Below are 53,523 nucleotides of genomic sequence, written 5' to 3' on the forward strand. Positions count from 1 at the left end.
TTTTTGAATTTAATAAGGAAAGAGAAAAATAATAAAATGACAACAAACTTAAAATTTTTAGATTAAAACGGAGAAAACAACTAAGAACAACTTGAAGATCAAGATGAACACTAAGAAAAAAAAATTTTTTGAAAAAATTTTTTTTATAACTAAAGAAAAAACAATAACCTCTTAATTTATGAAAAAGCAAAAATAAAAACAAATAAATAAGCAAAAAGCAAATATTTACAATAATCAATAATAAGGCACACATTTGCAATTCCCCGACAACGGCGCCATTTTGACGAGAGGAACTTTTGCGTGGTCTAGAAATTTGCGGATAAATCCTCCTCGCAAGTATAGTTTCTAAACCAACAAAAATCCCTTCGTACAAACGTTTTGGTTGACACAAGTGACAAACCCCTAAATAAATTGATAACCGAGTATTTAAACCTCGGGTCGTCTTTTCAAGGAATTGCAGGGAGGTGTTCTTATTATTGGTTATAAAAAAGTGTGTTTTGGGGTTTTGGATTAAGGTAAAAAGTTAGTTGAATGACAAGTAAAATAAAATAATAATAACTATAAAATAAACTCTTGGAAAAGTACGAAAATTCGGAAGTCCTATCCTAGTTATCTTTATCAATTGTGATGAGAATTGGATTTTTCTCCCACTTTGTTAACCTCTAACTATGAAGGTAAGTTAAGTGGATGAATTAATTCTGATTACTCAAGTCCTAGTCTTTCCTTAGGAAAAGTTAGAGTTAGTGAAACTCGAATTAATTCTTGAAGAATTCCAATTTTCAATCAACAATGAGTTTGATAACTCAAGAGTCTCCAATTATTTAACCAAAGCCAAAGGGAAAATATCTAATTTAAATTAAAAATATTTATAAATGAAGCAAAGCAAAATTAAATATGAAAATACCTCGAATTGCATTCACAAAAGAACTTAAATCTGACATGGACATTCATAAATTAAATTAGGAAAATAAATAAAAAGAACATTGAACCTGGGATTGAGAGTCACTCCTAAAACTAAGAGAAGTCCTAAATCCTAATCCTAAGAGAGAGGAGATAACCTCTCTCTCTAAAAACTACATCTACTCCTAAAATTGGGAATGTGAAAGCCCTTTTTTGAATGGATGCATTCCCCCACTTTAAAACTTCTAATCTGTGTTTTCTGTGCCAAGGACTGGGTCAAAAACAGCCCAGAAATCGCCGGCGAAGAAATCTACCACGCTGGTTTTTTGTCACTGCGACGTGGCCGCATGGATGACGCGGTCGCGTCGCCTAGCGTCAGGGCAACTATGGCATATTATATATCAAATCGAAGCCCCGGATGTTAGCTTTCCAACGCAACTGGAAACGCGTCGTTTGGACCTCTGTAGCTCAAGTTATAGCCGTTTAAGTGCGAGAGGGTCAGGCTGACAGCTTTGCAATTCCTTCAGCTTCTTGTATTCCTTCCACTTTTGCATGCTTTCTTTCCATCCTCTGAGCCATTCCTGCCCTGTAATCTCTGAAAATCACTTAACACACATATCAAGGCATCTAATGGTGATAAGAGAGGATTAATATTAGCAAATATAAGGCCAAAGAAGCATGTTTTCAATCAAAGCACATAAGTAGGAAGGCAAATGTAAAACCATTCAAATAGTATGAATAAGTGGGTAAAGAGTTGATAAAAACCACTCAATTGAGCACAAGATAAACCATAAAATAGTGGTTTATCAACAAGCAATCATTCTAAGTTTGGTGTGGGAAGGGGAAGAATAGGAGGAAAGTGACAACAACAATGAAGATGAACTACAAGGTGGTAAAGTTTCTTTTCCTCTTTTTTGTTTCTAGTATTTTGAATTGCATGATTGTCTTCTATTTCCTTTGTATACATGTGTGTTGAGAATAAGCATAGCTTGATTATTGAATTGTAACATGTGCTATGACATTATGACTACCATCTTGTGTTTTGTGAGTCAAAAGCAATTAAGTATCATGATCATAAACAAACAAGGTCATTAAAGAAGAAGTTAGTATGAGCTTATAAGTATTGGGAAGCTAGCATGATTATTGTTGCTCAATTGCATTTGAATTTGTTTGATTGAAGTTTTCATCTAGGAGATTTTATGAAATTTTTGAAATCATCAAAACCTTGAAGAAGCAATTGCAAATAAGGCAAGAAAAAGAAAAAGGGAAAGAATGAGAAAGCTGAAGGCTCTGAGTACCAATGACAATATATTTGTTAAGTACTTGTGGTGTTTATGTATCAAGAAAAAAGCTTGAAAACAAAACACTTAGAGTCAAGGCTAGGCTCAAGTGCAAAGCACTCCCTCAAAGCTCAAGGCTCTGAGCATCAATGATTAGAGAAGTAAAAAAAAGAAACAAATGAGCTAAAAGAGTCCTCAAATTAAATGCTTGTGGTGCTTATGTATCAAGTGGTAATACTTGAAAACAAAGCAAGCTTTCAACACATGGTGCAAAGCACCCAAAAAGTTAAGCTAAGAAAAGAATGAAAAGCTTGTTTCAAGAAAGGAACATAAAGAAAAAGATTTCATAAAATGAGCTAGATAGAAGCATCAATCATTTGAATGTCTTTTGTGATTGTAGCATGCATAAGAAACTAGCCAACCACGAACATAAAAATTGCTACTCTTCTCACCTTGGTTTGTCAAACTTTATTGCATGATTCTTTATTTGCTTGAGGACAAGCAAAGTTTAAGTTTGGTGTTGTGATGACTGCGCATCATGTACCCTTTTTCTTATCTAAAAGAACAATAAAAAGAAAATAATCATTTAGTCTCTCATTTATCTTATTATATTACCATATTAGGATTAGTTTACAATTGCAGATTAGAATCTTTGGTTTTAGCTTTGGTAGCTAGATTTTCTTTACATATTTTTTCTATACCGGAATTGCAACTTGATGAAGGCATTGATCATGATGAGTGATTGGGATGAGGACTAGCTAAAGTGCTAAGTTTGGTGTGGCCTCTCACAAACTTAATCTAGGCATACAGACAATTTATATCTTGATTTGAAGAGTAAGCCCAAAGATTAAGTTTGGTGTGGCCACCACCAAGAATCACCTAGCAGCCCAAGTGACCCAATTTGAAAGCACTTAATGCTTTGGGTAAGAACATGAATGTGGTTTAATGAGTTCAGAGGAATTGGAATCAAAAGAAAATGAAAAGATTTATGTTATTCCATTCTTATGAACACATTAAAACACAATGATAAAACCAATTTATTGAGATGCCAAAGAATTAAGTTTGGTGTCCAAGGGACACCCATCAGTTGCAATCCAATTCATTCTTGATGAGAAGGAATGTGAAAGGGTTCTTTTGTCATTACTAATGGGTTCAGTTCCATTTTAGGAGAGAAGATGGGGCCCACATGGTAAATAACTCACAAAGCAAGGAAGTCAAAGTGTACTGATAAACCCATATTTTATGATATATTCTGTGCCTAATTTGAGTGATTTATTCAATCCTTCACCCACTTATTCATATTAATTGCATGGTTTTACTTTCCCTTCCTTATTATGTGATGTATGTGAAAAACATGTTTCCTATGCTTTAAAAGTAATTATTTTAATTTACCTTTATTACCATTCGATGCCGTGATTCGTGTGTTGAGTAATTTCAGATCTTCTAAGGCAGGAATGACTTAAAGGATGGAAAGGAAACATACAAAATTGGAAGGGAAGCATAAAACGGAGTTTTTGAAGAAACAGGCAGCGACGCGACCGCGTGATTGACGCGATCGCGCGCCTTAAGCGAAACGCATATGACGCGGACGCATGACTGACGCGACCGCGCGACAAGGAAAACTCCAATTGGCGCGACCGCGTGACCCACGCGGCCGCGTGACAGAGGCCACACACCAGAAATTACAGAAAATGCTCCCAGCGATTTCTGAAGCCCTTTTTGGCCCAAATCCAAGTCCAGAAGACACAGATCAGAGGTTATAAAGTGGGAGAATGCATCCATTCAGGGAGAGTCTCCAATTAGTTAGTATTCATGATTTAGATGTAGTTTTGAGGTAGAGGTTCTCTCTCCTCTCTCTTTTAGGATTTAGATTTAGGATTTTATTCGTTTTCAGGATTATCTCTTCCTATCAGGTTCAACATTCCTTTTTATTTATCTTTTCAATTTAATTTATGAATTCTTCTCTGTTACAGATTACTCTTTTGAAATAATGTTATTTGAGGTATTTCAGTTTATAATTGTTTCTTTTATTTATATCGATGTTGCTTTCCATCTGAAGACATTTTTATTCCGGTAGATTTACTTTTCCCTTTTGGTCTTGGTTAAGAAATTAGTAACTCAGGAGTTATCAAACTCAAATATGATTGATAATTGTTATCTTTGCTAATTGAATTGAACTTCAAAAATCCCAATCTTTCTTGAGGGATTAACTAGGATTTGAGGATCTAACTAATTAGTCACTTGACTTTTCTTCACTTTAAGTAAAGACTAACTGAGTGGAATTAAGATTCAACTTTCATCATCATTGATAAGGGTAACTAGGATAGGACTTCTAATATCTCATACCTTGCCAAAAGTTTTTTTTACAGTTATTTATTTACTTTACAGTCTTTCACTTATTTTACTTACAATTTAAATTACTTGATCCTCATCTTCAAAACCCCGATTTACAATCTCCATAACTAATAATAAGAACATACTTCCCTGCAGTTCCTTGAGAAGACGACCCGAGGTTTAAATACTTCGGTTATCAATTTATTTAGAGGTTTGTTACTTGTGACAACCAAAACGTTTGTAAGAAAGGTTGATTGCTTGGTTTAGTAACTATACTTGCAACGAGAGTTTACTATAACTTCTAAACCATCAATCTTCCAGCTCTTTCAAAATGGCGCCGTTGCCGGGGAACTGCAATTGTCTGCCTTATTATTGGTTATTGTAAATATTTTTCTTTTACTTGTTTATTTGTCTTTATTCTCCCTTTTTATTTCCATTAGCTACTATGAATTCTCACCCCTCTCGCTTCTAGTTTGGTTCTAATATTGTTGAAAGGAGTGAAAGTTATAACAGGAACATGCATCAAGGTCAGAGCAATCAAAGATGGATGAAGCCAAGAGGATCTGATCAACCCTTTAGGCAACAACACCCTCCAAGATATCATGGACAAAGACCATTCTACAATGCATACCAAGAAAATAGACATGGTGGACAACCTTGTAGTTACCAACAAGTCCCACCCTGTGCTTATAGGCCATCCTCTCAACATAACTTCAAACCACCACACTCACAAGCTTCTTTTCACCATTCGCCACCATACGATCCTCATTTACCCCGATTCCAATCCAATTACTCCCAAACACCACCACTTCCCAATGTACCACGTCCAAATCTAGCACCCCGAGAATCAGAGGTTCGCCTCAAGGAAATAGTAAATCAACTTCAAACAACCCTTTATCAATTGGAGCAAGCAATAAGTCAATTATCTTCTAAACGTTCGAACATTCAAGGACCCCCCACAACTCCGTATGGACAATCTAATGATGAGCGTAGTATGAAGGAGATACTAGAAACTCCAGTGGACAGAACAGGGCATGACTTCGTACTGGAGCAAGTAGAGGAAGCTGTCATTACACAAGAAGAAGAGTTGGTTGAAGACCTAGGAGACGCTGAGCCTCCATGGGAATCCAGAGTTGTGGAGAATTCTGTCAAGGACGTTACAATTAATGCTAAGGAGGATAGTACACAGCCCCAAAGGCAAATCTTTTATGAGGAACTAGACGAAACACTCCAAGAAGCAAGTTTCCTTGATGATGATAATCTCGAGTCAAGTTCTCCTAGTAATGAACTTGCATCAGCAAGTGAATTCTCTGAGATTGAAGAATCTTCCCCAAGTGAATGCGAAGATGATGCGGAGGTAGATTTCTCTCAACCTCCCGTTTATAACTTAAGTGACGAAGAAGACATAGAAGGCTTTGATCAGGACATGGATGCAATTGAAGAAGTCTGCAAGGAAGTGAAGAAATTTACAGAAGAGCACAAGGGAGTAGAACTCCCAGAACCATTGGAAACACCTATCCCAAGGCCATTACCACCTAATACAAGCTTTAATTGGATACAATCCTTAACCTTTATCTTTACTTTTCCTCTTGAATATGGTTTGCTTGAAACAGATGGCCAGCTTAGAGCTCTCTACGACTTTAAGAGTAAGAGGGAAATAGCTCGTACTCAGAGCTGGTGCACAAGGTTCAATAAGGTTCCACGTTTCAACTTGAAGTGTGCGGATTGGCATCATGATCTATCGAATGGATCTCGGAAAATGTTTGGTCACCTTGGTGAAAATCTACTTTCTAAACTGCCCGGATGGAAAAATATAGATCAAGACGAAGGCGGATCTAAAAGCAAGGTTTGGGATCCTGGAATCCATTCTGACATTCGTCACCGCGGGAGCCTGACAATCTGCTTGAAGATACTCAGAAGCTTTACATGCCTAGTTTGGGACCCCGGAGGCTATTGGCATTCCAAGCATTGGTGGAGATTTCTGGACGAATTTAAGTGCAAGCCGCCATAACAGGAAGCTCATCCAATGTCCAACTTAAGGACTTTAACTAAAAGTGCTAGGTGGGAGACAGCCCACCATGGTATGGTCGTTTCTTTTTCAATTTTTATTTCGTGTTATTTATTTTTATTTTTTTTATTTCCTTTTCAATTGAACATGAATATAATTCATTCGCATTGTATACTGCATAGTTGCATACCTGCATAAAAAAAAAAGGGGTGCGCGACGTGACCGCATCACTCATGCGATCGTGTCAGTTGCAAAAAATAACAACCCACGCGTCCGCGTCACCCACGCGGCTGCGTGATATAGAGATCGGCGTAAATCCCCAACGTCCAGAGAGTTAGGCTAGAATCGTGCGGCCATTGTGCTTTTCGCAAAAAACAACCCATGCGATCGCGTCACTTGCACAACACCAATCCCACGCGACAGCGTTAGCGACGCGATCGCGTCACATGGATTACACCACCACCACAGAGGAGACAGAGAGTTGCGCTGAAACGACGCTGGAATTATGCGTTTAGCACAATTTCCGGTGACGCGGTCGCATGCCTCACGCGACCGCGTCATTCATAATTTACCCATTCCACGCGATCGCGCCACCCACGCGATCGCGTCGACCCCCATTTCACCCCAGCCACGCGACCGCGTGCCCCACGCGATAGCGTGGATTCAAATTTAATAACCCCCAACCATGTGAAACCCTAACCATTCGCGCCCCCCCAGCCCCCTCTCCTTCCTATTTTCTCTCCACAACCACCACCCACAACTTCCAGCCACCACCACCGCCCACCGCAACCCCCAACGACCTCCCAGAAGCCGCCGCCACGCCATCCCCCTTCCTCCTTCCCCCTCATTCTTCTTCTTCTTTCCTCTTCTCCCTCCACCCCCGCTGCCTCTCCTACGCGACTACCACCTCACCACGCTGCCGTCACCGCCACGCCCCCTACCGCCGCGCCCCCTTGATGAGATATTTTGATGAGAAACGAATCTCTCCCAAAACACCCAAAACTAGCCGGCAAGTGTACCGGGTCGTATCAAGTAATAAAAACTCACGGGAGTGAGGTCGATCCCACAGGGATTGAAGGATTGAGCAATTTTAGCTTAGTGGTTGATTTAGTCAAGCGAATCAAGTGTTGGTTGGGTGATTTGTGATTTGCAGAATGTAAATTGCATGAAATCAAAGAGAGCGGGAAAGTAAATTGCTGAAACTTAAAGAACAAGAAATTAAATAACAGAAACTTAAAGTGCAAGAAATGTAAATTGCAGAATCTTAAAGTGCAAGAAATGTAAATTGCTTGAAATGTAAAGGGGATTGGGATGTGGATTTGCAGAATTTAAACACAGAAAAGTTGAATTGCATTAAACAGAAGGGGAAAAGGGGATTGGGATTGAACCGGATCTTGAAGCAGTGAAGTAGATGAAGAGAAAAAGTAATAAACAGGGAATTGAAATGAGAAATTCAGATCTCAGGACCCAGAGACTAGAAAACCAAGTCTAGATCTCAATGCCTTCCTAGATCCAACAAGAACAATAGCAAGGAAATTGTAAATTGCAAAGAAAAGAGATGAAGATCAAGTAACCGGAAATGAAATTCAATTAACAGTAAAGTAAAGAAACAGAGAGATCCAAGATTGAGATTGAAACAGAATTTCTTCAATTCTCAAATCCAAGATCCCAGACAAAAGTAAAATGAAATTGCAAGTAAGAGGAAACAAAGAAATTCAAGTTCACTCAGTAACAAAAGCTTCCCAAAAACTATTCTGAAAATTCCAAAAGGAAAGCTCTAAAGGAAAACTCTCCAGAAAAGCTCCCTAATAACTTGAATTCTATTCTATTTATACACTTTCCAAAAATGATCTTCAAGCCTTGAGTTGGGCCTTTGTTCTTGGTGGAATTGGGTTGAAAGAGGCCTTGGTTGATTGCTCTTTGAAGATTGAAGAAGAACCGAAGTGAACCAATTGAACCGGAAATGGAGTTAGCCAACGTTGGTCTTCAACGTTAGGGTCAAAGTTAGGGGTCTAACTTTGACCCTAACTTTTCATATCAGCAAACCACATCCTTCTGGTATGGACGTTGGCGCCAACGTTAGGGGTCTAACTTTGACCCTAACGTTGGCAATGCTTGGTGTGAGTGGCGCCAACGTTAGCCTCCAAGTTAGGGGTCTAACGTTGGCGCAAACGTTGGCCTTCCCCCTTTGTGATTTAAGTGCCAACGTTAGCCTCCAAGTTAGGGGGCTAACGTTGGCGCAAACGTTGGTAGCCCAGGGAGAAACTCTCAAGTTCCAACGTTAGCCTCCAAGTTAGGGGGCTAACGTTGGAGCTAACGTTGGCTACTTCCAAAGAGTGATTCACATGCCCAACGTTAGCCTCCAAGTTAGGGGGCTAACGTTGGGGCTAACTTCATGCAACCCGGTTCAATTTTCACTTATTCCATTGTCCTCTCTTCACTCCTAGCCATTCCTCTTTGCTTCAACCTTTCTCCAAGCCTTCTTCACCTATCATTGATCAACCAAACTAATCAAAGTTTTGCTCAAAATCATGAGGTATTCAATCTTCCACAATATGCAACAATTATAGCTTAAAACCTCATGAAATGGCATGAATTCACATATGGTTGGTTCAATCAAGGGAAACATGAAATTCTACTCAATTAGCTTGCTTGTAGCTTAAGAAAGTGCATAATTCTAATGAAAACAAAAGAAAAAGACTAGCTAAAATGGGCTAAGATGACTTGTCATCACCCCTACCGCCACCAACGCCCCCCTTTCCCTTTCTTTCCTTCCCCCTATCCCATTACCCTTCCCGAAACTCCCCTGCCTCCAAACAGCCGCCACCGCCGCCGTGCCACTGTCAACCGCCGCATCAGCCGCCGCTGCCACCGCTACCACCCCCAGCCACCTCTCTACCCCACTTTCATTCCTACGCCTTCCAGGTTCCGTTGAACGCTACCCTTCTTTCCTTTCATCGTTAATTTCCTATTTTTCTGTTTATGTTCATCATTAGGCTAGTTAGATATGCATGTTGTAGTGGATTCTAGGTTGTTAGGTAGCTTAGGATGTGGTTAGTGGATTTAGGCCTGTTTAATTGCGCTGTTCATGTTTCTTGTTTTCTAATTTTCGCAATTCTGCTATTGTTATGTTGTTAATATTGTTCATATGCTGTAATTTCTTGTTCATGCTGCTTTTTACGCTACTTTTCCTTGTTCTTATTCCGTTTATGTAATTGCAGCTATATTTTAATTCATATGAGCTATTCTGATTGCTATTTATTTTCCGAGAACATCCAATTTTAGCCGGGATGCTGCCCAAATTTCTGTAAATTGCTTTGATTTTCATTCCTATTTTGGTTTTGGCAAACTTGCACTTTGCTTTACTCAGCTTTTACCAAACCAATTCATGAATGACAGGGCAAGCTTCCTTATTCTTTTTCATTTCCTGGTTTATAAATTGCATCTTGGATGATTCAATTCCACTTTTTGCTATATTCATTTGTTCATCCTTAACTTTCTTGTTTGAACTTGAGTTATCTGTTGCTTTAATTTGTGAATTCTCGTTATTTAGGAAATGCTCATCATGCCACTTACTCTAATCCATTTTTTACTAATTCACTAATTTAACTCCCTAACCTCTTTTTCATTCCTAACCCACTTACCTTTCAAAACATCTCTTCTGGTTTTTCACTATTCTCTCTAACATTCTAACCAAGGCATGACAGACGTTTTTCCTACTTAACATGAATTCTTTTACATTTTGGATTGTGAATTTTTATTCTCGGACTTTTAACTCCTATACAATCCTTAATGCACATTTACTTAACTCATTTTCATTATTCTATTGCTCCTTTGCCATTATATGCTTCTTTCGATTATTTGCCTACCTGCTTTCCTATTTTTATTATATCCTGGTTTTTTGTTTTTCAGGATGTCTGACACTCAAAGAAAAGGAAAAGGAAAGGCAACAACTGGCAAACGGAAATGAGGAGAAGCCTCCATGTCCATACTGGACCTCATGCATGATGACCCCTGGCGGGAGAAACACTTTACCTCGCAGGAGAAGGCTGACCAACGACTCCTTACTACTGATCCCATTAAATTTGCAAACTGATACTGCGAGCTGAAGTATCCGGTGTTTTGCAAACTCCAGGAACCTGTACCTGGAAAGGAATCTGAAGATCCCAGAAGAACTCCAGCAATACACCTCTGATCAGATCAAACAAAGAGGCTGGTTCTTCCTGGAGAGAAACCTAACTGAGGTTAATGCATCTTGGGTAAGGGAATTCTACTGCAATTACTTCAAAACTTCCCTAGATGCAGTTAACCTAAGAAGGAAGCAGATTCTGGTTACTGAAGAGGCTATAGAGGATGTTCTGAAGCTTCTGCCTAAATCCGATTAGCCAGATGGATATCAAAAGGCTGAGGAGGACATGCGCTTCCTGAAATTTGACTGGGATGCAGTCAAGGCCAGGATAGCCCTTAACCCGACTATCCCATGGGTCATGGGTCAGAACACCACCATGCCTAAGGGAATCAAGCGGGCATACTTGAACGATGAGGCTCGGCTATGGCATCAGATCCTAAGCAACTTTATTATGCCGAGTACTCATGAGACGGAGCTACCTGCCGCTATGATCACCCTCCTATGGTGTGTGATGGAGGGTAAGGACCTGTACCTGCCACACTTCATTCGGTACTACATGGCCAGGGTCTACGTCCGAGGCACTCTCTCCTTCCCATATCTGATTACACAGCTAGGCCATCGAGCTGACGTGCCTTGGGAGGATGCTGATGAGAGGCCACCTGCTGCAGAATGCAAGAAAATCATTCCTCACAGCAGGAACTTTTTGGCTTTGGGCTACAGACCTCCATTCCTCACTCCTACTAATGAGACAGCCACACCATCTGCCGGCCCCTCTTCCTCCACAGCTACCCTTGCTACCACCACCGCACCTCCACCTGCCTCAGAGCCGGTTTATCACCTAGTGCACCGCCTGTTTCGACAGCTAGACCAGATGGAGCGCCACAACCGGCGCCGATATGAGAGAGCTGAGCGTCGCAGCAAGCGACGCTATGAGCACCTGAAGCTGATGATACGATCTGGCGATATTCCCTCCGAGCCTGACACACCATCAGAGCCATCTGAGGAGGAGGCGGATGATTACGAGGCAGATACCCACCCCCAGAGAGAGGCTGAGCAGGCAGGCATTGAGCAGGCTGCATCACAGCAGGAGGCCCCGCATTAGATTCAGACTGCAGACCCTGAGGTTCCTATTCAGTCAGCACCTCCTCTGCAGCAGGCAGACCCTCAGACCACCGCCACAGAGACTCCAGCTACCCACCCTTCCAGTAATGACACCCCTTCTCACCTTGCTTGATTGAGCATCAGGGACGATGCTTCATTTTAAGTGTGGGGAGGTCGCCATCTCTGGCGTTTTTTTTGGTGAACCACTATAGACTCTTTCATTTTATTTTGCTATTTTTCTGTATTTTTCTCTTTTATTTTTATTTTTATTTTTATTTTCTCAGTACTTATACATTGCTATTTTCATGTAATTTTACTCTATTTCTGCATTTTGCACCTTAGTTCATATTTTAGCTATTTAGTTTAGTTGCAATTCTAACTTATTAGTTATAGAAATTGTGGATTGATTAGTATAGCTTACCCTTTTTTTTAGCATAAAATAACTTAGTTTAATTTGAAAATATAAAAAGGAAGTAAACTAGAGACTTGAACATAATAGAAACAACCCACACCTTGTATATATAGCATTCCATGTTAGTTAGTTAACAACATTTCATCAAGGACAAACACAAACTTTAAAGCCACTCAAAATAAATTTTACATTGAGAATAATGGGAACTCTTGATTTTTACTTGCATGACATATATAACTGATATATGATTTCTGAGTTAGAGAACATACAGCTTGTGAGTTTTGAGCTTAATTGTTTGGTTACATTCAAACCATAATTTTTATTCCTGTGTGTTCCACCCTTCTTATTTATTCTGGTATTCTTTACTTTGTTTTAATCTATATGTCTGATTATAGAATAGAAATACATACCAAGAGAGTGATTGAGGCCATTGTTGATTTTAGCTCACTTATCCCAAATTAGCCTACCTTTTACATCACCCTTGTTAGCCCCCTTGAGCCTTTAAATCCCCTCTTATTCTACAAACTACATTACTAGCCTTAAGCAGAAAAATAAAATAAAAATCCCAAGTTGAATCCTTGGTTAGCTTAAGATAGAAATTGTGTAATTGTTTAAGTGTGTGAAACCTATTGGGAACATGGATGATAAAAACAAAGGGTAGAAAGTTGAAAAGAATAAAATAATTCAAAATAATTTTTTTTTTTGGGAAGCATGCTCATGTGAAATCAAAATAATTGAATTACCATGTGCATTAAAGAAAAAAAAAAAATATATATATATATATATATATATATATATATATATATTTCAGTATTTGAATAAAGGGGATACAAAAGAATTCCCCAAATGTAAAATAAAGCAATGCACATAGGACAAAATTAAAATTAATGCATGAGCATGTAACATCAAAAGTGTGAAAAATATAGGAAAATAGGTAAAGAAGCTTTGCTTTACAAGTTATGTATGTTAGGTGAGATCTTAGACTAATCAAGGATTTGCTTAATTAGCTCACTTAGCCTTATACATATACCCTTACCTTTACCTTGGCCCTCATTACAACCTTAATTAAAGACCTCATGACTTTTGTATGCCTATATTCTATAATTGTTGATTGGTTGGATGAAGAACAAAGTTATAGAAAGTAAGGATAAAAAGAAGAATAGAGTGATTAACCCAATAAACACTGAGTGACTAGAGAGTAAACACAAAATCCAGTGAGGGTTCAATAGCTCATTAACATATATCTTTGCTTCAATTATTAATTATCTTGCAAGTTTATAAAATATTTTCCCATCTCAATTGTAAAAGTGCTTTATCATTATCTGAGGTCTGGCTATATATATGATTCCTTGAGAAATGTGAATTAATTCAACTACATGTGAGCTTTATATACAAGTGAATAAAAATAATTAGAATTGCATGATGCATTTAGGTAGTTGCATTTAGAATAGATTGCATTGCATGAAATTCCACCACTTCAACCTTACCTTACTCTTTATCTTGGATTTAGCATGAGGACATGCTATTGTTTAAGTGTGGGGAGGTTGATAAACCAATATTTTATGATATATTCTGTGCCTAATTTGAGTAATTTATTCAATCCTTCACCCACTTATTCATATTAATTGCATGGTTTTACTTTCCCTTTCTTATTATGTGATGTATGTGAAAAACATGTTTTCTATGCTTTAAAAGTAATTATTTTAATTTCCCTTTATTACCATTCGATGTCGTGATTTGTGTGTTGAGTAATTTCAGATCTTCTAAGGCAGGAATGACTTAAAGAATGGAAAGGAAACATACAAAATTGGAAGGAAAGCATAAAAGGGAGTTTTTGAAGAAACAGGCAGCGACGCGATCAGATGGACGACGCGGCCGCATGCCAGCGCGAGTTAACAGCGACGCGACCGCGTGATTGACGCGGACGCATGACTGACGCGACCGCGCGACAAGGAAAACTCCAATTGGCACGACCGCGTGACCCACGCGGCTGCGTGATAGAGGCCACGCACCAGAAATTACAGAAAATGCTCCCAGCGATTTCTGAAGCCCATTTTGGCCCAAATCCATGTCCAGAAGGCACAGATCAGAGGTAATGAAGTGGGGGAATGCATCTATTCTGGGAGAGTCTCCAATTAGTTAGTATTCATAATTTAGATGTAGTTTTGAGGGAGAGGTTCTCTCTCCTCTCTCTTTTAGGATTTAGATTTAGGATTTTATTCGCTTTCAGAATTATCTCTTCCTATCAGGTTCACCATTCCTTTTTATTTATCTTTTCAATTTAATTTATGAATTCTTCTATGTTACAGATTACTCTTTTGAATTAATTTTATTTGAGGTATTTCAGTTTACAATTGTTTCTTTTATTTATATTGATGTTGCTTTCCATCTGAAGACATTTTTATTCCGGTAGATTTACTTTTCCCTTTTGGTCTTGGTTAAGAAATCAGTAACTCAGGAGTTATCAAACTCAAATATGATTGATAATTGTTATCTTTGCTAATTGAATTGAACTTCAATAATCCCAATCTTTCCTTAGGGATTAACTAGGATTTGAGGATCTAACTAATTAGTCACTTGACTTTTCTTCACTTTAAGTAAAGACTAACTGAGTGGAATTAAGATTCAACTTTCATCATCATTGATAAGGATAACTAGGATAGGACTTCTAATTTCTCATACCTTGCCAAAAGTTTATTTTACAGTTATTTATTTACTTTACAGTCTTTCACTTATTTTAATTACAATTTAAATTACTTGCTCCTCTTCTTCAAAACCCCGATTTACAATCTCCATAACCAATAATAAGAACATACTTCCTTGCAGTTCCTTGAGAAGACGACCCGAGGTTTAAATACTTCGGTTATTAATTTATTTAGGGGTTTGTTACTTGTGACAACTAAAATGTTTGTAAGAAAGGTTGATTGCTTGGTTTAGTAACTATACCTGCAACGAGAGTTTACTATAACTTGTAAACCATCAATCTTCCAGCTCTTTCATGTACTTACACTTTAGAACTCAACACACACAGAAGACACAGTGAGAAAAGAGTTGGTGCCTCTTCCCACACTAGGCTCCACTCCCCAAGTGGGAAAACATTTACCCTTTTCATTTCTTACCCTTCCCACCACAACATTCACCCATTATAAAAACCTCACTTCACCATCTCCTATTCCACTTCAAACAACCCCAATCACACACGAAGAGCATACAGCCCGCACCTTCCTTCTTCTTTTCATCTTTTACCATCTCTTTCTATACTTTCTTACTTTCTTTTTTTTCTTGATTGGGACAATCAAATCCTAAGTATGGTGTTGGAGCAAAACCTTGTTTTGCTTGTTCTTTCTTACAACTCCATTTCACTTTCAAACACACTATCTCAAACTCATGGCACCACCAAAAAGCTCAGCCTCAAAGAATAGGAAAGTCAAGGAACTAACCTCTGGGTCCTCAAGCTCCTTCAATGACTACAAGTTCCTCTCCGCATTCAACCAAAACCAATTCTATGGTTGGGTGAGTGAGAGAGAGATCATTCCAGAAGTTGAGTTCCAATTAGGGAGGAACGAGCACATTGAAATCAATATTGAGATCAACAATAGAGGTTGGTCACTTCTATGCAACCCACCAAGGAAACTGGTAGAAAACTTGGTGAGGGAATTCTATGCCAATGCAGTGCCTCAACCAGGGCAACACTATGGCTGGATTGGGGGAAGTCTTCGGACCCTCTCTATTCACCATCAATTTCTTCTCTTTTCTTTCTTACTTTGTAAATAATTTAGTTATGAATTACTAACTCTTTCCATTGGGAAAGAGAGCTCTATTATTTTTCAATGGATTGATTGTTTTTATTCTTCTTCTTCTCTTCATCTCTCTTTGATTTACTAGAAAGAATTTTGTTCTTCATTATTGCATTCAATTATCTTGGAAAAGAGATTGAATGTAATTGGGTTTTATGGGAACCTTGGAAGAGGAAACATAAAACCATGCTTGAAATTCTTTCTCACACTTGAGTAGGATTTGGGTTTTGGTGTTTGGATATGGTGACATATAATCCTCCCTCTACTTGAACCTAGAAAAGTGTGTGGTATAATCAGGGAACAAGCTTTATCTCTTCTCATGAGCAATTAGACCAAGGAATTGGCTATTGATTAAGATTTGAGAGATTGAGTTACCAAGGGATTGGGGCTCAATCAATCATGATTGCCAAGAGGTTAATGAGTTGCATGATTGAAGATGAGATGAAATCAATTAATCCGGAGAATGCAATATCTCTTAATCCCAATGCTTATTTTATCTTTCTTTCTTTTATTTACTTTATGGTTATTTACATTTTCTGCACTTTACATTTCTAGCGCTTTACTTTCTTGTACTTTACTTTCCTTGCCATTTACTTTCTTGCACTTTATTGCTTTCCTTTAATTTTATGTAATTTACGTTTCCTGTTTGAATATCACTCAAATCTGAATAGTCTAACTAGGATAATCAATTAACTATTGTTTGCCTTAATCCGTTAATCTCTGTGGGATTCAACCCCACTCCTAGTGGGTTATTACTTGATGATATTTAGTGCGCTTGCCAAAAGAACGGATTCATCACTCATTTTATAATGGGGTGTGAATTCGACTCATCAATTTTTATGGCACCGTTGCCGGGGATTAATTGTGATTAACAAACTACCGGTTGGTTGATTTCCTAGATTAGACACTTTCTTTGTTTCTTTTTATTTTTGTCATTTAATTTCTTTTTATTTTCTCTTGCTACTAAGGTGTTTGTGTTATTGCCTCACTAAGAATCCTTCATCTGTGACAATGGGGATTCCAATTTCTTTTGGTGATTATTGTTTGAGACAGAGCATTTTGCACATAAGAATGGAGTCTACCTCATCTTTTGATCAATCATGTCATATGGGATATTGCCCACCACCACAAAATGAATCAAGTCATTATCCTAATGGTGGCTAAGAATATCACCAAGGAATGATAGAGTATGAGCAATCAAATAAAATGGACTATCTTCCAGAGCCACAAAATAGTTCATATTGTTATGATAACTACCGAAATTTTGGCTGGGATTTTAATGCTGCATACCCCATTCTTCAAGGACTATCATCCCGTAAGTGTCTAACCTATGCACCTCCACAAAATCTTCTGAAATTTGCAATGGAAGAACTCTCCACGAGATATCTCTTCATTGCCCAACTCAGTGAGTTTTTAAGGCAAAATGTAAGAGAGGTGATTGAAGATATGGAAATCTCAAGGAGAAATCAAGAAGAGCAAATGAGACAATTGGCACAACATTTTGTTGATGAACCAACCAATGACTTCCCTTGGCCAGGGGAAGAATATCATGCCATCAGTCTAAGGAGTGGAGAAGTGCTCAATGAGGGTGAAAATGAGGAATTGGTAGAGCAATAAGAAGAGATCCTTGTACCAAGTTAGCCATCATTCCAAGAAGTTCTTGATAAAGAGGATACTCTAACCATCTCACAACACCCAAGTTTTGAAAACAAAGAAGTGAAGGCAATCAACAAAAGCACCAAAGAGAGGATGGTGACCAAGAAAAGAAGGATAATATCCATGAAGAAGAGGTCAACCAAAAGCCATCCCACCCCTACCCCAACAAGCAAGTTCACTCAAGCTAACAACAAAAGAGTGCTTGTTGGGAAGAGGCCAACACAGGGGACCTCAACTTACTCTTCTTTTCCCTTGAGGTCCTTCCTCTTAACAAACTGGAAGAAGAGGAAGAAAGTTGAGAACAACATGCCAAGCTAATGACACTAAAAGAGCGCTTGTTGGGAGGCAACCCAACCATAGGTAACATTTTCATTCTTTGCTTTGTTTATTTTCAATAATTTGACATATGATTACATTCTAAGTTTGGTATTGCCATGCAACAATTTGAGTTTGAATCTTCACTGGGTACTTGCAATATTCTAAAATGAGGGTGCCACACTAAGTTTGGTGTTGCCACTTATTTTTCATTCAAAGTACCATGCATACACCACTTATTAATGCAATCACATTGTCTCTGTTTTTAATTCTTGTGCCTTTATTGTATCCTTAATTTTTGCTTGCCTAAACCACATGTATTACTAACACTCTATTGATTGAGACATTCATGAACTATCACAAGCCCCATCACCACTGTTTTATTTGTTGCTTGAGGACAAGCAATCATTCTAAGTTTGGTGTGGGAAGGGGAAGAATAGGAGGAAAGTGACAACAACAATGAAGATGAACTACAAGGTGGTAAAGTTTCTTTTCCTCTTATTTGTTTCTAGTATTTTGAATTGCATGATTGTCTTCTATTTCCTTTGTATACATGTGTTTTGAGAATAAGCATAGCTTGATTATTGAATTATAACATGTGCTATGACATTATGACTACCATCTTGTGTTTTGTGAGTCAAAAGCAATTAAGTATCATGATCATAAACAAACAAGGTCATTAAAGAAGAAGTTTGTATGAGCTTATAAGTATTGGGAAGCTAGCATGATTATTGTTGCTCAATTGCATTTGAATTTGTTTGATTGAAGTTTTCATCTAGGACATTTTATGAAATTTTTGAAATCATCAAAACCTTGAAGAAGCAATTGCAAATAAGGCAATAAAAAGAAAAAAGGAAAGAATGAGAAAGCTGAAGGCTCTGAGTACCAATGACAATATATTTGTTAAGTACTTGTGGTGTTTATTTATCAAGCAAAAAGCTTGAAAACAAAACACTTAGAGTCAAGGCTAGGCTCAAGTGCAAAGCACTCCCTCAAAGCTCAAGGCTCTGAGCATCAATGATTAGAGAAGTAAAGAAATGAAACAAATGAGCTAAAAGAGTCCTCTAATTAAATGCTTGTGGTGCTTATGTATCAAGTGGTAATACTTAAAAACAAAGCATTTAGAGTTGTAGCTTTCAACACATGGTGCAAAGCACCCAAAAAGTTAAGCTAAGAAAAGAATGAAAAGCTTGTTTCAAGGAATGAACATGAAGAAAAAAGATTTCATAAAATGAGCTAGATAGAAGCATCAATCATTTGAATGTCTTTTGTGATTGTAGCATGCATAAGAAACTAGCCAACCATGAACATAAAAATTGCTACTCTTCTTACCTTGGTTTGTCAAACTTTATTGCATAATTCTTTATTTGCTTGAGGACAAGCAAAGTTTAAGTTTGGTGTTGTGATGACTGCGCATCATGTACCATTTTTCTTACATAAAGAAGACCATAAAAGAGCATTAATGATCATATGATCACTACAATTCATGCATTATTTGATGAAGCATGGCGTGGCATGCTGGTACAACAATCCAAAGAAGGGGCTGAAGGCAATTGAAGACTGGGCGTGCCACTTGAGCAACCAGGTGTGGCACGCCAATGCACAAAGGACCAAAAGCAAGGACTGGGCGTGCCACTTGGTATCGAAGGCGTGGCACGCCAAGCTTGGCATTTCACTATGGCGTGCCACTTGAAGACTGAGGCGTGGCATGCCAACCACTGGAACCAAGACAAGATCATGGGCGTGGCACGCCAGCCTTTAGGTGTAGCACACTGGTATAAGTATCCAGAGAGGATGAAGGAGGCCAATTACATGGGGCGTGCCACTTGGTATCAAAGGCGTGGCACGCCATTCACTATTCTTCATTTAAGCGTGCCACTTGAGCAACCAGGCGTGGCACGCTAGTGTCATTCAAGAGAGAAGCATTGGGGCGTGCCACTTGAGCTCGTGGCATGGCACGCCAAACAGAGCAACCACTCACTCACAAGAGGGGCGTGGCACACCAGACCCTGGGCGTGCCACGCTAGTTCAACTTTCCAGAGAAGCCTAGCCAAGCATGAAGCAAGGGCGTGGCATGCCAGACCTTGGGCGTGGCACACCAGTACAACTTTCCAGAGGCAAAGAGAAGTGAGAAAGGCAAGGGGCGTGCCACTTGAGCTCGATGGCATGGCACGCCAACACAAGAAATCCACTATAGCGTGCCACTTGAGTTCAATGGTATGGCACGCCAAGGTTGAGAGAGGGACGAGCGTGCCACTTGAAGTTGTAGGCGTGGCACGCCAAGCTGGAAATGAAGGGCATGTGACACGCCAGAGAAGCGCCAGCCACACGCTAGCTAAGAAGTCATGCTTATTGAGTGTTTTCTTTTCCCTCCAAAATGTAATTTTCCTTTTTCACTTTTGTAATTCTTTTATTTTACTAGGAGTACTGAAGAAGGGGGTTAAGCAGTCAGTTTTAGATCAACTTTTACACTTCAATTTTGAGTACTTTTTGAGCTATGCCCTCTCATTGAGAGAGGGAGATCTGTTGTACTTGATGGATGAATGATAGTGAAATCCTTCTTCTCTTCATCTTCTCTTTGATTTGCTAGAAGGAATTTTGTTCTTAATGCTTAGTATTCAATTATCTTGGGAAAGAGATTGAATACAATTGGGTTTATTGGGAACCTTGGGAAAGGAAACAAGAGACCATGCTTGAAATCCCTTCTCACACGAGAGTAGAATCTGGTTTTTGGTGTTTGGATATGTGACATATAATCCTCCCTCTACTTGGACCTTTAATGGTGTGTGGTATAATCAGGGACCAAGCATATCTCTCTTCATGAGCAATTAGACCAAGGAATTGGCTATTGATCAAGATCTGAGAGATTGAGTCACCAAGGGATTGGGGCTCAATCAATCATGATTGCCAAGAGGTCAATGAGTTGCATGATTGAAGAGGATATAAGCTAGATTTGATCCAAAGAGACAACTGATGCACGAAATTGTGATGTCCAGGCTCGAACAATCCCTGGCAACGTGAGCAACTTGGTGCGCGTAATCGTGATTACACACTCATAATTTGTCACAACTTCGATACAACTAACCAGCAAGTGCACTGGGTCGTCCAAGTAATACCTTACGTGAGTAAGGGTCGAATCCCACGGAGATTGTTGGTGTGAAGCAAACTATGGTCACCTTGTAAATCTCAGTTAGGTAGATATAAATGGATAATAGTGTATTCGAATAATAAATAATAGAATAGGGATAGAGGTACTTATGTAAATCATTGGTAGGAATTTCAGATAAGCGAATAGAGATGCTTTTCGTTCCTCTGAACCTCTGCTTTCCTGCTATCTTCATCCAATCTGTCTTACTCCTTTCCATGGCTGGCTTTATGCAAGGGCATCACCGTTGTCAGTGGCTACATCCCCTCCTCTCAGTGAAAGATATGCTCACATGCTCTGTCACAGCACGACCAATCATCTGTCGGTTCTCGATCATGCTGGAATAGGATTCACCCTCCTTTTGCGTCTGTCACTAACGCCCAGCACTCGCGAGTTTGAAGCTCGTCACAGTCATTCAGTCATTGAATCCTACTTGGAATACCACAGACAAGGTTTAGACTTTCCGGATTCTCTTGAATGCCGCCATCATTCTAGCTTACGCCACGAAGATTCCGGTTAGGAGATCTAAGAGATATTCATTCTAGCTTAATTCATGTAGAACAGAAGTGTTTGTCAGGCACGCGTTCATAAGGGAGAAGGATGATGAGCGTCACACATAATCATCACCTTCATCATGTTCTTGGGTGCGAATGGATATCTTAGAAGCGAAATAAGAAGAAATGAATAGAAAATAGTAGTACTTTGCATTAATCTTTGAGGAACAGCAGAGCTCCACACCTTAATCTATGGAGTATAGAAACTCTACCGTATGAAAATACATAAGTGAAGGTCCAGGCATGGCCGAGATGGCCAGCCCCCTAAACGAGATCAATAGTCTCCTAAGATGAACAATGGAATAAAACTGAGACCAAAGATGATCAAAAAGACTAGTAAAAGGTCCTATTTATAATAAACTAGTCACTAGGGTTTACATGAGTAAGTAATTGATGCATAAATCCACTTCCTGGGCCCAATTGGTGTGTGTTTGAGCTGAGCTTGAGTGTGGCACGTAGAGAGGTCCTCCTTGGAGTTGAACGCCAGTTTTAGTGCCAGTTTGGGCGTTCAACTCTGGTTTTGGCTCCTTTTCTGGCGCTGGACGCCAGATTTGGGCAGAAGGCTGGCGTTGAACGCCAGTTTACGTCGTCTATTCTTGGCCAAAGTATGGACTATTATATATTGCTGGAAAGCCCTGGATGTCTACTTTCCAACGCAATTCGAAGCGCGCTATTTCGAGTTCCATAGCTCCAGAAAATCCACTTTGCGTGCAGGAAGGTCAGAATCCAACAGCATCAGCAGTCCTTTTTCAACCTCTGAATCTGATTTCTGCTCAAGTCCCTCAATTTCAGTCAGAAAATACCTAAAATCATAGAAAAACACACAAACTCATAGTAAAGTCCAGAAATGTGAATTTAACATAAAAACTAATGAAAACATCCCTAAAAGTAACTAGATCCTACTAAAAACATACTAAAAACAATGCCAAAAAGCGTATAAATTATCCGCTCATCACAACACCAAACTTAAATTGTTGCTTGTCCCCAAGCAACTGAAAATCAAATAAGATAAAAAGAAGAGAATATACTATAAATTCCAAACTATCAATGAAACAGAGCTTCAATCATATGAGCGGGACTTATAGCTTTTTGCCTCTTGAATAGTTTTGGCATCTCACCTTATCCATTGAGGTTCAGAATGATTGGCATCTATAGGAACTTCAGATTTCGAATAGTGTTATTGACTCTCCTAGTTTAGTATGATGATTCTTGAACACAGCTTCTTTATGAGTCTTGGCCGTGGCCCTAAGCACTTTGTTTTCCAGTATTACCACCGGATACATAAATGCCACAGACACATAATTGGGTGAACCTTTTCAGATTGTGACTCAGCTTTGCTAAAGTCCCCAATTAGAGGTGTCCAGGGTTCTTAAGCACACTCTTTTTTTGCTTTGGACCTTGACTTTAATCGCTCAGTCTCAAGTTTTCACTTGACACCTACACGCCACAAGCACATGGTTAGGGACAGCTTGGTTTAGCCGCTTAGACCAGGATTTTATTCCTTTAGGCCCTCCTATCCACTGATGCTCAAAGCCTTGGGATCCTTTTTTATTTGCCCTTGCCTTTTGGTTTTAAGAGCTTTTGGCTTTTTCTGCTTGCTTTTTCTTTTTTTCTTTCTAAATATATATATATATATATTTTATTTATTTTTTTTTTTTTCTGCAAGCTTTGTTCTTTGCTGCTTTTTCTTGCTTCAAGAATCATTTTTATGATTTTTCAGATTATCAAATAATATGTCTCCTAGTCATCATTCTTCAAGAGCCAACATATTTAACATTCTTAAACAACAACTTCAAAAGACATATGCACTGTTCAAGCATACATTCAGAAAACAAGAAGCATTGTCACCACATCAATATAATTAAGCTAAGTTCAAGGATAAGTTCGAAACTCATGTACTTCTTGTTCTTTTGAATTAAAACATTTTTCATTTAAGAGAGGTGATGGATTCATAGGACATTCATATCTTTAAGACAAAGTTACTAACTACTAATGATCATGTAGTGAAGACACAAACATAGATAAGCACATAACATAGAAAACGAAAAACAGAGGAAATAAGAACAAGGAATGAATCCACCTTAGTGATGGTGGCGTTTCCTTCTTGAGGAACCAATGATGTCCTTGAGCTCTTCTATGTCTCTTCCTTGTCTTTGTTGCTCCTCCCTCATTGCTTTTTGATCTTCTCTTATTTCATGGAGCATGATGGAGTGCTCTTGATGTTCCACCCTTAGTTGTCCCATATTGGAACTCAATTCTCCTAGGGAGGTGTTGATTTGCTCCCAATAGTTTTGTGGAGGAAAGTGCATTTGAGGCATCTCAGGGATCTCATGGAAGTGAGCTTCTTGCGCCTCTTGAGCTCCATGACTGGGCTCTCTTGCTTGCTCCATCTTTTTCTTAGTGATGGGCTTTTCCTCTTTAATGAGGATATCTCCCTCTATGTCAATTCCAGCTGAATTGCATAGGTGGCAAATGAGGTGAGGAAAGGCTAACCTTGCCATGGTGGAGGACTTGTCAGCCACCTTGTAGAGTTCCTGAGGTATAATCTCATGAACTTCCACCTCTTCTCCAATCATGATGCTATGGATCATGATGGCCCGGTCTATAGTAACTTCAGACCGGTTGCTAGTGGGAATGATTGAGCATTGAATAAACTCCAACCATCCTCTAGCAATAGGCTTGAGGTCCAATCTTCTTAGTTGAACCGGCTTGCCTTTGGAGTCAATCTTCCATTGAGCTCCTTCTACACATATGTCCATAAGGACTTGGTCCAACCTTTGATCAAAGTTGACTCTCCTTGTGTAGGGGCGTGCGTTTTCTTCCATGTATGGCAAGTTGAACGCCAACCTCACATTCTCCGGACTAAAATCTAAGTATTTCCCCCGAAACATTGTAACATAGTTCTTTGGATCCGGGTTCTTACTTTGATCATGGTTCTTGGTGATCCATGCATTGGCATAGAACTCTTGAACCATTAGGATGCCGACTTGTTGGATGGGATTTGTTAGAACTTCCCAACCTCTTCTTTGAATTTCATGTCGGATCTCCGGATACTCATTTCTTTTGAGTTTAAAAGGGACCTCAGGGATCACCTTCTTCTTGGCCACAACATCATAGAAGTGGTCTTGATGGGTTTTGGAGATGAACCTTTCCATCTCCCATGACTCGGATGTGGAAGCTTTTATCTTCCCTTTCCCTCTTCTAGAGGATTCTCCGGTCTTAGGTGCCATCAATGGTAATGGAAAAACAAAAAAGCTATGCTTTTACCACACCAAACTTAGAATATTGCTCGCCCTCGAGCAATAAACAAAAGAGTAGAAGAAGAAGAAGAAGAAATATGGAGAGGGAGAGGGAGATGTGGTTTCGGCTAAGGAGAGTGTAGAGGGGTGTGTTGTGTGAATTTGGTGAAGAATGGAGGTCTTTATATAGGGAATGGAGGGGGGGTTAAGGTTCGGCCATATGGGTGGGTTTGGGTGGGAAATTGGTTTTGAATTTTGAAGGTAGGTGGAGTTTATGAGGTAGGTTTATTGGGAAGAGTGGGTGGATGTGAGTGGTGAAGAGGTGATGGGGAAGAGAGTTTGACGTGATTGGTGAAGGGTTTTTGGGTAAGAGTGTTTATGGGGTTGTGTGAAAGAGAGTGGTGAGAAGAAGTGAGTGGAGGTAGGTGGGGATCCTGTGGGGTCCACAGATCCTGAGGTGTTCAAGGATTTACATCCCTGCACCCATTAGGCATGTAAAAATGCCTTTGTATCCAACTCTGGGCGTTCAGCGCCAGGTTGGTGGCCATTTTGGGCGTTCAACGCCCATCTGTGTGCCATTTCTGGCGTTGAACGCCAGAACCATGCCTGTTCTGGCGTTCAGCACCCAGAAGCTGCCCATTTTGGGCGTTCAGCACCAGAACCATGCTCTGTTCTGGCGCTGAACGCCAGACAGATGCTCCTCCAGGGTGTGATTTTTCTTCTGCTGTTTTTGATTCCGTTTTCAATTTTTCTATTTATTTTGTGACTCCACATGATCATGAACCTAAGAAAACATGAAAAACAATAAAAAATAAGAATTAGATAAACATTGGGTTGCCTCCCAACAAGCGCTTCTTTAATGTCAATAGCTTGACAGTGGCTCTCATGGAGCCTCACAGATGTGCAGAGCTTTGTTGAGACTCTCCAACACCAAACTTAGAGTTTGGATATGGGAGTTCAACACCAAACTTAGAGTTTGGTTGTGGCCTCCCAACACCAAACTTAGAGTTTGACTGTGGGGGCTCTGGTTGACTCTGCTTTGAGAGAAGCTTTTCAAGCTTCCTCTCCATGGTTGCAGAGGGAGATCCTTGAGTTTTGAATACAAGGGAGTTTTCATTCCATTGAAGGACTATTTCACCTCTATCAACATCAATCACAGCTCTTGCTGTGGCCAGGAAAGGTCTTCCTAGGATGATGGATTCATCCTCTTCCTTTCCAGTATCCAGGACTATGAAATCAGTAGGTATGTAAAGGCCCTCAACCTTTACTAATACATCTTCTACTTGTCCATAAGCCTGTCTTCTTGAGCTGTCTGCCATCTCTAGTGAGATTTTAGCAGCTTGCACCCGATAGATTCCCAGTTTCTCTATTACAGAGAGGGGCATGAGGTTTATTCCTGAACCAAGGTCACACAGAGCCTTAAAGATCATGGTGCCTATGGTACAGGGTATTATGAACTTTCCAGGATCCTGTCTCTTCTGAGGCAATGTCAGTTGATCCAGATCACTTAGTTCATTGATGAACAAGGGAGGTTCAACTTCCCAAGCATCAATGCCAAACAATTTGGCATTCAGCTTCATGATTGCACCAAGAAACTTGGCAGTTTGCTCTTCAGTGACATCCTCATTCTCTTCAGAAGAGGAATACTCATCAGAGCTCATGAAGGGCATAAGGAGGTTCAATGGAATCTCTATGGTCTCTAGATGAGCCTCAGAGTCCTTTGGTTCCTCAGAGGGAAGCTCCTTATTGATCACTGGACGTCCCAGGAGGTCCTCCTCCTTAGGATTCACGTCCTCTCCTCTCCTCAGAGGTTCGGCCATGGCGCTTATGTCAATGGCCTTGCACTCTCCTTTTGGGTTCTCTTCTGTATTGCTTGGGAGAGTACTAGGAGGGATTTCAGTGATCCTTTTACTCAGCTGGCCCACTTGTGCTTCCAGATTTCTAATGGAAGACCTTGTTTCATTCATGAAACTTACAGTGGCCTTAGATAGATCAGAGACTAGATTTGCTAAATTAGAAGCATTTTGTTCAGAGTTCTCTATCTGTTGCTGAGTTGATGATGGAAAAGGCTTGCTATTGCTAAACCTGTTTCTTCCACCATTATTAAAGCCTTGTTGGGGCTTTTGATCCTTCCATGAGAAATTTGGATGATTTCTCCATGTTGAGTTATAGGTGTTTCCATAAGGTTCACCTAAGTAATTTACCTCTGCTATTGCAGGGTTCTCAGGATCATAGGCTTCTTCTTCAGAAGATGCCTCTTGAGTACTGTTGGATGCAGCTTGCATTCCATGCAGACTCTGAGAGATCATATTGACTTGCTGAGTCAATATTTTATTCTGAGCCAATATGGCATTCAGAGTATCAACCTCAAGAACTCCCTTCTTCATAGGCGTCCCATTACTCACAGGATTCCTTTCAGAAGTGTACATGAACTGGTTATTAGCAACCATGTCAATGAGTTCTTGAGCTTCTGCAGGCGTTTTCTTTAGGTGAATGGATCCACCTGCAGAGGTGTCCAGTGACATCTTTGATAGGTCAGATAAACCATCATAGAATATATCCAGGATGGTCCATTCTGAAAGCATGTCAGAAGGACACTTTTTGGTCAACTGTTTGTATCTTTCCCAAGCTTCATAGAGAGATTCACCTTCTTTCTGTCTGAAGGTTTGAACATCAGCTCTAAGCTTGCTCAGCTTTTGAGGAGGAAAGTACTTGGCTAAGAAAGCCGTGACCAGCTTATCCCAAGAGTTCAGGCTGTCTTTGGGTTGAGAATCCAACCATAATCTAGCTCTGTCTCTTACAGCAAAAGGGAAAAGTATGAGCCTGTAGACTTCAGGATCTACTCCATTAGTCTTAATAGTATCACATATCTGCAAGAATTCAGTTAAGAACTGAAAAGGATCTTCAGATGGAAGTCCATGAAACTTGCAGTTCTGCTGCATTAGAGAAACTAATTGAGGTTTCAGCTCAAAGTTGTTTGCTCCAATGGCAGGAATGGAGATGCTTCTTCCATGTAAATTGGAATTAGGTGCAGTAAAGTCACCAAGAATCTTCCTTACATTATTATTATTTTCGGCTGCCATCTCTTCTGCCTGTTCGAAAATTTCTGAAAGGTTATCTCTGGATTGTTGTATTTTAGCTTCTCTTAATTTTCTATTCAGAGTCCTTTCAGGTTCTGGATCTACTTTCACAAGAATGTTCTTATCCTTGCTCCTGCTCATATGACAAAGAAGAAGGCACAGAAAAATAATAATAATAATAGAGATCCTTTATATCACAGTATAGGGATCCCTGTGTGAGTGGAAGAAAAGAGGGGGAGATAAAGAATGTGATGTAAAGGAAGAAACACAACTGTATGGATGGAAGAGATGTGAGATGAGATGTTAGGATATGAATGAATAAATAGAGTAAGATGGGGGAGGGAAAGTTTTCGAAAATATTTTTGAAAAAGAGTTAGTGATTTTCGAAAATGGTTTTTGAAAAATGTTAGTAATTTTCGAAAATTTTTGAAATCAAAAATAAAATTAAAAATAATTAGTTAATTAAAAAGAAGTTTTTGAAAAAGAGAGAAGATATTTTCGAAAATTAGAGAGAGAGAGTTAGTTAGGTAGTTTTGAAAAAGTTAAGAAACAAACAAAAAGTTAGTTAGTTAGTTGAAACAAATTTTGAAAAGATAAGAAGTTAGGAAGTTAGAAAAGATATTTTGAAAAGATATTTTTGAAAAAGATAAGAAGAGAAGACATTTTTAAAAAGATATGATAGAGATTAGTTTTTGAAAAAGATTTGATTTTTGAAATCACAATTAATGACTTGATTCACAAGAAATCACAAGATATGATTCTAGAACTTAAAGTTTGAATTTTTCTTAACAAGCAAGTAACAAACTTCAAATTTTTGAATCAAAACATTAATTGATTATGTTATTTTCGAAAATTTGATATAAAAATAAGAAAAAGATTTTTGAAAAATATTTTTGGAATTTTCGAAAATAACTAAGAATTTTGAAAAAGATTTGATTTTGAAAAAGATTTTGAAAAAGATAAGATTTTCAAATTGAAAATTTGATTTGACTCATGAAAGGAACTTGATTTTTTTAAAAAATTTTGAAAAAGTCAACTCAAATTTTCGAATTTGATGAGAGAAAAAGGGAAAGATATTTTTTTGATTTTTGAAATTTTTATGAAAAACATGAAAATTATGCAATGCATGAAATTTTTAGATCAAAACAATGAATGCATGCAAGAATACTATGAATGTCAAGATGAACACCAAGAACACTTTGAATGCCAAGATGAACATCATAGACACAATTTTGAAAAACTTTTAATGCAAAGAAAACATGCAAGACACCAAACTTAGAATTCTTTAATGCTTACACACTAAGAATTCAAGAATGCATATGATAAACATGAAAAGACACAAACCAAAAAATCATCAAGATCATACAAGAAGACTTACCAAGAATAACTTGAAGATCATGAAGAACACTATGAATGCATGATATTTTCGAAAAATGCAAGATGCATATGCAAGTGACACCAAACTTATAATGTGACTCGAGACTCAAACAAGAAACAGAAAAATATTTTTGATTTTTATGATTTTCTAAATTTTTTTTTTTCGAAAATTTATTGAAAAGGGAAAATAAGGATTCCAAAATCTTTAACATGAATTCCAGGAATCTTGCATTCTTAGTCTAAAGCTTCAGTCCAGAAATTAGACATGGCTCACTAGCCAACCAAGCTTTCAAAGAAAGCTCCAGTCCAAAACACTAGACATGGCCAATGGCCAGCCAAGCTTCAGCATTTAACACGAGAGTATATTGCTCTTGATAACAGATTGCAAGCCTCAGTCCAAATAAATTTAGACATGGCTTTACAGCCAGCCAGGCTTCACATGCTTCATGAAACACTAGAATTCATTCTTAAAAATTTTGAATAAATTTTTGAAAACATTTTTATTTTTTTTTTTCGAAAACAGATGAGAAAATTTTGAAATATTTTTTTGAAAAATTTTTGGAAATAAAATAAAAAGAAAATTACCTAATCTGAGCAACAAGATAAACCGTCAGTTGTCCAAACTCAAACAATCCCCGGCAACGGCGCCAAAAACTTGGTGCAGTTGCCGGATCAAACTTGGCACTGATGTTACCGGACCAAAAGCTTGCCGAAAACTCAAACAATCCCCGGCAACGGCGCCAAAAACTTGATGCACGAAATTGTGATGTCCAGGCTCGAACAATCCCTTGCAACGTGAGCAACTTGGTGCACGTAATCGTGATTACACACTCATAATTTGTCACAACTTCGATACAACTAACCAGCAAGTGCACTGGGTCGTCCAAGTAATACCTTACGTGAGTAAGGGTCGAATCCCACGGAGATTGTTGGTGTGAAGCAAACTATGGTCACCTTGTAAATCTCAGTTAGGTAGATATAAATGGATAATAGTGTTTTCGAATAATAAATAAAAGAATAGGGATAGAGGTACTTATGTAAATCATTGGTAGGAATTTCAGATAAGCGAATAGAGATGCTTTTCATTCCTCTGAACCTCTGCTTTCCTGCTATCTTCATCCAATCTGTCTTACTCCTTTCCATGGCTGGCTTTATGCAAGGGCATCACCGTTGTCAGTGGCTACATTCCCTCCTCTCAGTGAAAGATATGCTCACATGCTCTGTCACAGCACGGCCAATCATCTGTCGGTTCTCGATCATGCTGGAATAGGATTCACCCTCCTTTTGCGTCTGTCACTAACGCCCAGCACTCGCGAGTTTGAAGCTCGTCACAGTCATTCAGTCATTGAATCCTACTCGGAATACCACAGACAAGGTTTAGACTTTCCGGATTCTCTTGAATGCCACCATCATTCTAGCTTACGCCACGAAGATTCCGGTTAGGAGATCTAAGAGATATTCATTCTAGCTTAATTCATGTAGAACAGAAGTGTTTGTCAGGCACGCGTTCATAAGGGAGAAGGATGATGAGCATCACACATAATCATCACCTTCATCATGTTCTTGGGTACGAATGGATATCTTAGAAGCGAAATAAGAAGAATTGAATAGAAAACAGTAGTACTTTGCATTAATCTTTGAGGAACAGCAGAGCTCCACACTTTAATCTATGGAGTGTAGAAACTCTACCGTATGAAAATACATAAGTGAAGGTCCAGGCATGGCCGAGATGGCCAGCCCTTAAACGAGATCAATAGTCTCCTAAGATGAACAATGGAATAAAACTGAGACCAAAGATGATCAAAAAGACTAGTAAAAGGTCCTATTTATAATAAACTAGTCACTAGGGTTTACATGAGTAAGTAATTGATGCATAAATCCACTTCCTGGGCCCACTTGGTGTGTGTTTAGGTTGAGCTTGAGTGTGGCACGTAGAGAGGTCCTCCTTGGAGTTGAACGCCAGTTTTAGTGCCAGTTTGGGCGTTCAACTCTGGTTTTGGCTCCTTTTCTGGCGCTGGATGCCAGATTTGGGCAGAAGGCTGGCGTTGAACGCCGGTTTACGTCGTCTATTCTTGGCCAAAGTATGGACTATTATATATTGCTGGAAAGCCCTGGATGTCTACTTTCCAACTCAATTGGAAGCGCGCCATTTCGAGTTCTGTAGCTCCAGAAAATATACTTTGAGTGCAGGGAGGTCAGAATCCAACAGCATCAGCAGTCCTTTTTCAACCTCTGAATCTGATTTCTGCTCAAGTCCCTCAATTTCAGTCAGAAAATACCTGAAATCACAGAAAAACACACAAACTCATAGTAAAGTCTAGAAATGTGAATTTAACATAAAAACTAATGAAAACATCCCTAAAAGTAACTAGATCCTACTAAAAACATACTAAAAACAATGCCAAAAAGCGTATAAATTATCCGCTCATCAACAACATCTCCCAATCTCAATGAATTTTCCCATTCTTATCTATCTATTTTTTTACAGCTTATTTTTACATTCAGCAATTCCCCATTCCCATTTACATTCAAGTCATTTATGATTCTGCACTTTACTTTCTGCCATTTATATTTCTGCACTTTATTGTTTTTCTTTATATTCTAGTTCATTTACATTCAAGTCATTTACAATTCTGCACTCTATAATCCTATTGATCCGCTTGACTAATTCATCAATTGATTAAAACTGCTCAAATTTACCAATCTCTGTGGATACGATCCCACTCCACTGTGGGTTATTACTTGATGATAATTTTGGTGCGCTTGCCAAAGAACGGACTCACCAATTTTGAATGGGGTGTGAATTCCAATAATCAAGTTTTATGCATAAAACTTGATGACCGGAATTCACACCCCATTATAAAATGAGTGATGAATCCGTTCTTTGGCAAGCGCACCAAATATCGTCAAGTAATAACCCACTAGGAGTGGGGTCGAATCCTACAGAGATTAACGGATTAAGGCAAACAATAGTTAATTGATTATCCTAGTTAGACTATTTAGATTTAAAGTGATAAGCAACAAGGAAATGTAAATGACATGAAAGTAAAGGAAAGCAATAAAGTGCAAGAAAGTAAATAGCAAAGAAAGTAAAGTACAAGAAAGTAAAGTGCTGGAAATATAAAGTGCAGAAAAGTAAATAACTATAAAGTAAATAAAAGAAAGAAAGATAAAATAAGCATTGGGATCAAGAGATATTGCATTCTTCGGATTAATTGATTTCATCTCATCTTCAATCATGCAACTCATTGACCTCTTGGCAATCATGATTGATTGAGCCCCAATCCCTTGGTGACTCAATCTCTCAAATCTTGATCAATAGCCAATTCCTTGGTCTAATTGCTCATGAGAAGAGATAAAGCTTGTTTCCTGATTATACCACACACTTTCCTAGGTTCAAGTAGAGGGAGGATTATATGTCACCTTATCCAAACACCAAAACCCAAATCCTACTCAAGTGTGAGAAAGAATTTCAAGCATGGTTTTATGTTTCCTCTTCCAAGGTTCCCATAAAACCCAACGACATTCAATCTCTTTTCCAGGATAATTGAATGTTAGAATGAAGAACGAAATTCTTTCTAGTAAATCAAAGAGAGATGAAGAGAAGAAGAAGAATAAAAACAATCAATCCATTGAAAAACAATAGAGCTCTCTTTCCCAATGGAAAGAGTTAGTAATTCATAACTAAATTATTTACAAAGTAAGAAAAACAAGAGAAGAAATTGATGGTGAATAGAGAGGGTTCGAAGACTTCCCCCAATCTAGCCATGAGTAATTCTATGAAACTAATGCCTTTATATAGGCTCTCCTAAATTACAAACTTAAACGAAATTAAAAGCAAATTACAATGAAATGAAAACAAACTATTCTAGATGCTTGTTGTGGCCTTGATTGATTGATGAGTGTGGCTTGAATGAGAGTTGGAGTGGGCTTGATTGAAGGTTGGGGGCTGCAGGGAGAAGTTGGCGTGTGGTTCCAAGTGCCACTCCCACTTGATTTTGCCCTTTGGAGTATGACCCACTTTGCAACGCTGAATTGATGGAGTTTTTTGGGCCTTAAATTGAATTTCCACCATAAAGTATTATATATTTTTGGAAAGCCTTAGATGTTAGCTTTCCAACGCTTTTGGAATCAACTCATTTGGACCTCTGTAGCTCAAGTTATGCCCATTTGAAGGTGGATAGGTCAGTCTGTCAGGTAGCCCGGCGTGCCACGCCCACTTCTGGCGTGCCACGCCCCATATGTTGTGAAGCTGGCGTGCCACGCCCAAAACTGGCATGCCACGCCTTAATGATGCACCAAAATCTCCTCTCTGGCCATTTGAACTGGCGTGCCATGCCCAGAATTCCAAGTGGCACGCCCATTATGAAAACAGAGCTGGCGTGCCACGCCTTCGATATCAAGTGGCACGCCCAGGTTTTGCAATGATAATATAATGGCCTTTTGCACCTCTAGTTTTAACGTCCACCCTAGAATGTTATATATCGTTGGAAAGCTCTTAATGTCAGCTTTCCAACGCCACCAAGATCACACCATTTGGACCTCTACAACTCAAGTTATGTTCCTTTGAATATGAAGAGGTCAGGCTGGTAACTCTGTAGTGACGTGTTTTTTTGCATGTTTTCGGGGGTCAATGTCTTCCTCCATTCCAGTGTCAATTATAAAGTGTTATATATGGTTGGAAAGTCCTGGATGTCGACTTTATAATGGAACTAGAATCATCTCATTTGGAGTTGTGTAGCTCAAGATATCTTCATTTGAATAAGAGGAGGTCAGGCTGGCATATGCGCCGGCATGCCACGCCCAATGCTTGGCGTGCCACGCCCATAATGGGGCTCAAAATCACTCCTTTGGAACTTAAGCCTGGCGTGCCACACCCAAAACACCTTGTGGCACGCCCTCTTTGACATCTTGGCTTCACAAACTTGGCGTGCCACGCCCATAGCACCAAGTGGCATGCCGATGTAAAATTCTTCAACCTTCTTTACTGGAATGTTGGCTTGGCGTGCCACGCAAATAGCTTCAAGTGGCACGCCCATTGTTGAAAATTGGTTCAAAAGCTTGTCGTGCCACGCCCAAAGCTTCAAGTGGCACACCCAGCTTCACACGGCCATCCTTATTTGTTGTTTTCCTTCCCCTTTTGTTGCTCTTATCACCTGAAATTCAGCACAACCTATTTCAAAGAAATGTACCATAATATATATCATTTGGTTCATGAAATTGCATTGATAAATGAAATTATGCTCTTTTTATGGTTCTTTTAGATAAGAAAAAGGGTACATGATGCCCTATTATAAAACTTGATGAATCCGTTCTTTGGCAACGGCGCCATAAAACTTGATGACCGGAATTCATCAAGAAACCAACCTCTGGATCCTCAAGTTCCTTCAATGACTACAAGTTCCTCTCCGAATTCAACCAAAACCAATTCTATGGTTGGGTGAGTGAGAGGGAGATCATTCCAAAAGTTGGTTCCAATTAGGGACGAACGAGCACATTGAAATCAACATTGAGATCAACAATAGAGGTTGGTCACTTCTATGCAACCCACCAAGGAAAGTGGTAGAGAGCTTGGTGAGGGAATTCTATGCCAACGCAGTGCCTCAACCAGGGCAACAATATGGCTACATTAGCTATGTAAGGGGGAAGTCCATTGACTACACTCCCTCTAGCATAGAAAGGATGCTAATTGTGAAGAGGACAAGCTCCACTCGGAGCTATGAAGAAAGAATGAAGCAGCAAGACCCTGGGTTCGATGAGATCCTAAATGAGATTTGTGTGATGCATGTGCGTTGGATCAATGACAAGGATGGGGTACCTAATCAATTAAGGAGAAGAGATTTGAGCCCCAAGCTAGAGGGTGGCTAGAATTTGTGAGGAGGTCCCTAATCCCCACATCCAACACTTCAGAGGTGACCAAGGAGAGAGCTATACTTATCTACAGCATCATGAAAGGAGAGAACATCAATGTGGGGGAGATGATTGCCAACAACATCAACAAAGTGCTGAAAAGCACCAGTGACAACACAAGGTTGGCATTCCCCAGCATTATACAGAGGCTATGTGATAAGGCTGGAGTTGAAAAGATCATTGATGAAGTGCTTCTGAAGCAAGACAAGTTCATAACTGCCAAAAAGATGGCCAAGGTGGTGGCTGTTCACCCACTCCACAGGGCCAGAGAACGAAGAGCTCAGACCCATGAACAAGAAGAAGAAGAAGAAGAGGAGGCAGAAGAGTAACCTCAATTCCTGGCACTTCAACCACCACCACAATATCAATATCAGCAATTTCCAGAGGGATTCAACTGGGAGCAACTTGATGAGCGGATAATTTATACGCTTTTTGGCATTGTTTTTACATAGTTTTTAGTATGATTTAGTTATTTTTCAGTATATTTTTATTAGTTTTTAAATAAAAATCACATTTTTGGACTTTACTATGAGTTTGTGTGTTTTTCTGTGATTTCAGGTAATTTCTTGTTGAAATTGAGGGACTTGAGCAAAAATCAGATTCAGAGGTTGAAGAAGGACTGCAGATGTTGTTGGATTCTGACTTCCCTGCACTCAAAGTGGATTTTATGGAGCTACAGAACTCAAATGGCGCGTTCTCAATTGCGTTGGAAAGTAGACATCCAGGGCTTTCCAGCAATATATAATAGTCCATACTTTGCCCGAGTTTAGATGACGTAAATTGGCGTTCAACGCCAGTTCCATGTCGCATTCTGGAGTTAAACGCCAGAAACAGGTTGCAAAGTGGAGTTAAACGCCAGAAACAGGTTACTGATGCCAGGGCATTTTGGCCAGTTTCACTGATCTTTTCTTTACTGTTTTTAAGGTAGTTTCATGCATTTTCTTAGGAAATAAGCTTGTTTTGGGTAGATATTCACTTACATCTTGATTCAAGCAAACATTGTGAATTTTGAATGATTTCATGAGAATTATGCATAAATTGAATGATAAATTGGATGATGCATGATCCCATGATTAAGAGCAATACTTTGATGCACTTTTTTTGATTGATTTCAGGCCAAAAGAAGAAGAGAAGAGCCATGTTAGTGGCTACGTTAGTTACACTAACGTGGGCACTAACGTGGAAGGAAGGAAAGCCACAATGTTAGTGAGAAAAGTTAGTGGCATTAACTTTGAAGAAAGGAAATGGAGCCAACGTTAGTGACACTTAACACTATCACTAACGTTGGATCAAGCTCATAAGTGGCCACGTTAGTCACCACGTTAACTTAGTTAACGTAACCTCTAACGTTAAGAAGAAAGGGGGGGGGGGGGGAAGCCAACGTTAATGACATTCAACATTATCACTAACGTTGCCCAAGTTACATTAAGCCACGTTAACTCCCACGTTAACCTAGTTAACGTGGAAGCTAACGTGAGGAAACAAGGTGGTCGACAACGTTAGTGACACCAAACATTGTCACTAACGTTGGAAGGAACCCCACACAATCCCCAAGAAGCCACGTTAACTCCCAAGTTAACGTGGAAGTTAACGTGAAGAAGAAGAAGTTGTCGACAACGTTAGTGACACCAAACATTGTCACTAACGTTGCCAACACAAGCCACAAAGAGCCACATTAACTCCCACGTTAACTTAGTTAACGTGGTAGTTAACGTGGGCAAAAGTCCCACCTGGCAGCTTGACCATGCCTTCTTCAAACATGCATAACTTGAGCCACAAAGCTTCAAATGAGGTGATTCCAGTGGCATTGGAAAGTAGGATTCTAGAGCTTTCCAAGCATATATAGCACTACATGGTTGACACTAAATTTGAGGGAGAAAACCTGCCCCGAAAGTGCAATGATGAACATGGTATCAGCCTGTATTTTGGCCAACTGACCTCTTCACCTTCCAAGAAGTATAACGCGAGTTGTAGAGCTCCAAATGATGCGCTTCCAAAGGCATTGGAAAGTAGACATCCAGGGCTTTCCAACAATATATAATAGTATGGGGTGGACACTAAGTTTGAGCTTCAGAAACAGGAAAATCGCTAGCATTATTGGCAATCAACATTTCCAGTAACGTTGGCATATATGCCAGCGATCATGTCCACTTCAAAGGAGCATAACTTGAGCTACAGAGGTCCAATTGAGGTGATTCTAGTTGCGTTAGAAAGCTGACATTCATAGCTTTCCAACGATATATAATATTTTATAGTGGGCATGAAATTTGAGAACAAACAAGAGGCATCTTTTAAGCCCCAAAAACACCAACTGGGCAGCAAGTGCAACGTTAGCCACAATAACTTTAGCACTAACTTTAGCACCTGGGCCTCAACTTAACTCACTTCTCTCTCAAGTCCACTTCAAAGCTCAAGCAAGCAAGCCCACAATTGTCAACCAATCAGGACCACAAGAAGCATCTAAAATAGGAATTTTCATTTTATTGTAATTTGCTTTTATTTTCATTTTGTAATTTAGGAGAGCCTATATAAAGGCCTTAGTTTTTACATTCAAAGCATTCTGGAATTCTGGAGAATTGAAGGAAGGGGGAGAGAGTGAAGACCAATTCGAACTTCTGTGAATTGGCACACTCCAAGGGGAGTGGGTCTTCGGACCCCTCCCCTCAACCACTCTTCTTCCTTTTCTCTTCTTTTCTTCCTTAGGAGTAGTTTCATTTTAGTTGTAATTTTTATTTATGAATTTTGAAGTTTTATTTTTAGTTTTTATCTTCATCTTTACTTTTCTGCACTTTCTTTCTTTTCTATTTTTGTAGAACAATGACCAACTAACTCTTTACATTGGGTTAGAGAGCTCTATTGTGATTCAATGGATCAATTGTAGTTCTTATTCTTCTTCTTCTTTCTTTTCTCTTGATTTTACTTGAAAGCTTTCGATCTTCATCCAATTGGGTAGTTATCTTGGAAAAGAAACTATTCATACTTGGATCTCTTCTGAACCTTGGAAGAGGAATGAAGAGATCAAGCTAGAAATGCTTTCTCATGCTGGACCAAATTGGGTTTGGATGGATATGTGACTATAATCCTCTCAATGCTTGATTTGGGAAATGCATGTGGTATAATCAGTGACCATACTTCATCTCTTCTCATGAGCAATGGACCAAGGAATTGGCTATTGATCAAGATTTGAGAGATTGAATTACAAGAAATTGTAATTCAATCACTTAAGATTGCCAAGGAGATCAGTGAGTGCATTGATTGAGGAAGAGATGAGAATGAACATGATCCGGAGGATTGCAATATCTCTTGATCCCAATATTCATTTTGTTTATAGTTCTTACATTTACTTTTCTTGTCATTTTATTTTTCTGCACTTTATTGCTTTCTTTACTTTTCTGTCAATTTCCATTTCCTTGTTACTTATCACTCCATTATGATTCGTCTAACTAGGATAATTAATCAACCATTGATTGCTTAATCCGTTAATCTCTGTGGGATTCGACCTCACACTATAGTGAGTTATTACTTGACGACAATTCGGTACACTTGCCGAAGGGAGATTTGTTGAGAGACAAGTTTTCCGTGCATCAGTTACAAACTGGCGTTCAACTCCAAGGGAAGCCTCTACACGTGTAAAGCTCAATGCTCAACCCAAGCACACATCAAGTGGGCCCTAGAAGTGGATTTCTGCATCATTTACTCATTTCTGTAAACCCTAGTAACTAGTTTAGTATAAATAGGACTTTTTACTATTGTATTTAGATCTTCGGATCATCTTTGATCAGTTTTATGCTATCTTAGACCTTTATGGGGGCTGGCCATTCGGCCATGCCTGGACCTTGTTCTTATGTATTTTCAACGGTAGAGTTTCTACACACCATAGATTAAGGTGTGGAGCTCTGCTGTTCCTCATGAATTAATACAAAGTACTATCCTTTTTCTATTCAATTCAAGCTTATTCTGATTCTAAGATATTCATTCGCGCTTCAATATGAATGTGATGATCGTGACAGTCATCATCATTCCCAACCTATGAACGCGTGCCTGACGACCACTTCAGTTCTACCTTAGATTGAATGAATATCTCTGGGATTTCTTAATCAGAATCTTCGTGGTATAAGTTAGAATCCATGGATGGCCATTCTTGATATCCGGAAAGTCTAAACCTTGTCTGTGGTATTCCGAGTAGGATCTGGGAAGGGATGGCTGCGACGAGCTTCAAACTCGCGAGTGCTGGGCATAGTGACAGACGCAAAAGGATAAATGGATCCTATTCCAGTATGATCGAGAACCGACAGATGATTAGCCATGCAGTGACAGCGCATTGGACCATTTTCACTGAGAGGACAGGATGTAGCCATTAACAACGGTGATGCCTAACATACAGCTTGCCATAGAAAGGAGTATGAATGATTAGATGAAGACAATAGGAAAGCAGAAGTTCAGGAGGAACAAGCATCTTCATACGCTTATCTGAAATTCTCACCAATGAATTACATAAGTATCTCTATCTTTAATTTACGTTTTATTTATCTTTTAGTTATTAAATCTCCATAATCAATTGAATCCGCCTGACTGAGATTTATAAGGTGACCATAGCTTGCTTCAAGCCGACAATCTCCGTGGGATCGACCCTTAATCACGTAAGGTTTATTACTTGGATGACCCAGTGCACTTGCTGGTTAGTTGTGCAAAGTTGTGACAAAGAACTAAGATTATGAACGTGTGTATTAAGGTTTTAGCGCTGTTACCAAGGTATGAACCATCACGATTTCTGCGCACCAAGTTTTTGGCGCCGTTGCCGGGGATTGTTCGAGTTTGGACAACTGAAGGTTCATTTTGTTGCTCAAATTAGGTAATTTTATTTTAATTTTAAGCTTTTTGTTTTTATTATTTTTATTTTCGAAAATTCTTCAAAAAAAAAAATTTATGTTCTTCAGAATTTTTAAGAAGGAATTCTAGAGTTTCATGAAGCATATTAAAGCCTGGCTGGCTGTAAAGCCATGTCTAATTCATTTGGACTGGGGCTTCCACTTATCAGCATAGAATGAAGTTGGATGAAGTATCAGCTGCTGTATGTCTGATTTGTATCTGCTAAAGCTTGGCTGGCCATTGGCCATGTCTAGTGTTTTGGACCGGAGCTTTCACTGAAAGCTTAGCTGGCTAGTGAACCATGTCTAATTCCTGGACTGGAGCTTTAGACTAACAGTGCAAGATTCCTGGAATTCCTATTAAAAATTTTGAAATCCTTATTTTTCTTTTTCTAATTAAATTTTCGAAAAATATACAAAAAAAATTTAATAAAATCATAAAATCAAAAATAATTTGATGTTTCTTGCTTGAATCTAGTGTCAAGTCATAAGTTTGGTGTCAATTGCATGTTTATCTCTTTCTTGCATTTTTCGAAAATCTATGCATTGCATTCTTCATGATCTTCAAGTTGTTCTTGGTAAGTCTTCTTGTTTGATCTTTAAAATTTCTTGTTTTGTGTCTTTTCTTGTTTTTCATATGCATTTTCAATTTGTTAGTGTCTAAAGTTTGAAAATTTCTAAGTTTGGTGTCTTCCATATTTTCTTTTATTGAAAATTTTCAAAAATACATACTTGATGTTCATCATGATCTTCAAAGTGTTCTTGGTGTTCATCTTTGCATTCAAGGTGTTCTTGCATGTTTCCTTTGTTTTGATCCAAAATTTTCATGCATTGAGTTGTTTTGATGTTTTTCTCTTGTTAAAATTCAAAAATCAAAAAAATAATTTTCCCTTATTTTCTCATAAATTTTCGAAAATTTGAGTTGACTTTTTTAAAACCTTTTAAAATTTAGTTGTTTCTTATGAGTCAAATCAAATTTTCAATTTAAAAATTCTATCTTTTTCAAATCTTTTTCAAAAATCAAATCTTTTTCATTTTTTCTTTCATAAATTCGAAATTTTCAAAATTTATTTTCAAAATATTTTTCTTATTTCTATTTCATATTTTCGAAATTAATGCTAACAATTAATGTGATTGATTCAAATTTTTTAAGTTTGTTACTTGCCTATTAAGAAAGGTCCAATCTTTAAATTTTAAAATCATATCTTTTTGTTTCTTGTTAGTCAAGTAATCAACTTTAATTTTCAAAATCAAATTTTTTTTAAATTTCTTTTTCAAATCTTTCTCAAAATAAGTTTCAATCACATCTTTTTCAAAATCAATTTCAAAATCTTTTCTAACTTCTTTGCTAACTTCTTATCTTTTCAAAAATCAAGTTTCAAATCTTTTTCAATCAATCTTATCTTTTTGTTTGATTCTTATCTTTTTCAAAACTACCTAACTAACTCTCTCTTTCTAATTTTCTAAAATCCCTTCCCTCTTTTTCAAAATTCCTTTTTAATTAACTAATTATTTTAAACTTTAATTTAATTTAATTTCATTTTTTTTAATTTTCGAATTATAACTTTGATTTTAAATTAAAAACAAAAAATTATTTTTTTATTTTATTTAATTTTCGAATTCTCTCATCTCTCATCCCCTTCTATTTAATTATTCATCTACTAACACCACTCTTTCACCCAGGAATTCAAACTCATTCCTCACCCTTGTGTTTGGATTCTTATCTTTTCCTTCCTCCATTATTCTCTTCTTATACTTACATAAGGAATCTCTATACTGTGACATATTTCTGTTTTCTTCTTTTTCATATGAGCAGGAACAAGGATAAGAACATTCTTGTTGAAGCTGATCCTGAACCTGAAAGGACTCTGACGAGGAAGCTAAGGGAAGCTAAAGCACAACTCTCTGGAGAAAATCTGACAGAAATTTTCAAAAAAGAAGGAGACATGGCCCAAAATAATAACAATGCAAAGAAGATGCTTGGTGACTTCACTTCACCAAATTCCAATTTACATGGAAGAAGCATCTCAATCCCTGCCATTGGAGCAAACAACTTTGAGCTGAAACCTCAATTAGTTTCTCTGATGCATGATGCACGGAAAACATGTCTCATAACAAATTTCCTTCGGCAAGTGTACCGAATTTGTCGTCAAGTAAAAACTCACAATAGAGTGAGGTCGAATCCCACAAGGATTGATTGATCAAGCAACTTTAATTAGAGGAATGTTCTAGTTGAGCGAATCCAGTATTTGAGTTTAGAATTGCAGAAAATAAAATGGCGGGAAGGTAAATGACTGAAAAAGTAAATGCTAGAATTAAAGAACTGAAAGTAAATGACTGAAAGTAAATTGCAGAATTGTAAATGGGAATGGGGGAATTGCTCATATAAGTAAGTAACAGAAATTAAAGAGAATGGGTAAGATCAGAAATGGGGGGTTCATTGGGCTTAGGAGATGTTGCATTCTCCGGATCAATTTTATTTTCATCTCTTCCTCAATCAATACACTCATTGATCTCCTTGGCAATCTTAAGTGATTGAATTACAATTTCTTGTAATTCAATCTCTCAAATCTTGATCAATAGCCAATTCCTTGGTCAATTGCTCATGAGAAGAGATGAAGTATGGTCACTGATTATACCACATGCATTTCCTAAATCAAGTGTTGAGAGGATTATAGTCACATATCTATCCAAACCCAATTTTGTCCAGCATGAGAAAGCATTTCTAGCATGATCTCTTCATTCCTCTTTCAAGGTTTAGAAGAGATTCAAGTATGAATAGCTTCTTTTCAAAGATAACTACCCAATTGGATGAAGATCGAAAGCTTTCAAGTAAAATCAAGAGAAAAGAGAGAAGAAGAATAGTGAAAACTACTATTGATCCATCAAATTACAACAGAGCTCCCTAACCTAATGAAAGGGGTTTAGTTGTTCATAGCAATGGAAAATGAAAACAAAGATGGAGAATACATGATGATACTAGAAGTGCAGAGAAAGTAAATACAGAGAGTAGTTCTATGCCCAGAGGCTCCCTATAATTTCCAACTCCGAAAATAATTCAAAGCTACTCCTATATATACTACTCTTCTGTTCTTCTAGTTGATTCTTCAAGTCTTAGGTATGGGCCTTTGGATCTTGATTTTGAAGCAGTTTTCTTCTTCATTGGGCTTAGCTTTACTTGCAGAGAGAAAGTGTGAAGTGGGCAGAGACTTTTAGCTCAGGAAGTTAGTGGAGTTAACGTTCAGTGAAAATGTGGGTTCGAGGACGTTAGTGACAATCACCTTTTTCACTAACGTTCCTTACCAAAGTTAAGAGCCACGTTAACTTCAACGTTAGTGGCACAAACGTTGCCACTAACGTTTCCACTATGTCCTTCGCACACGTTATTGGGACTCAACTTTCCCAGTAACGTTGAGAAGTCTCCCCCTTCCCTACGTTAGAGTCCACGTTAATTTAGTTAACGTGGCTCTTGTAACGTAGGCTTGCCAACCTTCGAGAACATTAGTGACACTTAACATTGTCACTAACGTTCCAATGTGCCCCTTAGCTCCCACGTTAGAGTCCACGTTAACTAGGTTAACGTGGCTTTTAACGTGGCTGTGCTAGCCATCTCCAACGTTAGTGACAATGTTGAATGTTCACTAACGTTGGCTCATCGTCCTTCTCCTCACGTTAACTTCCACATTAACTAAGTTAACGTGGGAGTTAACGTGGCTCATTGTGGCTTGTTTTGGCTCCTTCCAACGTTAGTGACAATGTTTGGTGTCACTAACGTTGTCGACAACCTTTCTTCTTCATGTTAACTAGGTTAACGTGGGAGTTAACGTGGCTTCTTGGGGATAGTGTGTGTTCATCCCAACGTTAGTGACAATGTTTGGTGTCACTAACGTTGTCGACCACCTAGTTTCTTCACGTTAGCTTCCACGTTAACTAAGTTAACGTGGGAGTTAACGTGGCTTCTTGTGACTTGTCCAACGTTAGTGAGAAAGTTGAATGACACTAACGTTGGCTTCCCCTTTTCTTCTTAACGTTAGAGGCCACGTTAACTAAGTTAACGTGGCAACTAACATGGCCACTTATGAGCTTGGTCCAACGTTAGTGATAATATTAAGTGTCACTAACGTTGGCTCCATTTCTTTTCTTCCATGTTAGAGTTCACGTTAGCTTAGTTAACGTGACTCTTAACGTGGGCAATGATGGCTTCTAATGCAAGTTACTCCCATTCCATGTTAGTGTCAACGTTAGTGTAACTAACGTAGCTACTAATGTGGTTCTTCTTTGCTTCCTTTGTCCTGAAATCAAGCAATAAAGTGCATCAAAGTTCTAGTCCAAGTCATGGGAAATACAACATCTAATTTGTCATTAAATTCATGCAAAATCCTCATGAAATCGTATAAAGTGCACAATGTATGCCTGAATCAAGATGTAAATGAATATCTACCCAAAACTTGCTTATTTCCTAAGGAAATGCATGAAACTACCCTAAAAACAGTAGAGAAAAGGTCAGTGCAACTGGCCAAAATGCCCTGGCATCAATGCAACAGAACTGCAAGTTTTATGGACTTTCATCAGAAGATCCTTTTCAGTTCTTAACTGAATTCTTGCAAATCTGTGATACTATTAAGACCAATAGGGATGATCCCGAGGTCTACAGGCTCATGCTTTTCCCGTTTGCTGTAAGAGACAGAGCTAGAATATGGTTGGACTCTCAACCTAAGGATAGCCTGAACTCTTGGGATAAGCTGATCACAGCTTTCTTAGCCAAGTTCTTTCCTCCTCAAAAGCTTAGCAAGCTTAGAGTGAATGTTCAAACCTTCAGACAGAAAGAAGGTGAATCCCTCTATGAAGCTTGGGAGAGATACAAGGAACTGACCAAAAAGTGTCCTTCTGACATGCTTTCAGAATGGACCATCCTGGATATATTCTATGATGGTCTGTCTGAATTATCTAAAATGTCATTGGACCATTCTGCAGGTGGATCTATTCACCTAAAGAAAACGCCTGCAGAAGCTCAAGAACTCATTGACATGGTTGCTAATAACCAGTTCATGTACACTTCTGAGAGGAATCCTGTAAGTAATGGGACGCCTCAAAGGAAGGGAGTTCTTGAAATTGATAATCTGAATGCCATATTGGCTCAGAACAAAATATTGACTCAACAAGTTAATATGATCTCTCAGAGTCTGAATGGATTGAAGGAATCATCCAACAGTACTAAAGAGGCATCTTCTGAATAAGAAACTTATGATCATGAGAACCCTGCAATAGCAGAGGTGAATTACATGGGTGAACCATATGGAAACACCTATAATCCCTCATGGAGAAATCATCCAAATTTCTCATGGAAGGATCAACAAAAGCCTCAACAAGGCTTTAATAATGGTGGAAGAAACAGGTTTAGCAATAGCAAACCTTTTCCATCATCCACTCAGTAACAGACAGAGAATTCTGAGCAGAACCCATCTAGCTTAGCAAATATAGTCTCTGATCTATCTAAGGCTACTGTGAGTTTCATGAATGAAACAAGGTCCTCCATTAGGAATTTGGAGGCACAAGTGGGCCAGCTGAGTAAAAGAGCCACTGAAACTCCTTCTAGTACTCTCCCAAGCAATACAGAAGAAAATCCAAAGAGAGAGTGCAAGGCCATTGATTTGACCATCATGGCCAAACCTACAAGGGAGGAGGAGGCCGTGAATCCTAGTGAGGAAGACCTCCTGGGACGTTCAGTGACCAATAAGGAGTATCCCTTTGAGGAACCAAAGGAATCTGAGGCTCATCTAGAGACCATAGAGATTCCATTGAACCTCCTTCTGCCCTTCATGAGCTCTGATGAGTATTCTTCCTCTGAAGAGGATGAAGACATTACTGAAGATCAAGTTGCTAAATACCTTGGTGTAATCATGAAGCTAAATGCCAAGCTATTTGGTAATGAGACTTGGGAAGATGAACCTCCCTTGCTCACCAATGAACTAAATGCATTGGATAGGTAGAAATTGCCTCAAAAGAAACAGGATCCTGGCAAATTCTTAATACCCTGTACCATAGGCACCATGACCTTTGAGAAGACTCTGTGTGACCTAGGGTCAGGAATAAACTTAATGCCACTCTCTGTAATGGAGAAACTTGGGATCTTTGAGGTGTAAGCTGCCAGAATCTCATTAGAGATGGCAGACAACTCAAGAAAATAGGCTTATGGACAAGTAGAGGACGTGTTAGTAAAGGTTGAAGGCCTTTACATCCCTGCTGATTTCATAATCCTAGACACTGGAAAGGATGAGGATGAATCCATCATCCTTGGAAGACCCTTCCTAGCCACAGCAAGAGCTGTGATTGATGTGGACAGAGGAGAGTTGGTCCTCCAACTGAATGAGGACAACCTTGTGTTTGAAACTCAAGGATTTCCTTCTGTAACCATGGAGAGGAAGCATGAAAAGCTTCTCTCACTATAGAGTCAACCAAAGCCCCCACAGTCAAACTCTAAGTTTGGTGTTGAACCCCCACATTCAAACTCTAAGTTTGGTGTTAGGAGGTTCCAACCTTGCTCTGATTATCTGTGAGGCTCCATGAGAGTTCACTGTCAAGCTATTGACATTAAAGAAGCCCTTGTTGGGAGGCAACCCAATGTTATTTAATCATATTATTTTATTTTCTTTTGTTATTTCATGTTTTATTAGGTTGATGATCATGTGAAGTCACAAAAACTACTGAAAAATAAAAAACAGAATGAAAAACAGCATTGAAAATAGCACACCGTGGAGGAGAGCAGTCTGGCGTTTAAACGCCAGAAACAAGCATCTGTCTGGCGTTTAACGCCAGAAATAGGCACCAAGCTGGTGTTTAACGCCAGAAACAAGCATCTGCCTAGCGTTAAACGCCAGAAATAGGCTACATTTGGGCGTTTAATGCCAGAAACAAGCAGCAGTCTAGCGTTAAATGCCAGGATTGCACAGCAAGGGCGTTTTACACGCCTAATTGGAGCAGAGATGTTAAGTCCTTGACCCCACTTGATCTGTGGATCCCTCAGGATCTGTGGACCCCACAGGATCCCTACCTTTTCTTCTCTCCTCTTCACACCCTTTCATAACTCTCTTCCCTAAATACCCTTCACCAATCACCTCAATCACTCTTTCCCATCACCCCCTCACCACTCACATCCATCTTCTCTTACCCATAAACCCCACCTACCTTCAAAATTCAAACTATTTTCCCTCCTAAACCCAACCCTAATGGCCGAACCCTAACCCTCCCCACACTCCTATATAAACCCCTCATTCCTTCTTCATTTTCATACAACACAATCCTCTCTTCTTCCCTTTGGCCGAATACACCCCTCTCTCCCTCTCCTCCATTTCTCTTCTTCTTCTCCTTCTTTCTTTCTTCTTTTGCTCGGGGACGAGCAAACATTTTAAGTTTGGTGTGGTAAAAGCATAGCTTTTTGTTTTTCCATAACCATTAATGGCACCTAAGGCCAGATAAACCTCAAGAAAGAGGAAAGCAAAGGCAATTGCTTCCACCTCTGAGTCATGAGAGATGGAGAGATTCATCTCAAAGGTCCATCAAGACCACTTCTATGAAGTTGTGGCCAAAAAGAAAGTGATCTCTGAGGTTCCTTTCAAGCTCAAAAAGAATGAGTATCCGGAGATCCGACATGAGATCCAAAGAAGAGGTTGGGAAGTTCTCACCAACCCCATTCAACAAGTCGAGATCTTAATGGTTCAAGAGTTCTATGCAAACGCCTGGATCACTAGGAACCATGATCAAAGTGTGAACCCGAATCCAAAGCATTGGCTCACCATGGTTCGGGGGAAATACTTAGATTTCAGTCTGAAAAATTTAAGGCTGGCGTTCAACTTGCCAATGATGGAAGAAAATGCATGCCCCTACACTAGAAGGGTCAACTTTGATCAAAGGTTGGACCAAAGTCCTCATGGACATATGTGTAGAAGGAGCTCAATGGAAAATTGACTCAAGAGGTAATCCGGTTCAATTGAGAAGACTGGACCTTAAGCCTGTAGCTAGAGGATGGTTGGAGTTTATTCAACGCTCAATCATTTCTACTAGCAACCGGTCTGAAGTTACTATAGATCGGGCCATCATGATCCATAGTATCATGATTAGGGAGGAAGTGGAGGTTCATGAGATTATACCTCAAGAACTCTACAAGGTAGCTGACAAGTCCTCTACTTTGGCAAGGTTAGCCTTTCCTCACCTCATTTGCCACCTCTGTAATTCGGCTGGAGTTGACATAGAGGGAGACATCCTCATTGAAGAGGACAAGCCCATCACTAAGAAAAGGATGGAACAAGCAAGAGATCATGGACCTCAACATGAGGATGAGGAAATTCCTCACCATGAAATTCCTGAGATGGCTCAGGGGATGCACTATCCTCCACAAAACTATTGGGAGCAAATCAACACCTCCCTAGGAGAATTAAGTTCTAACATGGGACAACTAAGGGTGGAGCATCAAGAGCACTCCATCATCCTTCATGAGATTAGAGAAAACCAAAGAGCTATAAGGGAGGAGCAACAAAGGCAAGGAAGAGACATAGAGGAGCTCAAAAGCACCATTGGTTCTTCAAGAAGAGGAAGACGCCACCCTCACTAAGGTGGACTCATTCCTTAATTTCTTTGTCTATTTATTTTACTGTTTTTTTTTACTATGCTTTATGTTTTATTTATGTTTAGACAGTGCCACAATATGTCTCTCCTCTCAGTTTCAGGGACACACCTCCTAATCATCCCATCTGGACATCTTTTAAACAAAAATGGTTCATCCCACAAAAACTTCCTTGCTTCATTGAGTAGCTTTTTCACTTGTTGCTTGGAAAATTTTTGAGGTACCTTCCTTCCCACCTTGTAGTTTGTTATGTCAGCAAACCAAGGTGCTTGCTGAACTTGGAAAAGGTGCTCATCAGGGAATTTTTCATACACTTGCTGTGGTATATCTTGATTGGCTTCTTGTGGCACTCTTGATAAATGATATGCTACTTGATTCTCACTCCCCTTCCTATCTCTCACTTCAATGTCGAATTCTTGTAGCAGCAGCACCCACCTAATAAGCCTTGGCTTTGAATCCTGTTTAGACATTAGATACTTGAGAGCAGCATGGTCAGTATATACTATAACCTTTGAACCAATCAAATATTGTCTAAACTTATCAAATGCATATACAATTGCCGAAAGCTCTTTCTTAGTGGTGGTATAATTTTTCTATGTTTCATTTAACACCTTGCTAGCATAATATATGACATGGTGCAGCTTGTCTTTCTTTTGCCCCAACACAGCACCAATTGCAAAGTCACTTGCATCACACATAAGTTCAAAAGGTAGTTTCCAATTAGGGGGTGTGATAATTGGTGCTGTATTGAGTTTTCTCTTTAAAGTTTGAAAGGCATGCTTGCAACTGTCATAAAAAATAAAAGGGCTATCAATCATTAGCAAATTGCTCAATGGTTTTGGTATTTTTGAAAAATCTTTGATGGACCTCCTGTAAAAGCCAGCATGCCCTAGAAAACTCCTTACTGTTTTCACATTAATAGGTATAGGAAGCTTTTCAATGATTTCTATTTTAGCTTTATCAACTTCTATACCTTTGCTTGACACTTTATGCCCAAGAACTATCCCTTCGGGAACCATGAAATGGCATTTCTCCCAATTCAATACCAGGTTAGTTTCTTGGCATCTTTTCAAAATAAGAGTTAAATGATGCAAGCAAGTGTCAAATGAATTGCCAAAGACAGAAAAATCATCCATGAATACTTCTAAAAATTTTTCCACCATATCAGAGAAAATGGAAAGCATACACCTTTAAAAGGTGGCTGGGGCATTGCATAGCCCAAATGGCATTCTCCTATAAAAGAAATCTCCAAATGGACATGTGAAGGAAGTATTTTCTTGATCCTTGGGGTCTACCACTATTTGATTGTACCTAGAGTACCAATCCAAGAAGCAGTAATATGCATGGCCAGCCAATCTTTCCAGCATCTGGTCAATGAATGTGAGAGAAAAGCGATCTTTCCTTGTATCATCATTCAACCTTCTATAATCTATGCATATCCTCCATCCAGTCACTGTCCTGGTGGGGATCAACTCATTCTTCTCATTGGTGATGACTGTCATTCCTCTCTTTTTTGGTACAACTTGAACCGGACTCACCCATGAGCTGTCAGAGATTGGAAAGATTATCCCAGCATTCCATAGCTTCATGACTTCTTTTTGAACCACTTCCTGCATGGCTGGGTTGAGCCTTCTTTGGGGTTGAACTACAGGTTTTGACTCTTCCTCCAATAGAATTTTATGCATGCAAATGGCAGGGCTGATGCCTTTGATATCCTCAATTGTCCAACCCAGGGCTGTCTTGTGAGCTTTTAACACTTCAATCAACTTTTTTTCTTCTTCCATGTCCAAGGAGGAGTTTATGATCACCGGCAGGGCCTCTGCTTCTCCAAGGAACACGTATTTGAGGTGAGGGGGAAGAGGCTTGAACTCCTATTTTTCCTTCTCCTTTTCATTGTCTTCAATGGAGATCTCTACCACTTCCTCTCCTTGTTCCTCTTGGTTGTCATCTTCCAGTAACTCCTCCTCCACTTCTTCTTCCTGTTGCTCATGACAATTTGCTTATAACATTTCTCCTACCAGACTTTCTATCATATCTACCTTCATGTAGTTCTCTTGCTCAGGGGGATGTTGCATTGATTTGAAAACATTGATAACCATTTGCTCATTGTGCACCCTGAATATCATTTCTCCCTTTACTACATCGATAATGGCTCTTGTTGTAGCTAGAAATGGTCTTCCCAGGATAATTGAGTTGTTTTCTTCCTCTTCTGTGTCCAGGATCACAAAGTCTGCAGGGAAGATAAACTCTCCAACCTTCACTAATAGATTTTCCACAACTCCATTGGGTGTCTTGATTGATCTATCAGCCATCACCAATGATATCCTGGTAGGTTTGACTTCTTCTATGGTAAGTTTTCTCATCATTGAGAGGGGCATCAAGTTGATACTAGCACCTAGGTCACAGAGAGCTTTCAATAATGTCATCTTGCCTATGGTGCATGAAATCACAAAGCTCCCTGGATCTTTGAGCTTTGGTGGGATACCTCTTTTTGTTGATAAGCTCTTTCAAGAACTTTGCATATAGAGGCATCTGCTCTAATGCCTCAGCAAGTGGGATATTAATCTCCAGCTTCTTAAAGACCTCAAGGAACTTGGGAAATTGTTGATCCTTGATTTCTTTATGTAGCCTTTGAGGATATGGCAGAGGAGGTGTGTAAGTCTTCTCCACTTGCTTCTTACCTTGAGATGGTTCCTCTAGTACTTGCTTCCCTTTCCTTGAATCTTGTGACTGGTCATCCTTCTCTTTAAGCTTCTCTTAAGCTTGCTTGCTTGCTGTCACCTCTTCTTCGTTGCTGACTTTCTCTTTCTTAGTTGGCCTCTTGTCATTCTCCATAGGCTTCTTGTTGGCTTCTTTGTTATTCACCAAGGTTCTTCCACTCCTCAGTTGGATGGTTTTGCATTCTTCTTTAGGATTGAAATGGTATCACTTGGGAGTGAACTTGTTGGCTTTTCAATCACTACTTGCTTGGACAATTGCCCAATCTGCCTTTCTAAGTTTCTCAATGAGGCTTCATGAATCTTGCTTATTAGTTCCTAATGCTTCATCATTTTTTCCATCAATATCTCCAAGTTAGAGATCCTTTGAGTGTCTTTTGGTTGTGAGATGTTGAAGGTGGATAATAAGGGTTCTGGTTAGTGGCTGGGTTATTGGATGGATAGTGGTTGGAATTGGGGTAGTTGTTTTGGGGTTTTCTATATGGATTGTGGTTAGTGTTTTGCTGGTTGCTGTGGTTTGTGTAAGTTGTGTTTCTTGAGTTGTTTTGGTTTAAATTTTTTCTGCCAAGACTGTTGGCTTTGATTGTGGTTATCTTCCCATCTGAGATTTGGATGGTTCTTCCAGGATAGATTGTAGGTGTCACCATAAACTTCATTTTGGCCTAAGCCTTGGTTGTGCACATATTGAATTTGTTCCTACTGCTGATCTTCTTGATTTTCTTCATTTTGCCCCCATGTGGGTGATGGTTGGCTTGTATTCACTACTACAACTTGGAGGCTATCAATCCTCTTAGCCCTTTGCTTAAATTGTTGCTGGATTTGCTGCTGCATTACCTTATTTTGAGCTAAGATGGTGTCCACACCTTCCAACTCCAAGACTCCTTTCCTTTGGGCTGGTTGGCGTTGCCTTTGATGAGCAAAAAACTATTGATTATTTGCCATTATATCAATGAGGTTTTGGGCTTCCTCTGCTGTCTTCATCAGTTGCAAAGAACCTCCTGCTGAATGGTCTAGTACTTCTTGAGCTTTCAGAATCAATCCTTCATAGAAGTTCTGAAGGATGTCTCATTCATTGAACATTTCGGGGGGACATTTTCTAATCAGGGTCTTGTATCTCTCTCATGCCTCATAGAGAGATTCTGCATCTATTTGTGTGAAGATTTGCACCTCTGTCTTCAATCTAATAATCCTTTGAGGTGGGTAGAACTTGGCTAGGAATTTATTCACTAGATCCTCCCAGCTAGTGATGCTTCCTTGTGGGAAGGCTTCAAGCCACTAAGCAGCCTTGTTCCTCAATGAAAATGGAAACAGCAACAATTTGTATATGTCTGGATGCACACCATTGGATTTCACTGTGTCACAGATCCTCAAGAAGGTAGATAAATGCTGGTTTGGATCCTCTAGTGGGCTTCCTCCATAGGAGCAATTGTTCTGTACCAAAGTGATGAGTTGGGGATTCAATTCAAAGTTATTTGTATTGATATTTGGGGTAAGGATGCTACTCCCACAATGCCTTGGATTAGCAAATGTATATGAAGCTAAACTCTCCTCTGGGGCTGACCATTGTTGTTGGCCACTCCCACTGCTAGATTTGTTGAATTTTTCTCCATTTCCTGGTATTCTTCCTCTGATTCCTCTTCTCCAACAATTCCTTTCCCTCTTGTTTCTATTATTATCCTTCGAAGAGTTCTTTCATCTGTCTCACACAAGGTAAGGATCTCTCTCCTTACCTCTGTCATACAAAACAACAAGAAACACACACAAAACCAGAAAACAAGAGTGATTCACTCTACTCCTAGAGTGAGGTTAAGGTTAGTTTAAACAAAAATTCAAACAGTTAGTGTGCTTGTTAAAAACAAAGAAAATGAACAAAAATAAAGAAAAAGTGCTTAATCTAGACCACCACCTTACTTAATCATTGTCAATCTAGATTAATCCCCGGCAATGGCACCAAAAACTTGATGTGTGGAAAACGATCCAACACAAAACTCACCGGCAAGTGTACCGGGTCGCATCAAGTAGTAATTACTCACATGAGTAAGGTCGATCCCACACGGATTGATGGATTGAGCAATTTTAGT

General features: G+C 39.1%; 2 non-coding genes across 2 annotated transcripts; one reads left to right on the plus strand and one right to left on the minus strand.

Moving 5' to 3' along the window:
• Positions 1-27,449: 27,449 nt before the first annotated feature.
• On the plus strand, positions 27,450-27,557 carry LOC148564280 (small nucleolar RNA R71). Its single transcript, XR_015885073.1, has one exon. It is a non-coding gene; the product is annotated as a small nucleolar RNA R71 (small nucleolar RNA).
• Positions 27,558-44,895: 17,338 nt separating this feature from the next.
• On the minus strand, positions 44,896-45,003 carry LOC148564281 (small nucleolar RNA R71). The gene has a single exon (XR_015885377.1). It is a non-coding gene; the product is annotated as a small nucleolar RNA R71 (small nucleolar RNA).
• Positions 45,004-53,523: the final 8,520 nt, after the last annotated feature.

The sequence above is a fragment of the Arachis ipaensis genome, chromosome B5 (genome assembly GCF_059453495.1).
Source record: "Arachis ipaensis isolate K30076 ecotype BB chromosome B5, ASM5945349v1, whole genome shotgun sequence".
Lineage (NCBI taxonomy): Eukaryota > Viridiplantae > Streptophyta > Magnoliopsida > Fabales > Fabaceae > Arachis > Arachis ipaensis.